Genomic DNA, 61,314 nt, shown 5'->3' on the forward strand with positions numbered 1-61,314 from the left:
TCCGAAGTCACCACGACACTCCTAAGGAAGTTCTTTCTAAATCTGCCGGAGCGGATCGTTGATGAAAGCAAGTTGGAAATCATCCTTGAGTTGAGGTAAGACTTTTTAAGCCAAATTTGGTCTTGCGATAATTATAGGAAATGATATACACGTGAAAATTCTGAAGTTTAATACTGAGAGTTTTCATTTTCTGAGTATTGGTCAGGAAATCCTATGGGTGTTAAACTAGAATATTTTAGGGGTTTTCTCAGTAGCCAGGTAAGGGGATTGTAACGCCCCAACTTGGGTCTGCTAGGGAGCACTGCATCTCTCCTCCTCCACCTGGACCAGACAACAGGGGGCGAGCCTTATCAGACTAATAACTGGCCCCACAAACCAACACGTGTCATTTTCAGTGTGTTTTGTCCTCACTCACACACTTCCTGAGAAAACTTCCCAGGTGGTCACCCATCCCAATATTGCTCCAAACCAAGCACGCTTAACTATGGAGTTCTTATGGGAAAGCTCCCCAAAAGAAAGGTGCACCTTATTGATATGAGTAGTAACATCTAGCCTTTTAAGTCTTTCATCCATGGGGTATCACATTCTCCCCCACTTATAGAACGCAACGTCCTCATTGCGAACCCACATTTCCAAACCCAGGCGATGTGAATCTCATCACACTTTCGACTGGGTGTTGGCTCTGATACCATTTGTAACGCCCCAACTTGGGTCTGTCAGGGAGCACTACGTCTCTCCTTCTCTACCTGGACCAAACAACAGGGGGCGAGCCTTATCAAACTAATGACTGGCCCCACAAACCAACACGTGTCCTTTTCAGTGTGTTTGTCCCCACTCACACACTTCCTGAGAAAACTTCCCAGGTGGTCACCCATCCCAATATTGCTCCAAACCAAGCACGCTTAACTATGAAGTTCTTATGGGAAAGCTCCCCAAAAGAAAGGTGCACCTTATTGATATAAGTAGTAATATCTAGCCTTTTAAGTCTTTCATCCATAGGGTATCACAGGGATAAACTAAGCTAGTTCTTTTAAGAAAATGTATGTATATATAGCATTTAACTTTAGGAAAGTAAATATGTATATATATATGGTTTATATTGAGAAAACACTGTTGAAATGATGGTATGTTAAATATATGAAAAATCGGTTCAGTGTGGCGTGAGTAGGAATTGTTTTGAAACACTGTTTTCTGGAAATGTGATTATTATACGGATTTTTATAATGAAAAATTGGCATATGGGCCGAGATTTTTGTATGTTTTGCTGGCGTACGGGCCGTGCTATGTGTATGATTTGCCAGCGTACGGGCTGAGCTATGGATATATTTTGCGTACGGGCCGTGTTATGGATGTGATTTGCCAGCGTACGAGCTGTGCTATGATATGATTTGCCGGCGTACGAGCCGAGCTATGGATGTGATTTGCCAGTGTACGGGTTATGCTATGATTTGCCGATGTACGGGCCGACTTATGGTAAAATTTGAAATACCGGCGTATAGGTCGATGATTTTTCATGATATACGTATATATGCAAAATGATATGATTGATATGATAATTAATGATATGAGATATCCATGTATCACAGTTTCAGTATATGTTATATGATATCAGAACCTAGTTGGCTTGGTCTAGGTTAGCACTTGCACGGTACCGTTGCTATGTGTCCATGGTCATCATGATCATGATATTTGTGTTAACGCCGCTGTACGGAGTGGTGTGAGATTGGATGGTCGATGTGGTTTATAAGAAGTGTGTGAGCGCCCCTGGTGTACGGACTAGGTCTGGTAGACCCATCAAACTTACAGACTGTACTTTTGACTTGACAGTGGTCGGCCAACCATTGTCAGGTCCCGCCTTCAGGCCACACAACCCAGTCATGTGGGGGTAATACATGACAATAGCCAACTAACCTACCAGGAATGTTTTTGTATTATTACTATATGAGACGAAATATGTTTATGAAAATGTAATATGTTCTACCATGTTATGATGATATATATGTTTTCCCAGATATGATATAACATTTGTTAATTATGTTTCTAGATGATATATGTATAACACGGAATACTCATATTGACATATACTTGTATTAGTTTATTTCCCTTTCTGAAAGGTGTCTCACCCCAAAATTTTATACACTTTCAGGAACCCCTGATAGGAGAGCGGGTAAAGCCCGCTGATCTAGTACGGTAGATTTGCCCTTCCTAGGCCTGGCAAAACGGGTTATAACCCGTCGGGTCACCCGGACCCGTCCATTTAAAACGGGTCTGGGTTTGAGAAAGTTAACCCAATTAATAATTGGGCGGGTCACGGATCAACCCGTTTATAAACGGGTTAAGTGGGTTTGGGCGGGTCACCCGGCGAGTGACCCGTTAATTCGCTGTTTCAATTACCCCTTCTCCAGTTCTCTGTTCAGCCCCCGGCCCCCCTTCACTTTACTTCACGCGGCCACACCTCACGGTTCACAGAATTACAATCACACAGTCACACTTCAAAAAAAAAAAAAACCCTGAGGCTAAGAGTTCCCGACTCCCTGACCCTAGGTCCCTAACCTGCACCGCGCCTCTCCAGTCTCCTCGTCTGGGTCGTCACTGACCTCTCGGCTCTCAGCTCTCACTCTGTCTATCTCTCAGATTGTCAATCCTCTCCAGCTCTCCTCTCCAGTCTCCAGTCTCCAGTCCGGCAATCCTAAGTCTCCTTTCCTCTCCTCTGGTGAACGGTGCACTGCTACGTACCGGACATGCCAGTCGTTGTCTCCTGCGAACGATCCACTCGGATCACTCCACACGTTGAGCAGATCGAGTCGTTGACTCCTCCAGGCGCCACGGACCACTGCCACAAGGCCCACAAGCGTCAATCCCCCCTCCGGCCTCCCCCAACTCCGTAGACCAGTTCTCCACACAAGCGCCCAATTGCTTCGGACCACTCACACTTGTGTTTTTTTTAATTTTATACTTTTTTAAAAATGTATTCATGGGATGTATTATTTTTTAGTTATTTTTATTTATAAATTAATAAATATAATGTAGTTTTTTTTTTTTTAAATATCATTTTATATGAAATTTTGAAAATTTTTAAAATAAAAAAATTATATTTTTTTAAACGGGTGACCCGTTACCCGCCCGTTTATTAAACGGGCGGGTTAGGGTTAGCATGTGTGTGATCCGTTTAATACCGACCCATTTATGACCCGGCCCATTAGTGACCCGCCCAAACCCGGCCCGCCCGCCCGTTTTGCCAGGCCTAGCCCTTCCAGAAGGGTAAGTATTTTGATAGGGTCTGATGTATTTTGTGGGAATGACCCCAAGACTTCTTTTTGGGATGAGTGTTGTGTATATATGTGTACAGTGATTGTGGTTACTTTGGTATTTGTGATGTATGGAATAATGTGATATATATATAATTGTATGTTTCTTGCTACTTAAGCTTCCGTTATGTGTTCTGATGTATCCTTGGTACCCACAGGTTCAGGTAGATTATGATATGCTAATCTGGGATTTGTAATATTGAATATATAAAAAAAAAATGTGAAAATTAAGCAGGTCGTCACAAATAAACTCAAAAGAATTTTATAAAACTAACTAACATAATCGAAAATTTACTTACAAATAAATTCGGGTATGGATTTTAAATAAAAATATAACATAATTAAATTTACTTACCTCTTACTTAATCTTGTGCTACAATTATAACGAATATCTTTAAAAAAAATGAGATTGGAGAGAGTGGGTGAGTGAAAATTTTAATTATATAAAAAATTCTCCTTCCACCGCTAATTATTTCACTCACTAATCTTTCTTTTTTTTTGAAATTTTTTTTTGTGAAAAATGAATGTTGAGAGCTTCCTATTTATAAGAAAATTTTGGGGAAGAAAATTAAATTTATGAAAGTGTGGGGAGAGGGGTGAAATTATAATTTTTTAAAATTAATGACTGGGCATGGATGATTAGGTATGTGATGAGGATGGAGGTCATGTGAGAGAAATGAGAGTGCTTGCCGACACTCCCATTTAAATAATTATTAATTATTAATTAATTTTTTTTTATTTTTTTAAAATTATTATTATTATTATTATTATCATTGTTATTTTTAAGTTATATTTTAGTATTTTTTTTAAATTAAGTTCGAATTTCGAAAACTCATGTGCCCCACACAACTTCGAGACCCAAGTGGGTCTTACGTAACTCCAATAGTTCTCACACGATTTTATGAGTCCTACCTAGTTTCGGAACTCATGTGGACCCCACACGACTTCGGGACTCATATGGACCCCACATAGTCTTGTGGGCCCCACATAAGATACCTATATCATCATTATTATTTTACCATGTATTTTTACAAATTATGTCTCTCAAAACACTATTTTATATATATATATATATATATATATATATGTAGTTATTTACGTGTACAAACAGTGTCTATCCTGTTTATCCGATGAAATTCCATTTTGACCAAGGCGACCTCCTGGGAGTGACTGAGTCGCAATGGTCTCTAAGCACTCGCTAAGATAAGCTCTTTCTTAGACATCAAACATGGAATCGATGATCTTATAGAAAAACACTTCTGTATTGATATTAATTTAATGACCATTTTTATTATTTTATTATTATTATGATGCTTTAATTGTATATATATTTTTGGGTCATCACATCATCTCTAAATTTACTTTTGCATATGCTAAGTAAAAATTCTATCAATCATTGACTCATTTGCATTATTTGATTACTATAGTTGTCTTTGAGTTTTAAGGAAGTCATGTAAACCATATCACATTCTATTTTTTCATAGAACTATATCTAATATATATTGTTTGTGGGATGCATGGACACATTACATTATTTAATGTTATAATCGGGAAAATGAGCTCGTAATCTAATCAATTGAGAAATAAGTCTAGCAAAAGCAACATTTTGAGTAGAAAGTAGAGAAACATGTGACCATCTAGTGGATGCATCAATTAAAATCATAAAGTATCTAAATGGTCCAGATGATGGATGTATTGGTCCACACATATCACCATGAATTCTTTATAAGAAACTGGGTGACTCAAAATTTACTTTCGAAACAGATGGTTTGACAATTAATTTCCCCTGAGAGCAGACATTATACATGAAATCTCTAGACAAAAGAATCTTCTAGTTCTTTAGTGGATGACCATATGAGTTTTCAATGATTCTTTGCATCATTACATCTCCAGGATGTCCAAGATGATCATGCCAAAGTGTAAATAATTTTGAGTCATTGCACTTTTGGTGCAAGACATTATATGATTCAACTGCTTTAATCATTATATAATATAATCGAGAAGATAAGGTTGGCAACTTTTCAAAAATTTGTTTTTTCCCAAAAATAATTGAAGTAATGTAAAGAAATTCTTTACTACCTTCATTTGTGGTTTCAATATGATACCCATTGTGTCTTAAATCTTTAAAACTTAACAAATTTATTCTGGAACTGCTAGAGTATAAAACTTCATCGATTTGTAATAAAGTACCATTGCGTAACTTTATATTAACTCTTCTGGAGCCTTCAATTAAATTTGTAGACCTAGATATTGTATTAACATTTGTTGATGATATTTTCAAATAATGGAAATATTTTCTCGGAGAATTGTGTGTGTTGTAGCACTGCCAGCTAAACAAATTTCTTCCATAGATATCTTAGGCTCGTTCAAAGCTATAAGATAATTTTTACTACAACAAATATTTTAAAAACTCATTTCTCTAATAATATCAATAATTTATCAAAATACAATATTACTTACTATATATATGTCCTAAAATATTACAATATTATTTTCATATGGATTTACAAGGAAATCAGCAACATCATGATACACAGAGTTTGACTATTTAGTATCAAGGTCCATTGGAACAATATTATCGGCAAAATTTGTTTCAATTTCTTTACTCTTTTCTTTTTCTTTTATGGATGCTTATAAATCTACCAAGTGTCTGAGTGTACGACAGGTACGTGACCAATGACATTTTCCTTCGCATCTATAACATTTAGTTTCATTGTGTTTGGGTCGCTGATTCTGATCATTTGCCTTTTTATGGGGGTCATCCCTTTTCTAGGGGTTTGTTACCTCACGTAGATGCCAGTAATTATTTTTACCACGGTCGCGACCATACCCACGACCATTCTTGCAGCCTCGCCCTCGACCACGAGACGTGTTTACATTTACTACAGGGAATGGGGACGAACCAGTTGGACGGTTTAGTGATTTCTCATTAAAAGCTCGTTATTTTGTTTAACAACAAGAAGATATGATATAAGTTCGGAAAATTTAGTAAATTTCCTTTTCCAATATTGTTACTGCAGGAGCATATTAGTGGGACGGAAAGTAGTAAAAGTTTTTTCTAATATGTCTTCATCAGTAATATTTTCTCCGCATAACTTTAGCTTCGAGCTAATTTTATGTAGAACAGAGTTATATTCGCTGACAGTTTTAAAATCTTACAACCTTATATGCAACCATTTATATTGAGCTTTTGGTAAAATCACTGTTTTTTTATGGTCAAAACCATCCTTTAAATTTCTCCATAGGACGAGTGAGTCTTTAACAGTGAGGTATTCTGTTTTTAATTATTCTTCTAAATGATGTCGGATGAAGATCATGGCTTTAGCGCGATCTTGCTGGGATGCGGTATTTCCATCTAATATTGTATTTCCTAAGTTCATTGCATTCAAATGGATTTCTACATCAAGAATCCATGAGAGATAGTTGTTGCCTTTGATGTTAAGGGGAACAAACTCAACTTTGCTTAGGCTTGACATTTGAGTAAATTAACAATAATAAAGTGATTTAGAAAAGCGAAACTTACTAACTGAAATAATACAGAAATAGTAATATAATATTTTTTTTAGGAGATTAAAAATATACCCTCTTTAAGAGGTAAACAATTACTATTTCTTAAGGAGATTAAATATATTGTCTCTTTAGGAGACTTATATCTTCGGGAGATTAAATATATAGCCTATTCAGGATGACTATTTTACCATCTCTTATGAAGATTGATAATATATATATATAGACAGTAAAGAAATAAAACCAGCCATTGAGGCGATATTAATAAACAAAAATAAAATCATTAATTAAGGCGGTATATATATAAATATATCAGCTGTGTAGAGTATCGTGCTGATAACGTGTTATAAAATAATACAAGAATAAATAAACGTGGATAATCAGAAAGTAATGAACACAAGCAAAATAAAATAAAAATAAATAATAAATAAAAGTGAGATTGGATTTACGTGATTCAGTTTATACCTATTTCACGGACGGATAAGATCTGAAATCCACTATTTTAAGAGGAATTACAAAATATACATGACTTTTGTACAAATATCTCACATTCTTATCTTACAAAATATCTCACTTTCTCTTTTCTCTCCTACTTCTTTCTTCTCTATTTTTTTGCACGCTCAATATACTACACTCTGTATTTTGCACTCTACACTTTTCATTTTTCATCTCCTCATCTCAATCAGGTGGTCCCCTTTATATAGCCATGAGAGAAGCAAGTGTATTTGTCTGATAATAATAATAGATTCAGAAAACATGAGAAAGATGGGGCAGGCAATATTCATTTCACAACATAAATCAAATTATAAATTTGAGTTGGATTTTGTTAGGAGAAAATTTGATTTGCTATTTCGTTATTCAAAAAAAAAAAACAAAAAGGAAAAGTAAAAAAGAGGGACCCGCGTCATGGGGCAGGCTCTCCTGCAATGAGCTGGATCACGACTCTGGTCCGTAGTAGGACACCTTCGCTTATACGACATCGTTTTAAGCAGCTGGTCGCGTCGTTATTTTAGGAAAATTTTCTTAACTACATGATATGCCGTCTGATGCTGACCTGACGACGACGCGGCGGGACAGTCTGCCGGTTAGTGGTGCCGCCCTGCCGCGCGGTGCGTCGCCTCCCACCATATTCATTTATTGTTACAGTTCACGCCCCGATCAAACCCCAACGATCCAATAGCCTCTTCGATCATCGATTCCGTCCAACGAGACAGGTTAGTTGTTTCTTTAATTGCCCTCTTTACTTTCACGTTTCATCCCGATTCGTGCATCTACGTGATATCATTACTGAAAATTGTGACTTGGCGTTTGCTGCATATCGAAGATTGCTTTTCGTGCCGTGTGTTGTTTTACGTTGGGGTGAATTTTAAGGGTCTTGGGCTAGGTCTCAAAAATGATATTGCGTGTCGATTTATGAATTTGGTTTGTTTTTCTTTATCTGTTTTTGAGCAGTGATGTTCAAGCAGAAAAGCTCTTCGAAAACGCGAATTGTAGATTGAGGTGGATTTTAAGGGTTTTGGGTTGGATTTGCTTGTGTCAATAGGTCTGCAACTTGATATAACGCGTTGATTCATGAAACTTTGTGTTTTCCTCCCTGCTTTCGACAGCATAAAATGCATTGATTTCAACTCTCGAGTCTTCAAAGCAGAAAAACACACGTCAAATGTGGATTAAGCCTAAGACCTAAGTTGTTGTGAGAATGCATAGTCAGATTGTCAAAAGTTTTTGTTTGGATTTTGGTTTTCTATAGTTAAGGGGAAATTGATAATGATCAAGTTGTGTATTTGTTCCATAGAAGAAAGGAAGTGAAAATTAGATGCTGTATTTGTTTCTGTTTAGACATGCCTTTTTGGGAGGTTAGAACTTATCTTAATATATTTATTTACAGTATGTAATTTGAAATATTTTGTGTTGGATGGCAATGGCACTAAATCTGTTGTTTTGCCATTTGTACATAACTGCATCCTCATAGTAGAACATCTTGTTTGTCTAGGGAACTGTCCTTTGTTCATTATTTTTCAGGGACTAGGGGTATTATGAAATATGTTGAATCGGTTAGTAGTAACATAGAAGTGCGCATGTATCAGATCATTAGAGCATGATGATAGATGAATACAGCTAGATTATAATTTAAATCATGCATAAGTAATAAAAAACAAAGTTAAATGCTGTTCTTTGGACATGTATAGTTTTGTATCACTGGCTGCAAAGTGCAAACGCCAATAGGAAGGAAGATAGCTTGCAGCTTTCTTTCCAAAGGAAAATAGATTGAAAGGCTTACACTTTTAGCATTGCATCTAATTGTTGAATATGAAATGCTAATGGGTTATTAATTTACCATCAAGATATGAAACAAATTAACAAAGAATGCTTCTAATGGTTTAAGGTGGAGAAATAATTGACTTCTAATGACTGAAAGGCCTACAATTATCACATGGCATTCAATTTTGAATACGAAATGCACTAATTTACTATCAAGATATGAAACAAATTAACAAAGAATGCTTCTAATGGTATAAGGTAGAGAAAAATACTGGCCTATAGGCTATAACAACAACAAAGTGATATTTTCCTAGAAGTTTGTTATTCCATAGAAATTGCTTTGATATAAAGAATTACAAATTTGTAAAGGTATTTTTGACATTAATTAGAAATATTATTATTTTAGCTCGTCCATGGAGTCTTACATGTCTCTTTTCTAACTGCATTGTTCCAACTTCCACATGTGAGAATACTTTCAATTAATAATAATGCAGGCAATGGAAAATCTACAACTTTTATTTGGTGGGAGGCAAACAATTGTATCTTAAGGTTACATTTGTATCTTAAAATGAAATGAGGTGGGAAGGAATAACTATGACAGTGATATAGTAGTTTACAAAAATAAAAGAAAATGATATTGCAAGAGTTGGTGTTATTCAAATCTTTCATTTCTAAACTATTATATCCTTATAAAATGACTATTCTATCCCCACCTTATTCCATCATGCAAATCACACATGTAATGAAGAGTTCTTTTGAGTAATTTTGAATAATTACATTTCTATCATAACAATATAATGGTATCATAATATCAATTTTTATAATTGAAATAAGAACATGTTCGTTGTAGTCATTATAAGATTATTGGATATTTAAAATAATCAAATATTCAAACAGATTAAAAATGCAAATAAAGCAAAGGATTCTTTTTCTTTGTAGTTAATATTGAAGTCAATAAAGTATATTAATAGTACAATAAAAAAGTGGTATTTTTGCCAAATCTTTTGAAAAAAGGGTCAAGGGCTTAAAACATGCAAATATACTAGTATAGATAAGCTTGTGTGTGATTGAAAAAATTCATGGCTTTTACACACACTTCCCATTGTGTAACATTTGCTACTTTCCCTCTCCCTGCTACACCTAGTTATGTTAGGTGTTACATAGCAGCAATGGCCGATTTGTAAAACCACGACTTGGAGAGTGCTTGCAATGACATTGCCATATTACCGAACTGTAGATAGCTGATTTAAAACCATGTTGGATAGTGACCAATTTTGCTTGGTAACCAATGAATGCTATAAAGTGAGTAAATGTAGGTGTGGTTTTGAGGCTAGATTTGGATAAACCCAATGATTGTTTTTGGTTGGAAGGTTCATGATATAGTGTTGGAGAGAGAGGATTTTAGCAAGTGAGGAAATGCATTAGTGGTTTTATTTCATTTGCCAATTTTTCTATCATATCCAATGGTGAGTCCATATCTTGGTTTTGAAAATTTAAGGACATTAGGCAAAGAAAATCATTTTCTCCTTTTTGTTTTACCTTGGTTGTGATTATGAGGGTTTGGATGATTGGTGGAGGGGTTGATGGAAGTCTTCTAAGGAGAATCAGGGCAAGTTCAGATGATGTGTGCATCTGTTTTTTACAGTTTGTTGACAGCACCATTTTTTTTTTTTTTTTTTTGAGGATGGATAGTTTCTTTAATTTATTGACTATCTTGGAAAGCTTTTTTATGTAAAAAAAATATGTTGAGGATTAATTTCTCCAACATTGTGTTTTTTTTAGGTATTAATGTGGACTCTTGTGTTGTTTCCCATTACACGTTAGTGACATGGTGGTGGGGTGTCGTATTATAGACTGGCCTTTTACTTATTTAACTGTTCCTTACCTTTATGTGGCAATCCTCCAATTCTTTGCTTTTGGGATGATTGTAGTTCAAAAGTTCCCTAGTAGATTGGATGGTTGGAGTGATGTGCATTTCACAATAGGACCTCAGATTACCTTAATTAAAGCTTATCTTTATTCCATCTCTTTTTATTGTCTTTGTTTAGGTTTCTGATCTCTTTCACCTAGAAGTTAGAAAAGTTAATAATGATTTTTTTTATTTTTTATTTTTTTTATGGTTGGGGATTGGAGATAGTATAAGGGACCATTCTATTACTTGGTAGGTTGTTTGTAAGCGGGAGGGGTGGGGGAGGTAAATTTGGTATCTAAAAACATTTCTTTAGTGGGGAAGTGGTTATGGTGGTTCCTTTAGAGCCTAATTCCTACGTAAAGTAGTTTGTAGCAAATATAGAGTGGCGGGGCTGCCATTCTAGACTGTTCTCTTACTTATTTAGATGTTCCTTTAGGTGGTAATCCTCCCATTGTTTCCTTATAGGATGTTGTAGTTGTTAAGGTCGTTTGGAGGTTGGAGGGGTGCATACTTTATGTTAAGTGATCATATATCTTTAATTCATGCTTGTTTTTATTCTATCTCATTGAGTTCTCTTTGTCTAGGACTCCCGTCTCTATTTATCGAAGTTAGAAAAGTTGATAATTGATTTTTATGATTGGGGGCTAAGTATAGTAAGAGAGACCACTATGCTAGTTGGTAGGTTGTTTGGAAGCTTAAAAGTGAATTTGGGGGTGTTGTCGGTGGGTAATTGGTATCTAAAAATATTTCCCTGGTGGGGAAGTCATTTTGGCCTCTAGAGCCTAATTCTCGTACGAGGTAATTTGCAGAAAATGTAGGCTTGAACATAGTGGATGGGATACTAGAGCTGGTGCTAACATTAGTGATCTAGGATAGGGAAGGGTGACCTAGTCCTACGGTTCAACCCTCATAAGCACATACATTCGAAACACTTTAAATTAAGAATTTAATTACTCAAACATAAACACAATAAACCATGTTATATTTCACATGTTCAAGAATTTTTAGAAAAGGTGTATGATGCTGTTCAAAAATAAATCCCAAGAGTTATTTCATAAAGGAATCAAGTTTAACACGGAAAAGATGCTGTTTCAATATTTCAAGAATGAAAGTTCTATGTTTAGCACAACAATATTCCCATAATTGATTTAAAGCTAGCAAGTATCAATATTGTAATCTTATGGATCAAATGTGCTCATTAAATAAGGAATTTCAGAAAAGGCTTACAATATAAAATAAGGGTTCAAATAGGTGCTGAGATTACTAAGAGAATTGTTTCGATGACTTGACGTTGTTCAACACAAGTCTTAGACCACGCCAGAAAATTCCTTGGAACAAGCTTTAAAACACTGAGACGAACGCAGCAATGTAATGGAGGGGAAGTGGCCGTGTGGGGGGTATTTTGGTGTGGCCGTGTGGATTGGAGGATAGTTAGAATTTGTCTGAAGTTCTTCGTGCACACTTTGAAATATGGATATGTATGCAGCAAATGAAATGATGGATTGGTGGCCTTGGGGTGTAACTTGGTGATGGCTGTGTGGGTGATGCAGGGAAGTCGTGAAGGTGGGATAGGGATGGAGTCGCTGGATAGAATAGTGATCTCTCACCACCTGGTCTCCGAGGAGAACGACGTAGCCTCTCACTACACAATAAGGATTGGACAAAGCTTAACAAGCTTCAACAAAGGAATTTCCTTTCAATATTTCAATATTCAAACTTAGCTTTTGTTCTTACAATGAAGGGATATATATAGCTAGCATGGGGGGACAAAGCATTAACAAGCTTAGCTAGCATGGAGGGACAAAGACATTAAACAACTAACAATTCCCATACAAGCATGAGAAACACAAATAATAAAGGCACCCACTTACTAGACACATTAATTTCTCTTACAAGATACTAACAAAATAAATGCTCCAACTTTCTAGACACGATAAATACTAAACACAACTTACTAACACTCCAACTCACTAGACATACTCACACATTTCCTAATATACACATGCAAGCAAGTTGTCTTGCATGTTTACAAATTAAATACAAACAAAAGTCAAAGCGAGGCCCAATTCGTGTGGGGCCCACAAGACCGTGTAGGGCCCACATGGATCTTGAACTCAGACTTGCTTTGGCATCTCTACTGGGGTCTTTCTCACACTGAGAAGTCTTCAAACATTATCAAAATAATCCTGAGCTAATGTGGACATCTGGAGGTCGTCCATGTGTTAGCATATCAGCAAAGGAAATGTGGACGTCGGGAGGCTGTTTACGTGTCACAACATCTGAAAAGGAGATAGGTAAGACGTGCTGATTCCCATCAATTAGCCATGGGAAGGCCCTTTTCATAGGAAGAACAATTTGTTTAGGCTCCATTTGTATCAAGAATTTTATTTGAGAAAGGGAAAGGAAAGAAAATGAGAAGAAAATCATTTTCTTTGCATTTCCTTTCCTTTCTCCTATGTTTTTTAGGTTCCAAACGGGGCCTTAGTATTCAAGGAGCATTTGGTGTCTCTTTTTTCTTTGGAGTGTATTTGTTCTCTTTCTTCTTTCAAGGGCTTCAGAATATCCAAGGAGAGGAAAGCAAGTAGAGAAACACTACTTTGCTGTGAATTGGTGTGGTTGGAGTACAATGCAAAAATCTTTTGAGGGTTTTGTTACTTTTGTTGACCAAATATGGTGTAGTGTTGTGATTTTGGAATCTCTTTAGTTTTTTTCTTGGGATTTCAGAGGTGTTTCATTGACCAATCTTCATTGGGGCTGAAGAGATTTTTTGTTAAATTTTTTCACTGTTTTTTCTCATGTTGTTTGTCCCCTTTAGTGTAGGACACTTTGTCCTCCTATTTATGTATTCATTCTCCCTCTCTTTTAGGATAATTCTTTGTTTATTTAAAAAAAATATTTGTGTTGGGACAAATGTCTTCTCGTATATGTACACATATGGATCCACAATATATATATATATATATATATAGAGAGAGAGAGAGAGAGAGAGAGAGAGAGAGAGGAGCCAAGTGTATTGAAGAATAAAAGATTTGTGTACATACACACACATGCATGTGTTTATGTACACAGTAGTGATCTGAACAAGACTAAAGTTACTTCGTGAACAATAATGTTCATTACATACTTTTGGGCTTGTTTTTTGATATCTATTAAACTAATGAGGTAATAGTTACAATAGCTAATGTTGTAAATTGCAATTCCTGAGAAGTATTGCTTTCACTATAACCATTTAAATGCAATTTATATGTAAAGCTTATATATTCTTCTAAATTTTGTATCTTTATTTAGTCTCGTGACTTGCAATTTTATTTTGAGTCACTCATTTTGAGACTAAAATGTATGGAAGTATTTTTCTTTACATTAGATATTAAATAACATCTCTTGCTTCTTTCAGATAAAATGGCTTCATCTGGGGATTCATGGATGAGGGAGTATAATGAAGCATTAAAACTTGCTGATGATATCAATGGCATGATTTCTGAAAGTTCATTGCCTGCTTCTGGACCAGAGACACAGCGTTATTCATCTGCCATACGGAGAAAGATTACAATATTGGGAACTAGATTGGACAGCTTACAATCCCTCTTGATGAGGCTTCCTGGCAAGCAGCCCCTGTAAGTTATGAAATTAGGTCAAGGACTTTGCGTTATCTACCCTAGTTTACTTATGGATGCTCTGCCACATGATTGAAATTGACTTTGCAAGTGTTTAGTGGAGGGTTCTTTGAAAGAGTGGGTAAGGTAGTGTTGTATGTGAGTGCTAGAGAGAAGTAGAGAGGACTGAGAGGAAGGTTGGGCGATCCACATTCCTTAGGGGCTTCAGTATTGCATGACAGGTAAAGGGGGATATAAAGCGGTTGGGGTGTGAATGACAAAGGAGCATGCAGAATTAATGGTAGGATGAAGCAAGATTGGGTGTAAAAGGTCGAGTTGGGGAGTAAGGTATGATATTGAAGTTGGCAACTCCTTTTAAGTGAGAGAATCTAGATACAGAAGATTTGGGGTGAGAAGTAGCCAAAAGCTCCTCAAATGAGGTATATACTTGTAATGGTGGTAAGGTGAGCCTTACTTGATTGGACGAGTACATACTGTTGTTAATCTTAGTTTAGTCATGGACTTTCTTTCTTAGTATTGAAATGTTTAACGACAAAGTAAGTTGTGGAAAGAAATTTTCCATTTTCAATATAATTAAAAAAAAGTGCCATCTGATTTCTCAATTTTGCATTTAAAACAGGCCTCTTTGACTAGATATGCCCTTAATGTTTTATGACATTTGTTGAATGTAATTTAGCTCTAAAATTTATCTACATTGCCATACATAAGGCTTTGTGGACATATTTGAAACGGGATGTGTTGTTGTTCTATTTGCACCCTTCTTTTGAGATGAGAAGAAATGTTGCCATGTTAGTCAAAGGCTAATCTCTTAAAATTTTTCTTCATAGTAGTTTAGTGCTTACTATTTCTTTTAAGGCAAAAGACACCTACCTCTCCTAAGGTTTGATGAAAAGATGTGCACCTCCTTGAGGTTTTAAGATTTGGGAAGGAGACGTGGACCTCCTCCGAGGTTTGTCAAAAAGACCCAAATGTCCCTTTATATTTTGCAAAAAGATAAGTCCATGGATGGGTATAAGTGTCCCAAAAATCAGATCTTACGGGAAGTTTTTGGGGATTTTTGAAACCTTAGAGGGCAGGGAGACCTATATCTTTCTACCAAGCCTCAGGAAGGGTCTAAGGGATTTTTGAAACCTTGGGAGAGGCCCGTGTCTTTTTGCCGTACTTGAGGAGATGCCAGTGTATTTTGCCCCTTTATTTTATCAGCTCCTGGAAAAATTTGGAGTGGATTGGTGGTGGTAGTGGAGGGGGGGGGGGGGTGGTGGAGTGCGTGCTCTGCTTGTTTGACGAAAAGACATGCATCTCCCTGAGGTTTTAAAAATTGGGACCTACCCTAAGATTTGGGAAGAACAGATGGACCTCCCCTGAGGTTTGTTAAAAAGAAGCAAACGTCTCTTTGTCTCTTTATATTTGGCAAAAAGACAACTCCATGGAGGGGTATAAATGTCCCAAAAATAAAATCTTAGGGAGGGTTTTTGGGGAATTTTGAAATCTCATAGGGAAGGAGACACCTGCGTCTTTTTACCAAGCCTCAGGAAAGGTTCGAGAGATTTTTGAAACCTTAAGAGACACTCGTGTCTTTTTGCCAACCCAGAAAAGATTCCAATGTATTTTGCCCCTTTATTTTATTTGCTCCAGGAAATTTGACATTCTCTCTTCGTTGACTATAGAGAAGTTTATCTATATAATGCTTCTTCTATTTCTTCTTTATGTTTGTTGGAGGGAGGATTTATTTTTGGACCTCATCTTGGGTCTTTTGTTAGAAATTGGGTTGGGATGGCTTTTGTTATTTCTTCTATAAATCTTTTTTGCCACGTTGAAAGATTCTTCTCCTTTGTTTCCTTTGGACAAGGTCATTTGGAAAGCAATTTATTTCATTGAAAACTGAGGCTTTCACTTGGGCTCTGATTTTTGACAAAGTGCAAATGATTTGTTTTTATAAGCGAGGAGTTGTTCTTTGTTTGGTGCTGACTGGTTACTTTATCTAATTCCATCAGCAGCCCTAATTTGACCATTTATATTTTTCAGATGCAACGGTGATTTTATTTAACAAAAAAAGTGTCTCCCCCCCCCCCCCCCCAAACAAGAAATGGGAAGTAAATTTTGCCTTTTTATTTTTATTTTTTGTTTGGAAATGTTCAGTCTTATGGTTTCTAATTATGCTCTTTTGTTATATTGCATAACTATTCGTGGTTTTTGTTGAGTTGACTTGTGCAAGTTCTCCCTAGAGCTTGCCAACAAAGATTATCTAATGTGTTCTTTTCTGTATGTGTTCTTATTTGTTGGGGAGAAGGTTTTTTTTTTTTTTTCCCCTTCAAAATGTTTCGTTTCGAAGAAAATATCTTGAGAAATTTATAAACTAGTAACATGTGGTTTGCTGTGTATATTTTCTGCTACTGCACCCTTATGCTCTACGTTTGAGTGCTAAAGTTCCTGATTAAATAAAAGGGGTAGATTGGTCCTGGCCAAGAAGGGCTTCAAGATCAGTAGCTGACATAAGAGACTATACATTTCCCTCCTGTCCCGGAAAAGGAGATAGTGTTTTATGGTCTGTCTCCCCTTCTGGCTTTTCCTTTATTGAGTCCGCTGGGAAAATCATAAAAGAAAGGCATCCAATTATTTCTTGCTCCGATGTTTGTTGGTTCAAGTAGTGCATTCCCAAGGCATTCATTCTTCTCTTTGCTTGCTGCCTGGAATAGGTTGAGTACACAGGACAGAACCTCAAGATGGATGAGTTCCAGCTCAACTGTCAGCAGAATATAGAAATCAGAGATCTTTCTTTGTTTGTCCATGCACAAAGGAATTATATCTGAGAGCAACTACTTTTTAGTGATTCCTACCAGATTGACCTCTTGGGTTGAGGAAATGTATTGGCTGTCCAATATGACAGTTATTAGCAAACTCACTTGGTTTGTGAGTGTATACCATACTTCTGAGAATTAGAAATTCTATAATTCATGATATTTCCGCTTTTTGTCCCAATATGGTTCTGAAAGGAATCTCATCTGATGTAAGATGCAGAATTGCTGGTAGTAGGAGATTGTCTAGGTGTAGTTTTCTTCTTGTTTGATTTCTGGTGGCCTCTATCATCTTTCTTGAATCCCTTTCTGAGCTAATGTATTCTCTCTTATCTTTTTCTTGGGGGAAAAACCTCGTGCTCCTTCATAATGGGAATTAATGATTGTTCTGAGTAATGTTCTATATAAAATATTTACACATGTTTTTGTTCTATTGTACACAGAACGGAGAAAGAGACAAATCGCCGAAAGGACATGCTTTCAAATTTGAGATCAAAAGTAAACCAGATGGCTTCCACATTGAACATGTCAAATTTTGCTAACAGAGACAGCTTGCTCGGACCAGAAATAAAGCCGGCTGATGCCATGAACAAAACGACTGGATTGGACAACTATGGACTTGTTGGTCTTCAGCGACAAATTATGAAAGGTTGGTTGCTGTAATTTCTTCAAAATGAGACTCATTTATTTGTTTTGTTTATGCAAGGAGATTATACATCCTTTTTCTGTTACTTTGTAAACAGAGCAAGATGAAGGCCTTGAGAAGTTGGAAGATACAGTTATAAGTACAAAGCACATTGCATTGGCAGTCAATGAGGAACTTGACCTACACACTAGACTTATTGTATGTTATTTGTTTATTGGTTTATTTTTTTTTTTATTTACTTCATTTTGTCCTTCATCTTCTGTACTATAAATTTACATTTCTTTGCACTCTTGTGCTGTAGGATAACTTGGACCAACATGTGGATATTACAGACACACGGCTACAGGTCACTCTCTTATCACTAATTTAATTTAGTTAGCATGCACCTCGTTGCTTGGTGAGGACATAATATTTATGTGACACAGTCCCTAGCTGAAGGCTGCTATCTGGATTTTCTTTTAAACCACATCCAAAGTTATATTTTATAAAAGTTAAATATCTCATTAAATTAAATAATTTTGCAAGCTAATCAGCCAAATATTTTATTCTTTGGGCTTGGATCATCATCACAAATGACCATTCATGAACTGTTCATGAATTTCTTGGCTCATAGCCACCCCCCATTTATAATGGTTGGTTGACATTAAGAAAAGCAAATGAAGAAAAGAAGGAAAGAGGGAAAAAGTAATATGAACAAATGAGGTTAAATCTGTTAGCTTCTTGAATTTGCATTAATTTTCTACGGGACAGATTTTAATTAAGTATCCACCATAATATGCAATGACCTTTGAGTTTAACAAGTGCAGTTGCTATTTGATCAGTAGTACTTGTTTTATCTCATTTTTATCTTTGTGTTTTTGTGAATTGAAAAAATTCTGCTGTTAAATTCATCTTCTTTTCTGTTTTTGTGAGAACACAGCGTGTGCAGAAGAGGCTGGCAATTTTGAACAAAAGAACCAAGGGTGGATGCTCATGCGTCTGCCTTCTTGTATCAATCATAGGGATTGTGATTCTACTGGTGGTGATATGGATGCTCATCAAATACTTGTGATTCTAGTGGTGGTGATATGGCTGCTCATCAAATACTTGTGATTCTGACCATAGCAAGCACAATTATCTTTTTTCTCAATCTGTGCGAGCCTAATTTGTGCGCGCCTTGTTGCATAATTGTGTTGTCCTTGCCATTGTTGAAAACACTTTTCATCTACCTTTTGGATGTTTTGGGCTTTGTTTCCGAAGTCGATATGCTTGGTGGTGTTAACTTAAACAAATCTGTAAAATATATATGTTTATCGATGGCACATTGAAATGTTCATCTTTTTGCCTTTCTGATCTTCATTGTTGATAGCAATACTAGTTGTGCGTCATCAGTTGTGTTGGATTTTGTGAAAATTTTATCCGGTTATAATTTTTTTTTTGGGTGAAGTTACTTGAGTTAATTGTAATTAGTGGTGTTCTTTGAACACTGGTACGGGATTTCTACTGCCTTTAGACTTTCATGGCTGAGTGCATGTGAGAGAATTTTATTTTTTTTGTCGTGCATTTTGGAGCATGTATTTTGAGATTTATATTTAGATTTATATGAATTTGGACATGACACAGTATAAAATTGTAATAATATTTGTTTTAATTTGCACAATTTAAATTTAAAGTATGGAATTCATACTTTCAAACATTAGTTTAATGCTTTTTACTTGGAAAATTCATGGCATGTACAGCGTTCACCTCATAAATTTGGACTTAAAAGGAGTCAGGGTTAGGGGAGGGGGGGGGGGGGATATGGAGCATTTTCATATGAATAAAATACAATGATCTCTTATGAGAATTTAAAATGTCACAAATTTTTTTTAAGATTGTGAAAAAAATACTAACTTCTCCAAAAAAAATTTATCTTTTTATAAAATATAAGGAAAGATTTGTGTTATTTTAGTATATTTCATGAAAGGTTATTGAAATTTTGATAAAAAAAGTGATTGTCTTTTTTATCAAATCTTAGGAGGAGGTTAATATCTTTTATCCTTTTGATATTATATCAAAAGAGTATGTCCTAGTTTGCCTAAACATGCGTTCACATTGTGACTGAGAATTAAAGATAAATTTTTTACGAGTGAATAAATTGTTTGTTGAAGGAGTTGACCAGAATTGTGTCTTTTGCAGAACTAATACTAAGACTATTGACCATATCCTTTTTAGATGTAAATTTTCTAAAATTGTGTGGGATCTTGTTCAACACAGGATGGGGTATTTTAAAGTTATGTCATCCCTAAAAGCTGCTTTGAAGTGGTTGCATAAGGAGGCAAAGGGCACAGGAATTAAATCTATTGGAAAGAAAATTTGCTTGATTGTTACTGTGTACTTCCTTTGACATTTTAGGAACAAAAGGAAGTTTGAAGACAAGTCAATTGAACTAGAGGGACTGCTTAAGGTGATTCAGAGTTACAAAGTCGTTTATGATAAATTTGGATTGTACTCCTTTGATTGAGTTTTGAATTTGCTTGTTTTTGCTTTCAGTTGTTCCGTGTCATTTGGCCTCTTGGCACTTGGGTATGCCTAGGTTGATCTGTTTCTAACCATTGTTTGGTTTTGATTTGATCTTTTGATTGGAAACTTGACTTCCTCTTGCCTGGATGCTTAGTGTCTATTATATACATTCATTTTGATCAATACTATTTACTATTAATTGATTAAAAAAAAAGTTATGTCCAGAAAATATTTAAAAAACGAGCATTGGCACACAAATAAGTCTTCACCAGAATTGCATAACCTAATGGGTTGATGATTGGAAAACTAAAATCAATTCCTCTAAATTAGATTTCTGATTAAATGAAAAAGAAGAATATATTGCATCTTAATCATTTTGATATAATTTTACAAAAAACCTTCGTAGACTTCAAAACTCTAACCTAATTGTAGGTCTTTATTGGAAAACTAAAATCAATTCCTCTAAATTAGATTTCTGATTAAATGAAAAAGAAGAATATATTGCATCTTAATCATTTTGATATAATTTTACAAAAAACCTTCGTAGACTTCAAAACTCTAACCTAATTGTAGGCCTTTAATAGTTGGGAACAGCTACCAGAAAACTAGAAATACCCACACGAACAGCTCGCCCCACTTTGCCCCTAGCTAAACATCTCTCCGGCTGTGCCACTTGCAGCTGATGCAACTTCTCATCTTAATACTGATTTGAAGATAATAGGACTCATTCATCATATGTTTCTCACAATTATTCTAAAATACCACTATAACTATTTATAACCATCTAAAAATAACCGTAAGTTACATTTGATTCGTAGAATACCTATTTCTAATAATAGATTAGTTTTAATAGGATCGTTATAATTAGTTATACAAAAAATTATGTTATTACTATAAAATAAATAACAATATGAATCTTTTTTTTATAAATTAAGTAATAGATAAGGAATGACTACTCCAAAATTTCATCATAGAAATGTTTATTCCTTTGATATTATATTTTGAATGAAATGATTAGGAACATATAAATAATAGTTATTCCCTTGATTATCATTTTTTTTAACTATATCTTATCTTATTATAAGAATAAATATTCTACTGTCCCTACGGGCATGGCGCGGTGGAAAGACATCAACATGTAAGCAGGAGCATCAAGAGTTTAATTCCAAATAAATACACTCACGGAACCATCGGTATTTGTGGATGATAAGAGTTTACTTTGTGAGTCAACAAAACTGTAGATGGTGAGAGTTCATTCTGTGAGCCAGCGGGGACCGTAGATGGTGAGAGTTCTCTGTGAGTTAGCAGAGATCATAGATGGTAATGAATATGTGTCCTAGGCGCTGGGTTGGCCAAATGTCTAACTGATGCATGGAAGTCATATTCGCATCCGGACTTTACCTTGATTAGTGAGACCTGGGAGTGGAGGACATTGATCCGTAGGTTTGGTACCGAACTAGGGGGTCCGAAGGACTCATTGGTGGTTGGAATTCTTATGTAATTAAAAAAATAAAAATAAAAAATATATATTCTACCGAATCAAACAAGCCGTTATAATTGTATCAAATATATCCTCTTAACTACTCAATTTCTCTACTATTATAATGGAGATTCCTCGTTTGTTGTCTTTTACCAAAAGTACCAAAATAATCCCTATAACTACTCATAATTATTCTAAAATACTCCTATAATTACTCATAACTATGAAAAAAATTCTCTTACACTATATATCATTACAATTGCTCATAATTAGCCTATAATGTCCTTATAACTACCATAATGGTAAACACAAGACTTCCCAATTAAAATATTATGATTCAAGTTTTGGGGCAACGACTATCTATTTGAGATAATAACTTGGTATTTAGGTGGAAAAGGGTAAAAGGGTAACTTACTATCTCGATGAATTAGTTAAGCATCCAAAGGATCTAAGACACTATCATTTAAAAAAAATAAAAAATAAAAAATCCTATAATTACTCAATTATTTCAGAACATTCTTGTAACTACCATAACCATTCTAAAAATATCTTATTTTATATATATATATATATATATATATATTAAAAATTCTTTAGTAATTTTTATAATTTTTAAACAAATTTTAAAAATAGAGAGCCATGAAACACGCACCTAGTGTGAGCCCATGACTAGTCTCTAATCTTTAATAGTTAAAAGGAGATTTCTTATTTGGGTTTTTTTAATGTCGAATTTATTTATAATTTCCGATACTATAAAGGGGATTCCTCTTTTAGTGTCTTCTTTAAAAAATATCGAATTTATTCCTATAAATATTAATAATTATCTCCAAATACCCCTTTAATTACCTACAACTATCCTAAAATATACTTATGATTATGTCAAATTCATCCCTATAATTACTTATAATTATTCCAAAATATCATGATAACTAATTCATAATTATTCTAAAATGCTCTTATACTCTTTACTTATTTATTTATTCATTCACAATGGATGCCCATGACTAATAAAATATAAAGAAAATTCCCCCTTTGATGTCAAATTTTAAAAAATATTAAATTTATTTATAAAACTACTTATAGTTGTTATCATTTAAATACCCACATCTATTTCAAAATATTTTTATAATTATATCAATTTTTTTTATAATTATTTATGATGATCTCAAAATATTTGTAGAACTTTTTAAAATGTTTATATACAATTTATTTATTTAATTTATTTTTTAAAAATAAATTTTTAAAAATTATAAAAAATAGAGAGCTGTAATGGTTAGTATAAATAAGATAGACAAACAAAAAATTCGGCGAGGGCGCGAGGTAGCAGAAGCCTAGTGTCGTCGACATCTCCGTTAATTCTCCAGTGAACTTTCAAGAACTACTTCCTAAGGTCTGCGTCGTTAGAAGAAAAAGGGGAATTCATGAAATTGATCTGGTGCAAAGCCAAAATATTGACGAACTTGTAGAAACGGAAGTAGAAGATGAGCATTGTGCCGAAGGAAACAATCGAGGTTATTGCGCAGAGTATCGGCATCACTGATCTCTCCCCCGATGTTGCCCTCGCTCTCGCCCCCGATGTCGAGTACCGGGTTCGCGAGATCATGCAGGTACGATTCGTGTTTCTTTCTACTCAGCATCAAAATTTTCTAGCTACTTATTCTTGCTTCTAAGAGTAACTTTTTTAGGGGTCGTTCACCGTGAAAAATTATGAAAAATAAGGCGAGAAACTTATTTTGACATTTTTGAGTAACTTATAATGAATTATTCGTGTTCTGTAATTTGCAGGAGGCAATCAAGTGTATGCGCCATTCAAAGCGGACTACTTTGACAGCAGATGATGTGGACAGTGCACTTAATTTAAGAAATGTAGAAGTGAGTTTTAATTTGTATTCCAAGAAAAAAAAATTATACTTTTTACATTACTAGTATGGGATTAGGGTTTCTATTTGGATAATTACTAAAAAAAAGTTTCTTTGTAAAGTACAATGAGAAGCTTAAATTTATAACTTATTAACATGAGATTTTTTTTCCAGAAAATACTCAGTTCTCTCTCTCTCTCTCTCTCTCTCTCTCTCTCTCTCTCTCTCTCTCTCTCTCTCTCTCTCTGTTTTTACCTTTTTTGGAAGCAAAATTTGTTTGTGGTTTTTTTGTTTTTTTTGGTGTGGGGTGGGAGGGTTGAGGAGGAAGAAAATTTTGATTTTTTTTTTTAACATGAGAAGATAACTGGTATGTTTTATATGAAATTTCCTCCATCTGCTCAAGTAGTTTCGGCTATTGTTCGTTTAGTATTTTAATAGTCCATTGTTGTTTCTAAAGTGAAGATTGGATTTATTCTACCTCATTTAGCAGTCAAAGCGCTTCCACATTGCATGTAATTGTTTCTTCTTTTTATTTAAACTACAAAGTTTTACATTTTTTCCCTGGGCAATGATGCATATTGGATGATCTTTGTCCATGCTACATTTAGTTTTCCTTTGATCATTGCTACCTTCTCAATGCTTTTATATATGTGCATGCAAAAGCTACTGCACCCATATGCTTTTTTTCCACCCACTTGTTAGTGGTAACTTTTGATTGTGATTGTTAGTCCATATACACACTCACGGATCTTACCTTGTTCCATGTGCATTCATGAATATCTTTATGTATGGCCATTTTTATGTTCGGAAGCAAAAACATTAAATGTTGTTCTAAGTTAATCTTCAGCATTATGCCATTTTCCTATCTTAGCTGGCCAATACATAGCTCATTATGCTAGAATTGCACTCAATTAACTCTTGTGCTCCTTATTTCACCTCGTTCTTTGTCTCTACATGGTTGTGTTTTTGTTTAGGAAAAATGGAATCATCTCATTAGTTCTAAAAGTTCATTTTATTCACCATAGGGTTTCAATTGGCTTACTTGTGATCACTCTTCCTGTCTCAGCCAATTTATGGCTTTGCATCTGGAGATCCATTGCGATTCAAAAGAGCTATTGGAAATAAGGATTTGTTCTACATTAATGACAAGGACGTAGAACTTAAAGACGTAAGGGGTTATAATTATGTTATAATTGTCCTATTATTAGATTTGTCAACCCAATGTTTGGCTAACATTTTGAAATCAATTTTCTTGCTATCAGGAACCAAATTTGATGCAATAAAAAATACTTTAAAATGTTAGCTAAATAATGCCTGAATCATATCCTGGGGTTTATGATTTGTCTTCAATATGCAGTTGATTGAAGCACCTTTGCCAAAAGTGCCTCTTGACACTGCTGTTGTTGCTCATTGGCTAGCTATTGAAGGAGTACAGCCTGCAATTCCAGAAAATGCTCCAGTTGAAGGTATCTTGCTAAACTCAGTTGCAATGTTAGTAACTTCTATGAGGGCTTTGGTCCCTAATATATTTGTATTTATTCAATTATAGAATCACTTCATCCAGTTGGGCTGTGTCCATACGGCATTAGTTTCTATGTGACCAGGGTTTGGGAAGTCAATTAGTAAAAATGTGTGGAGATATTCTGTTACCTCTTTGCTTCTTCATTTGGTTAAATTTATTTAGAATTAAATTTTATTTAATAAAACTATTTTTCCCACTTCTAAAATATCTTGACATTGTGTTTGGGAGCTTGGATTTCAAGCCTTGGATTTGGATTTGTGTTGATCTAGGCAAAATTCAATACAATTTTGTATTACACTTGGTTTGAATCCACACAAATCCAAATCCAAATCCAAGCCTCTCCCAAACACAAGGTGAAGATTTTTCTTTCCAAAAATGTTTCTCATTGACAGAACACATTGATTACTCTCTTTCTTGGTTTTTGTAATCCTTGTATTTTTAATGGGTCTAATCTTTGTATTTACTATATACTCTAAATGCCCATGGCTTTGTGTAGTTGATCTAGATTTGAACTTATTGAAGTGTATGATTTGATTTTCTGTTATTGATTAATGCATTGGTATCACATTTATGTTGTAGCACTTGCATTGTCTTCTGATAGCAAAAAATCTGAATACAAGGAGGATGGACTTCCTGTTGACATTAAATTGCCTGTTAAGCATATATTATCAAGGGAGCTTCAGGTAAATTTATATCATCTACTTTACATAAATCTTCCTTGTTTTTTATATGATATTTTATACCAAGGTTTTTCTCGTTGTCTGCAGCTCTACTTTGATAAAATTACAGAACTTACTGTGGGTAGGTCTGACACTGCCCTCTTTAAAGAAGCGCTAGTGAGCTTGTCTACAGATTCAGGACTCCATCCTTTAGTGCCGTATTTCACATATTTCATTGCCGATGAGGTAGTTCCGAATAACATATTTCATAGTGAAATAACCTTCCATTGCTCATTGAGATATGATTTTTCTTGTGAAAATGTTAGGTTACACGAAATTTGAATGATTTCTCTCGCCTGTTTGCTTTGATGCGCGTTGCTCGGAGCCTTCTTCAGAATCCACATATACACATAGAACCATATGTAAGTTTAGATTCAGTTTTTTGGATCCTAATAGTAGTATCTGAGCTAATGGTTGATTGATATATATATATATATATATATATATATGTATATATATATATATATGTTGAATAATTGTGTAAAATGGAAGACATAAAACAAATGATAGGTCTCTCCCTTTATTTATAATATGTGTCAAGTACGATTGGAATGATCATACCTTACTAACACACACTTATTACTAACCAAATTCTAACACATAATAATAATGCTAAATGACTCAAGAACGATTAACACTCCCTCTGAAGCTGGAGCATATTTATCATATGCTCCTAGCTTGTTATAGATGAATTTCACACGAGCATCTCCCAAGGATTTAGTGAACAAATCAACAAACTAAAACTTAGACTTCACATGAGTGGTTGTAATGAGCTTCTGTACAAGTTTCTCTCGAATAAAATGGCAATCAACTTCAATGTGATTTGTTTGCTCATGGAAGACAGGGTCGGAGGTAATATGAATAGCAGCTCGATTATCACACATCAACTCCATATGCTAAAAATGTGGAAAACCTAGTTCTTTCAACATGTTCTTCAGCCAAACAAGTGTATGCCATAGCTTGTACTTTGACTCAACACTTGACCTGGTCACCACAGTTTGTTTCTTACTTTTCCAAGACACCAAATATCATAGAGAAAGTTACAATACTTGGTTGTGGATCTTAGGTCGGAAGGTGACTCGACCCAATTTGCATTTGTATATCTCGGAATATGAGTGTGACCTCAATCCTGATATAAGAGATCTCTCCTTGGTGCTCCTTTGAGATATCTCAAAATGCGAATTACTGCATCCCAATGACTTGTTCTCGGGGAATCGAGAAACTGACTCACAACACTTGATGTGAAGGATATTTCTGGTCGAGTGACTATGAGATAATTCAACTTTCCTCTAAGTCTCTGGTACCAACCTGAGTTAGGCAACAAATCATCCATATCTGACACTAACTTAATATTGGGATCCATGGGTGTATTATTGAATTTGGATCCCAATAGCCCATCTCATCTAAAAGATCAAGAACATACTTCCTCTATGACAAGACAGTTCCCATATGAGATCTCGATACTTCTATACCTAAGAAGTACTTCAGTGGTCCCAAGTCCTTAGCTGAAACTTTGTAGAAAAAATTTAGGTCTTGGATGCCTCGATCATCATTACCAATGATCACAATGTCATCCACATACACAATAAGCAATATCCTGCTAGATCACTAGATGGAGTATGACTATAAATTACATAATGATCTATTGCACACTGATGGAGGCCAAACTCAAGTACTACAACACTAAATGGCCAGACCATGCTCTTGGAGATTGTTTTAATCCATACAATGATTTCTTAAGTCGACATACTGAGCCTGACTTCCCCTGAGCAATAAACCCAGGTGGTTGCTCCATGTATACCTCCTCATGAAGATCACCTAATTGATGTGTAGGCCAATGACAAGTGGTGACTAAAGAAATGAATAAACGTACTAAGGAAAGTTTAGGGATTGGAGAGAATGTGTCTGAATAATCCAAACCATACACTTGAGTATACCCCTTAGCAACAAGGCTGGCCTTCAAATGAGCCACCGAATCATCAGGATTGACTTTCACACTGTACACCCAACGACAACCAACCACAGACTTATCAGGAGGAAGAGGTGCCAAATCCCAAGTATCATTATCATGTAGCGCATGCATCTCTTCAACCATTGCTGTCCTCCACCCAAAATGGGATAAGCCTTCAGAAATGGATTTTGGAAGAGCAACAGAAGACAGAGTACTAACAAAACAGTAATAAGAGGGTGACAAGAAATCATAACAAACAAAATTAGAGATTGGATGTTGGGTACAAGTGCATTTACCTTTTCGAACAGCTATAGGAGGACCAACATTATGGGAAATAAGTCTGATGAGGGAACTAGAGGCATAGTTGTAGAAGTTGGAGTAAGCACTTCCCCCTTGAGTTGCCGTGTGTATACTTGCAAATTGGGATGATCCAAGCGACGAGAAGAACTCAAACCTGAATGTAGATGTAGGAGGAGTGGGCACAAATACTAGGTTTGGATCTGGAAGGCAAGGCAGAGGAAGGAACTCATAAAGGTCAACAAAACTCAAGGAATTAGAGTAATATGGTGTAGACTCAAAGAAGGTGACATCAATATAGTTAAAGAATCGATGTAAAGTAGGACTATGACATCGATAACCTTTTTAAGTATAGGAATAGCCCATAGAAATACATTTGATAGCATGAGGGTCCAACTTATCCATTCCTGGAGTCAACTAATGGACAAAGGACACACAACCAAATATATGAGGAGGAAGGGGGAACAACGGAGTCTACGGGATGGTAACTGAATATGAGATTTTACCACCAAGGACATAGGATGACATTTTATTGATGAGGGAGTAAGCTGTAAGCACAACATCACTGCACAAAACTTCAGGGTCATTCATTTGATACAATAAGGTATGAGTGAGTCCAAGAATATGTCTCTTTTTTAGCTCTGCAACTCCATTTTTTTGTGGGCTGTGGGCACAAGAGGACTGGTGGATCATGCCAGAGTTAGTCATATAAGTACTGAATTGGGCACTAAATTACTCCTTAGTATTATCACTATGAAGTATCTTTACTAGCATATCAAATTGAGTTTTATTTGGGAACAAAAGGCACAAAAGATATCAACCAACTCGGAATGATCTTTCATTAAATATAATCAAATCATCCTAGAGTAGTCATCAACAAATGTAACAAAGTGCCAAAACCCCAACTTTGATGTGACACGACTAGGACCCCAAATATCATAATGGACTAGCATGAAAGGGCTAACCACCCGTTTGTCGAGCCAGGAAGCAAAGGGAACACAATGATGCTTGCCCAATTGACAAGACTCACACTCAAGATTAGACACAAAACTCAGTGTAGGAACTAGTTGTTTCAACTTGTCCAAGGATGGATGACCAAGGTGACAATGAATTTGAAGTGGTGTAACTGCGACTGTACAGGCAATGGATGGAGAAGGCGAATTAAAAGTAGTAAAGTCCACGAGCCTCACATCTTGTGCCAATTGTCTTTCTTGTTTTCGGATCCTGAATAACCACAAAATTAGGAAAGAACGTGACAGAACAATTTAGTTATTTTGTAAGCTTGCTAATTGACATGAGATTGAAAGGAGATTTAGGAATGTATAAATCAAAAGAAATAGAGACAGAAGGAGTAGGATTTACTGTTCCTATCCCCTTGACAGCAATAGTGGACCCATCAGCAAGGGTAACTTGAGGTAGATTTTTAGTATACTGGAGATCATAAAAGAAGTTGATTGCACTTGTTATACGGTCATTGGCAGCAAAATCAATAACCCAAGGACTAGTAGGAAGGATACCAGATGACATATAGACTATAGAATTACCTTTTTGGGCAAAAGACACAATGTGATAAGATGCTTGTTGAGACGTTTGATATTGTAGAAACCTTGAATACTCCTCTGATATAGTCACAGTACACGGTTCACTCAAACAAATGACTAACGAAGGAACCATATATTTGGGATTTGCAAACTCCTTCCCAACATTCACAAACTTTTACCAATGATCATAAGATTAATTGCTGGAACAATCTGAACAACCACGAACAAGGTGACCCAGTATGAACAAGTCATAAATAAATCATTACGCGGTTGCCACAGCACCAAGAATCTCAGACGCAGTCGCAAGAAAGCAGCACACAGCACGAGAACAATTGGAGAGGTGAACCACCCAAACTACCATGGATAAATCACCAACAAACCTATATAACACTGCTACAGCCTCACAAAAAACAGCTTATGAGCACTCATCAATGACTGTTACTAATACCAGACAACAACTAATGAATTACCACGAGTGCACGGTCACAACAAAGATTGGACCCAATAGTTTGATATTTTGATATATGGAAGAAATTAGAACATTGAATTAAAAAACACAGCAAATCCCACTGATTCAGACCCAATAAACTCAATAACCATTGATAAACAACTTCAAGAAGCATCAAATATCCATTCCTTGGGTGCTGCGCATGAACAATTAAAAAAGGTGGGATCTTTGGGCAAAAACATCATGAAAAACTTCAATAACATGTTAATAGAGGGACTGGATCACTGCTGGATGATTTCCGGTCAAAACCATGCCTGAAAGAGTAGCTTCACGCACTGGCGTGTGGGGTTGGCCCTGACAGCCTTCGACCGGTGCGTGAGGGCATGTGGGACACTGCCTGGAGATGGGATTTCAGTGGGGAGCAGACCGACAGTGTCTGTGGGTGACTATGGTGTTGTTTTTGCACAATCTATAGTAGTTTTGATGTTCTTGAACTGGCAGTGTCGCCCAGAAAATTCCAGTGATGGTGGTCGTAACAATTAGGGTTGAGGTTTCAGAATCATGCTCTGATACCATGTTGAATAATTGGGTAAAATGGAAGACCCAAAACAAACGAGAGGTCTCTCCCTCTATTTATAATATATGTCAAGTACAGTTGGAATGACCATAATACCCTTACTAACTCACACTTATTACAAACCAAACTCTTAACACATAATAATAATGCTAGGACTAAATAACCATTAACAATATATATATGTGTTTGTGTGTATGGGTATTAGATAATATAATAATAAAGTGTATTAAGAAATAAATTTAGGAAAATATAACCTAGGAGAGGAGATGGAAAAAGGGGCAAAAAATGAGAAACACTAAAATAGACTATTTAGTTTGTGATTGAAATAGAAGTCCAATAATGACTAATCAGTCACCAATATAAGATTGTTTAGACTATTGGAAGGATTTTTTTATCTGATCATGTCATTCATGCAATGGTAACTTTGGGTACGATGTCCAAAGCTGGCTTGGTTGGATGATTTGTTCAACTCGTGTTGACTTTTATGGAATGTAAGCCTTCTGTAATTGAACAATTAGAACAAAGTAAAAGATTGGATGACTAGGACATCTGAATGGTTTAATGTTAACTGTAATGTTGCTGATACTTGTTTGATTCTGCATTTCTAACAGCTTGAGATCTTGCTTGGCAACGACAGTGCAACTTAACGCATTGGGTGTTTGAGTAGTACCTATTACAGCTATAATAATGTGCTTCTTGTGAATGGTTTACTAATTGAAGAAATGTCTTGTTTTCTTCAGCTGCACCAATTGATGCCAGCTGTATTAACTTGCCTTGTTGTCAAAAGGTTAGGAAACAGATTTTCTGACAATCACTGGGAGCTTAGAAACTTCACAGCAAAGCTAATTGCTGCAATATGCAAGAGGTGAGACTTGTCTTTATATTTTACCTTTTCATGTTGAGATATCCAAATAAGGTTATATGGTGTATGTTGTTTGACTTGGTGGAGTAGAATCTAAGTTGGAGATATTGAGAGAAGCTTTAGAATCTTGAGATTTTAAGATAAGTAGAAATAAGACAGAATACAACAAATGTAATTTTAGTTAATTTAGGAGGAATACAACAACAAACAACAAACCAAGCCTTAAAATCCCACTAGGTGTGGTCAGCTACATGAATCCTTTTCCGCCAATTTAATACACATAGCTAAAGCATGTTGCGTAAAATGGAAAAGTGCTTTGGACTGTCAAAAGTAAAAAGAAAGTTATATAGGACAACTATAAGACTAGATATGACATATGGATATGAATATTGAGCAACTAAGAAACAACATATCTAAAAGTAAAAGTTTTGAAATGTGGATGAGTGGGATGAATCTGAAAGATAAATTAAGGAATGAACGTATCATTGGTAGTTAGGCTTAGTGCCTTCTGAAGATAAGATAAAAGACTTGTAGGCCTAATAATGAGCATTGTGTGGACATTATGGGAAGGGGCAATCTAGAATAACTTGGACTGGGGTAGCAAGTATTTGACAGGATATGCAAGATTGTCTCAAGGATATTGCTCTATAATATAGATCATGCCGAAAGGTGGAAGAAGATTCATGTTGCTGATCTCACCTAGTGGGACTTAAGGCTTGGTGGTTGTTGTTACATCAACGTACATATACCTTTTTGTATACACATGTACACAGAGAGATGTGAGGGACTCTATAGTGATAAGATGATAAATTATTATTGCTTCAAATGAACTTTCCAATGTGGGACCTGTATGTGAGATTTACTTATAGTTAAGTGATCAAATTATGGGTGACAATAATCTGAAGTCATATGTTACTTTTTGTGCTTTTTGAATGTTCTAAGACTTACTTGCAAAATGTTCTTTACTTCTATTGCTCTTGTGCATTCTCTCATGGACATCTGAGTTTGGACTAGATTGACATTTTTGTCCAATTCATTTTACCGATCATGTCTAATTTTGAAAAAAGTGGTTGGGGAATTTGAACAGCAATTTCTTTCTAAAATTCAGTTTTGGACAGTGCATCTTTTTTTCTTTGCTATATATATATATATACACCTAAAAGGTACAAAATTTTGTTTAAATAAAACCCATTGATAATTCCAGCATTACACCCTATTTTAAATGGAGGGGCTGATTTAAAGTTTTACTTGTTTAAAGCATAATAATAATTTTAATTATTTTTATACTTAAATGTGGAAATGGGTGAGGTCTTTGTTAAAATATTTTTAGGTGTTGTAGGCGTGGATGTGTTGGTTCTGAAAATATATAGATGTTTATTAATTAAATATATGTTATATCTCTTTGTAGTTTAGAATGATGACAACTTCTTCTAAAGAATTATAATAACTAAGAGAAAAATAATGGCAGGGACAAAAACAAGTTACATAAGTTGATTGCATATCTAACAATAGTATTATAAAAATAAAAATGATAAATAAGGAAAGAGTTGGTCCAAAAGGGGAAAAAATGGACAAGAAGTTTGTTTTGGCTCAAATAGATTATTATTATTCTACTTTGTTGTCTGAACTGGAACTGAACCTGACTTGGATTTTTCCACCCCCTAGTGTTGATGTAATAACATGGATTGTATGATACATGTAATATTGCCATTGCAGCTTTTTTACATGCTCAAACTTGAATAGTAATGGTTGCAATGCCGCTCTCTAAACCCCAAAAAACTTCACTAGTGCTTCACATTTGGGACATTGAGACTCATTTCAGATAATGAAAATACTGAAGCTTTTTTTATTTTTCATTTCATCTATAGAATATTTTAACATCTTATCAGTGAAATTATTGCAGATTTGGGCATGTTTATCACAACCTCCAGCCGCGTGTGACGAGGACTCTGCTCCATGCATTCTTGGACCCAACAAAGGCTTTGCCTCAACATTATGGTGCAGTTCAAGGGCTTGCAGCCCTTGGACCTGGTGTGGTATTATCCTTTCTCATGCTTCTAAATGGGAAATTTTGAAAGATATTACCTACAGGATAAATTTTGAAAACCCTTACTATTCTGTACTAGGGTCACTTTAACCGTCAATCTGACTAAAGTAGTAAAGAAATTGGAGTCCATATGTGATGTAGGACAAGAACCAAGACCTTGGGAAGATCCTTGTTGGAGAATAATTAAGAAGAATTGGGTCAAGGGATTGTTGGGTTTAGTTAGCAGTTAATTGCGTGTTTAGTTTAATTAGTATAGGATTATGTGTGTTTGGGTGCTTGTTTGTTGTATTTGTGTATTTTAGGGGTATGTTTGTAAATTATTGCTGCTTTAGGAATATGTGTGTAATTTCATGTTTTAGAAGCTTTCTTATAAATAGCGTGTGAAAGCCATGTTGTAGGCGGTTGTTGACGAATTTGAATTTGAAGTGATCGTGAGATTTTCCCCTTTTATCTCCTCTCTTCTCCTTCCTCTTCAATTTCTTCCCATTGCTGCAGATCCTTGAAGCTGCCCCTGCATCATTTGGTATCTGAACCCAAAATTGATATCCATTCTTCCATTTCAGTTCCCCTATCTTCCCCTTTAATTCTTCTTCTCCCTCTCTTCTTCTCTTCTTTTAATTCTCTCCCTTAATTCTATCAATTCTCTCTCTATTTCTGATTCTTCTCTTCTTCTTTCTTTCCTTCTCTGTTCTGTTCTGTTCATTATTTGTGTACTGTTCCACCCTGCCACTGCTTCTTCTTTCTTCTTCTTCCTTTTTCTTCTCTGTTTTTCTCTCCCTCAGTTTTGTCCCTCTCTTTTTGTTACTCTAAATTCCAACCCCAGATTTCATCCCCTTCAACTATCCTCTACGCCCTGCAAATTTAAGTCTAAAAAAAAAAGTTCTGAACATTTTCTAAAATTTCAGTTGTCCCCATTTTCTGAGACCACGTTCCAGACACCATCCTGCAATACCACTCGTCCCATTGAAGACAGAACCTCCTGAAACCGTTCCCCCTCAAATTTTCATCACCTTCCATGAAGCCCCATGTGCTTGCTGAAAAATTTCCAGCTGCCGACCCCTTTAAAATCCATCCATGTTTGAGTTGTTTTGACACACCACTACTGCCATTCAAATCACCACCCTTCAACATACCACCTTCCAGAAAATAATCGCCAGAAGACCCTTGTGGGCTGCGCACACGCTCCACGTACCAGCAATCCATGATTGGGAATCTTCCGGAGTCTTCTCCTGGTTCCAGATTAGTGAGAAATTGCTCCAGCCATGATATTTTGGGTTTTCTTTATGATATTTTAATCTGCAGTGTGCTATTTTGCTTGTGGACTTGATATTTTGCAATAAAGTGTGATAATTTGCTACAAAAAGTGAGATATTGTCACTGCCAGCATAAAAAATCAGGTTTTATTGCTACATTTTGTGAATTTTCAAAGTGAATTTGTGGTCTGCAAGAATAGATTGAGCAATATGTTTAAGGGTCTATGGTGATATATAACTGCAACATGGTGTCTTATTGTTGGAAAAAAGGAATATCATTTGTCATACTTTGGGCACAATTTCAAGCTCTTCCACACCTTTCTTAGGTGTGGAGGAAATGTTTGCAAAGTCATCATTGATGGAAGATGCACTGTGAATTTGGTTTCCATAAATGGGGTCACTCCAATGCAACTTCATCTGGAACCTCACTCAGAGAGCTTTATGAGATGTCTTGGGTTGATAGTTCTACTATATATGTGAATGATGTTCAGTTTGTATCTAGATGGGTGACTATTTTGATAATGTTTGGTGTGATATCATACTTATGAATATTGGCCATGTACTCCTTGGTTCTCCTTGGTTTGATGATTTGGGTGTGATTCGAGGACATGAGAAGACATGTCTTCCACTATAATGGTAAGAAGATAATCTTGATGCCCGCACTACCAACCAACCAACACAAAGAATATGTTAAGAGTTACTCAACTTGAAGACACTAAAAGGAAGGAAATGAATGTGTTTGAGGACATCCAAAGCCTTTAAGACATTCCAATTGTTGAGTTTGTCATTCCGCTAATTCTCAACTCTAGTCTATAGTGCTGCCAATGGAGCGTGGTTTCTTGTATCACTCAAACGCTGGCTTTCGAAGAGTCGAAGTTTGCTTCTTTTAATTCTCCAACATTTCAATTTGAGGCTGAATTTTTTCTAGCTAAGGGAGTATTGATGTACGTTAAGAACCAAGACCTTGGGAAGATCTTTGTTGAAGAATATTTAAGAAGGATTGGGTGAGGGGATTGTTGGGCTTAGTTAGTAGTTAATTGTGTGTTTAGTTTGATTAGTATAGGATTATGTGTATTTGGGGGTTTGTTTGTAATATTTGTGTATTTTAAGTGGTATGTTTGTAATTTATTGTAGTGTTAGGGGTATATGTGTAGTTTCATTTGTTGTAGGTGGTTGTTGATGAACTTGAATTTGAAGTGAATGTGTTCCTCCTTGTATCTCTTTTGTCCTCTCTTCCCCTTCCTCTTCTTCAATTTCTTCTAATTTCTCCCCGTGGCTGCAGATCCTTGATGCTGCCCCTGCATCATATGCCATGGGAATTTTCATTTTTTGCACTATTTTCTTTTTCTAGGTTCATTTAAAGTTTGGGGTAATTTCATTTCTTTATGGCTCTTTGCCACTTGTTGAGCATGATAACATGTATTTTTATCTATTGTTGTGTCTTGAATTAATTGTTTTTTCCTTCAAATCTGTCTCTCTCTCCCCCCCCCCCCCCTCTGTGTGTGTTTTTTCTGCTCATGCATGTATATGTTGGTTTTGAGCAATTCAAATTATTCTTTATTTAGGTACGTTTGCTTATACTACCAAATCTAGAGTCATATCTGCAACTTCTTGAGCCTGAAATGCTACTGGAGAAGCAAAAGAATGAAGCAAAGAGGCATGAAGCTTGGCGTGTTTATGGAGCCCTAGTGGTGAGTGTCATTTTTAGTTTGGTAGATTTTTCATCTTTCCCTATTAAAGTTCTGCTGAGATGGCTATGCTATGGAACTGACAATCAATAAACCTTCAGAATGCAGCTGGTTTATGCATATACGATCAGCTCAAGATGCTCCCCAGTTTGTTGTCTCCACCATCCAATGCCATCTGGAAGAGTAATGGAAAAGTTGCGACAACAATGCCAAGTATGGGCTCTTTTCATTGCTATGAGACTTCCACACATGCATACATGCATCTTACACTGATCAACATGAATAGCTCTTGCATGCATGTGCATGCAGGCAGCTGCTTATATGAGCATTTTGTTGGGATAGCTTTAGGTGAACTCTTAGCTTGTATTAGGAAGAAACTTATAAGGAATGATTTCTATTGGATGGATGAGTATTTACTGGAGAGTGGTTTCTTGTGATGTTTGCATGCAAGTTAAAAACATTTCACTTGGCTGCGCAGTGTTAGACCAACTCTTGGGGTGTCTACAAGTTTTACTAGAAATCACCATGACCCTAGTGATAGGCAACCTAGAAATTTACTTTTTGATCTAAATTTCGAGCAATTCTTAAAAACAATCAACTGAATTTTAAGAGAAGAAAGGTTACATTTTTTTTTTTTCCTAAAAATTTCACATAGGGCTGCAGAATGGAATAAGTGAACTTAAAGAACTGAACAAACTTTTTAAATATCTGTGTAGAATGGTTCCAGATATTCAGAAACTGTATGCTGTGGTTTGATTCTTTGTTCTGTCAAAAAAGGAACCAGAGACCGTTAGTGTGAAAGATTCCTTGATTTCATCATTGAGAATGCACTCATTGATCTTCCGCTCTATGGCAGCTCCCTCACGTGGCCTAACTCCAAGGAGACACCCTCATTTTTGAGTGTTGATATGTTCTTAATCTTGACAAATCGGGAACAACATTTCTCTAGGGTTACTCAGAGTCTTCTTTCAAGGCCTATTGGAAACCATTTCCCCATCCTCTTAGTTACGGAAGGTATTAACCGGGGTCGACTCCTTTCCTGTTTGAGAAATTGTGGTTCAAGCATGATGGCTTTGGTGATCTGGTTTAGCAATAGGGGTCTACTCTTCATTTAAAGGGGATAGCAAGTAGTTGCCTCAAAATTTAAAGGGTTGAAAGAAAATTGAAATGGTGGAACAAGATACTTTTGGGAATATTTATTTAAAGAAGACTGTTTTATTTAATGGCATAAAGGAGCTGGATGATGAGGAACTAATGAAGGCCTCAGCACAGAGATTAAGGCAAGGAAACTGCCTTAAAGGTTATAGGAAATAAAAAACACAAAAATAGGGCACTCTTAAGTCAATTTACATAAGTAATGCAGTCTGCACCTTGAAGATGCTGACAAGATGTTGACCCAACTCCCAAAGTCCCACTTGCTCATTTCTCTCTCTCTCACAGTCACAGAAAAAAAAAAAAACTACTGAAGAGGTTGGAGTTGCAAACACAGGTATTTCAAATGCTTAAAACACAAAAATCTGATTCATAAAATAAAAAACCGTAGAAATAAAAGAATGCTATAGTCGGAAACTGTGAAGAGAGTTGTGGCCATGGTGATGCTGGATGGAGTGAACTTGCTGAGGTGGCCGACCATCATCAGTGACACCACCTCCAGCTTGTACTGCAACTCTGTCACTCTTGTGTCAAAGGACAATTACTCTGCAAGAGTTGCATTATTTCCACGAAGTCTCTTCTCAAGTCCATAATCTGATTAGGCTCAACAACCTTGTACATGGACTTTAATAGAAGGGCATGTAAACTCAGACACGTAGCTCCTTTGCTGATAATTAAGGAATCAATGAACTCGACTTTATGAGTGTTCTTGAGAGAGGATAAATTCAGGGCTTTATGGCTTATTGAGGGGATCATAACACTAGATTCTTCCATCGAGTAGGAAATGCTCACTGCGGGTTCAACTCTTTGATGAAAATTGAAATTGGGAGGAGTCATTAGTTAATGAGTAGGATACTAAAAATTTTAGTGGATTCTACAAGGAACTTTACATTGAACAAGAGCCTTGGAGACCAGTAGTAGATGGCATCACCTTGTGCACTTAGAACCCTTCCACAATGTATGGGTGTGAAAGGCCCTTCAACAAAGAGCAAATTTATTGAGCTGCCACAGAAAGTAATGGAGATAAAGCATCAAGAGCTGTTGATTTTTCTTTAGCCTTGTTTCACTCTAACTGGGGACATCTTAAGCGGGACATGATCATCATCATTATTGACTTGCAGTGCAGGAAAATCTGTGAGCAGTCTGAACTCCACATTTGTAACTGTGGTCCCCACGAAAATTAGTGCTTGCAACCATGGTCTTAAATTTCCATGAAATTTTGGAAATTTGCATTGAAATTTTAGCTTTCCATCACCCTCGAAATTGAAATGGCAATTGATTTTGGTCTTACAAAATTTCTTTTTGTCGATATTTCAACAAATCATCTGAAATTTATCAAAATCTCAAAATTTTAACAAAACTTGTCGAAATTTTAACTATAGAATGAAATATCCTTAGAATTCAATTGTGAGATTTCGAGGCAAAGTGAAATTTCTATCTTAATTTATCTTTTTTTTTCTTGAAACAAAATATTATTACTAGGGCTTCTGAAATTATATGAAAAATTAAACTTAGATATTAGCAACAACATTTTATTTACCATTGATGTCCAAATTATCTTTAATTGTATAATAAATAATATTTAATTGATTTATGGATTTCATTTATAATAATTGAATATGTTTAATATATATGTAATATTATGGATATGTTTAATACATATATTATATGACAACTATTACACCTCATACACAACATAACAACCACAAACGACAACAAACTAAGCCTTAAGTCTCACTAAGTGGGGTTAGCTACATGAATCCTTTTTCGCCAATTTATACGGTCATGGACAATTTGCTTCGACAAATTCAGGGCTATTAAATCCTTACTATCTCATTCTAAGTTATTTTAGGTCTACTCCTACCCCTTTTACTGCCCCCTCACAGCAACTAAATCACTTTTCCTCACTAGTACACAATGTGGCCTACGTTGCAAGTGCCCAAGCTATCTGAGTCGTCCCTCCCTTATCTTATCTTTTACAGGAGTTACAACTAACTTATCGTGAATATGTTCATTTTTTAATTTATCTTTTAGTGTTATACCACTCATCCATCTAAGCATTCCCATTTCGACAAATTTTACTTTTTGGATATGTTGTTTCTTAGTCGCCTATCATTCTGATCTATATAGCATAGATGGTCTTACAACCTCCGTTTTATAAAACTTCCCTTCTAATTTTGAGGGTATTCTATGGTCAAAAAGCACACGCTATCTAAGTGGCCCTTCCCTTATCTTCTACAGGAGCTACACCTAACTTATCGTGAATATGTTCATTTCTTAATTTATTTTTTAGCGTTATACCACTCATCTATCTAAGCATTCTCATCTCGTCAACTTTTACTTTTTGGATATGTTGTTTCTTAGTCACCTAACATTCTGATCCATATAACATAATTGGTCCTACAGTCGTTTTATGAAACCTCCCTTCTAGTTTTAAGGGTATTCTACAATCACAAAACACACTCAAAACACTTCTCCATTTTAACCAACCTACTTACTCTATGTATTATATCTTCTTCAATTTCTCTCCTCCAACTTGTATAATAGATCCAAGCTATTGAAATCTATTACTGCTATTGATTTTTCATCATTAAATTTTACTTTGTCTTTAATATTCCTTATACTATTACTGAAATTACATTCCATATATTTTATCTTATTTTTACTTATCCTAAATCCTCTAGATTCTAAAGCTTCTCACCATAATTCTAGCTTAGATTATGCTCCACCCCCAGTTTTATCAATCAAGACAATATCATCCGCAAACAACATATACCATGGTACCTCATTTTGGATACTCCTAGTCAATTAATCCATCACTAAAGTAAAAAGATAAGGGCTCAAAGTGGGTCCTTGATCTACACATATTGTGATTGGAATTCTCTAGTCTCTCCACTTATAATCCTAACATTAGCTGTTATTCTATCATACATGTCCTTAATGACATCAATATACCTATTACATACACCCTTTTTTTTTTTTTATAAACCCATCATAGAACCTAGGTACCCTATCATACGCTTTCTCTAAGTCAATAAATACCATATGCAAGTCTCCTTTTTTTTTTTTCCAAAATTTTTCCATTAATTTTCTTAAAAGATATATAGCTTTTGTAGTAGATCTCTTAGGCACAAAATCAAATTGATTTTTTGAGACATTCGTTTCTAGCCTTAATTCAACTACCCTTTCTCACATTTTCATTGTATAACTCAAAAGTTTAATTCCATGATAGTTATTACAATTTTGAATATCTTCTTAATTTTTGTATAAAGGTATTAAAGTGCTTTTCCTCCATTTGTCTGGCATTTTCTTAGTTTTTATAATTGTGTTAAATAAATTAGTTAACCATATAATTCCATTATCATCTAAGCATTTCCATACTTCAATAGGATGTTATCTGGTCCTATAGCTTTACTACAAATTTCCATTGTTTTTTCAAATCGAAATCGAAATTGACATTGAAATTGAAATTTTCATACTTTTGGAGCTTCGAAATTTTAATCAAAATCAAAACCAAAACCTTGCTTGCAACATTAAATTTTTTTGCGCTATGAGTCTTGTGTGTGGTATTTATAAGATCCTATCCAAGGTCCTTGCTACAAGGCTTAGAAAAAGCAATTCTAGAGGTCATTGCCCTATCAATTCTTATAGCTAATGAACTTGTGGATGCCTATAGCAAGGATTGGAAGAGTGATGGTTTGCAAACTTGACATGGAGAAGGCTTTTGATTATGTGGATTGAGATTTCTTCCTCCACATCATCAAAAGAATGCCCTTGGAGGAGTTGCAGGGCAGGTGGATCCAACAATGCCTTACAGGCCTGTTCTTTTCAGCCGTTGTCAAGGGCTGCTTATCATATATATACATTGCTCTACTAGAGGTCTGAGGCAAGCTGATGCCTTCTCCCCCTTTATTGCTTATCTTGGTAATGGAAGTTCTAAGTCTTTTGTTTAAAAAAGCTTCCGAAGGAGGTGTCCTTAGTTTTGGCATTGGAATGAATAGGAGGGAAATGGAAGTCTCCCATCACCTTTTTCCATATGATATTGTTATCTTTTGTGAAGATGACCCTCATTAGATCCTCAATCTTAGGTGCATTTTTCTTGGGTTTCAAGCAATCTCCTGGTTGAAGGTGAACTTTGGAAAAAGCAAACTCATTCCACTTGGGAACAGCGCCGAGGAGCCTCTCCTTGCAGGCCTTTTGGGATGCAAGTTGTAGGCTTTTCCAGTTATCTACCTTGGCCTTGTGGTCCTAAATGCAAAGACAAGGGTATTTGAGATCCCATCTTTGAAGATTGAGAGAATGCTGGCTACTTGGAAAAGGGATTATCTGTCTATTAATGGCAGACTTACCCTCATAAAGAGCACATTATTAAATCTCCCAGTTTATTATATGTCGTCCTTCCTGTCCCTTGCTCAAGTGCCAAAAGGTTAGAGGGAATTCGATGGAGATTCCTTTGGGGCATTCAGGGGAGGTATTAAAGTATCATCTTGTCAAATGGGACGTTGTAAGACAACCTTCAAGATATGGAGGTTTAGGGCTCAAATCCATATCTACATTCAGCAAAATCCCTCCTTGGAAAATGGCTTTGAAGATTCATGAAGGAGATGGATTTTCTTTGAAGAAGAGTCATTGGTTCAAAATATGGTCTTTTGCAGAATGGTTGGACCACTAAAGCTAGGAGAGAAGCGTATTGTGTTGAGTTTGGAAATTTATCAGGAAAAGTTGGGATAATTTTTTCCCCATTATCAGCTTACAAGGGCAGAATGGTTTTCTTCTGGAAGGATATTTGGTGTGGTCAGTCTACCCTTAGCACAAAATTCCCTTCTTTTTTGCAATTTGGCTCATGACAAAGGATCCCATTATTAGTAATTGTCTCTGAACGTTTGACCAAGGGATCTTTTGGAACATTCTCTTGATTAGAAATGCTTTGGATCAGGAAATGGAAATCTTACTGATTTTATGATCGCTTATACAGAATCCATTACTGGAACATTACTAAAGATCCCAATGGGGATCCTAGACTAAGAGAGCAGGTTTACAATCAGATCTTTTTATAAGAAATTCACTCCTCTGGCAGGAACTAGCAACTTTCCTAGGAAGCTCATTTGGAAAATGCAGACCCCACAAATTGAGGAACAGAACCGAACTTGGAGAACAAATTGCACTGAGGTGAATCAGGCCCAATCTATCCAAACCAAACCAATCCAAAGGGAATCATATCAAAATTTTATCATTCAAAACATTTTTTGATAAGTAACCGCATAACCCAAATACGTTCTTGTATATACTCTTGGACGGTGTATAATCTATTTTACACAAGTTAATTAATACTAGTGGAAGGCAAACTCATAAATCATATAATATTACCAAGCTGCCTTAATTCCAAGACATAAAAACTGTGGTGTTTATGTGATGCAAGCATTGAATTTGAGTTTGTTTTTTTTTTTCTTGATTCTTCTTTTTTTTCCAGTTTAGTTTTTTTTTGAATCTTTTCATTTGATAGCTTGAAAATGGAATGTTTTTTATTTGCAACTTTCCATTTCCAAACTCGGAATTTTTTATATTTTATTTAGTTTTGTTGGATTAGCTGGTGAATGAATTAAGCACATTAAATTTGGTCAAATTAAATAAAAAAAAATCCTTTTTCATTGTTTTTAGTTCAAATTGGAATGAATTGAGTTCACAATCTACGGATTTTATAATAGAGTAATTATTTGTAAGACTAAAAGGTTCATGTAATGTTTCCTACTTCCATGTGAACTTTTATCCTTGGGCCATTTGTTGGGCCTAATTATGCAGAACGCAAGCATACTTGGAAACTGAACATTTGTTCAATTTGGTTCAGTTTTTTATTCCTAGGATGGTTTGGGTAGGTTCCGGTTCCAATATTTTAGACATGAAGTGGTTTGATCTCATTTTAATTTATCTTTAAAATTAACCAAATCATTCATTTTCGATGCCAGTTGGAAGAACCTACGGTGGAAGTGTGTGTGTGTGTATATATATAACCCCCACCCTAATCTCCTTTAAACTCTGTAGAAGCTGAGGAATATACATCGTTGTTCTCTAGTGAGTGATATCGTATTCCAGTGAGTATTGCATTTATAATAATTTAATTTTTCAAGAAGTCATTATTTCTTGAAACTAATACGACATTACAAAATCATTCTTTTTATGCGACCTTGGTATTATAGACTGCTTTATGGTAAAAATCAGGTAGGCACATCTAATTACCACTTGTGGGCAAGTTTGCTTTCTTGATATGCTCAGATCTTCATAGGCATTCATCATATCATCGAAGTTCATTGCATGTCCATAGATTTTGCTTTATGATGTAATTCGGTTTCATTCAATATATACCACTTGTGGGAAAGTTTGCTTTTCTGATATGCTCAGATCTTCATAGGCATTCATATCATCGAAGTTCATTGCATGTTTATAGATTTTGCTTTATGATGTAAATCAGTTTCATTCAATATCCAGTCGCATGTGAGTTTGCAAAATTCATTGCGGGTTTATGATCCTGAACTTACCTCATCCTTATTTTGCCCCTTTTCATTTCAATCAAGACAAACGCAAGACAAGCATGGACAACTTAGTGCAGCAAACATCACTGAAGAAAGTCGCAATGGATTCCACAGCAGGTGCAATCCCAATGAACTCCTTGCCAGTAGACATGCAAGGAGCAGGCGGTGGGTTTTTGGCAACTGTGGGGGGTTCAGATGTTAGTGGGAGAAGAGAGAGGGTTGGTGGTCGGGTTCTAAAAATGTCTGCAGTTCTTGCTCAGGCTTGGAAGGAGAATATGGATGCTGGACATTTATTGGCATCCCTGTTCGAATATTTCGGTGAAAGCATGTTTTGTTTTACACCCACACATGAATTGTCATTATTCCTGTAAATAGTTTGGAGATAAGGGGGTTTTGTTCTGCAACCTCTCTTGAACTCTTGTACTCCTATTTTTCACTTCAGGCTAATTCTCAGTTGTATTATTCACATTTTGAGTTCCAAACTTTTGAATCTGTCAATCTATTTTGTTTTGCTTTTTTAAATATAAATAACCTTTTCTTATAAAAGAAAAAGAAAATGCGAGTGAGGATGTTAGAGCCATGACAGGAAGGGTTGGTTACGCTCCTAATACAAGGAAAGCCACAATTGGCATGTCATCCCCTTGGAGACTAACTGGATTATAAAGAACTCAATGATTAATAATTTTTGTTCTCTTGAACTCGGCATTTGAATAGGGGGAAAAAGATCATAAAGTGATGAAAGAGCAGAAGACCCAGAAAGGACAAAATAGTTACTACCACAGAAAGATCATTACAAAACCAATTCACACCAAATAGAAAAAATAAAAAAAGAGTAATGGACTAGGAAGGGTTAAAAGAAAAGCTTTCGAGAAGGTGGTCGTGATGGAGCAACAGGCGGTGAGCTTGACGACCTCAGGGGAAGGGGTAGTCCCACGTTTTCTTGACCTGCTCTCTCCACCAGCTTAGCTGCCTTAGGGTCTGTTAGAAGTGTCTTCTGAAACGACTGCGAAAAGCCTGTTGCAATGATGGTCACATGAATCTCCCCATTGTAGCGGTCGTCCACAACAGCCCCAAATATTATGTTGGCAGATGGATCAGCCAAACTTGTAACCACCTGAGAAAAAAAATATGTATGCGTATCAACAGTCTTGCATAATTTATATGGGTTGATAATTGGAAAAGAAATTCTTGAAAACTAAATCAAACATATCATCCAAAAATCCTCCCAAAATCTTCGGTACAGAAGACATCATTCTGCAGCTGTAAGGACCAATTTTAAGGAGACATGAATCTCAATAATTTCTCTACACCAATATGTTTGTGAACATCATATGTCCATTCACCTGGTAAATTTCAATGCAAAAGCACAGTTCAATTAAATGTTCATTGAACTTGAAATCCCCATTTTCTCAAGTCCTGACACATATAGTTCATAATTCATCATGGGGTAAATCAATAATAGTCTCATTGTTCAATGATACATGCTATGCAGAACATGCTCAAATGACTTCGCAACAGGCTTATTTTAGCTTTAACAGTTAATATTTTCTTTGGGGTTTTGCCAACTGAATATGTCATGTCACATTCGCCAACACATGGGCGACATGGCGCCACATGAATACTTATATGGACATTACATGGACAATTAAGTGGATTGGTCTCTAGTTTCTTCTTGAGGAAACATCTAGAATGTGCAATTTCACATGTAATTATTGTAGTCTCTAGAGTCTTCTTAGAGAAACATCTACAAGGTGTAATTAGTAGAGTAAAGGTGGTCTTAAATATTTTCATGGAGCATTCTAGATGCTCATTGTAGACGTAGAATCAAATTGATCTCCACCATTGGTTAGGAAGGCGGGGTAGTATAAATAGGGTAAAAATCTCTTTTGCAATCATCCAAGCAAAGTGAGTTACATATTCTTATTCACACTTTTCTCCTATCTTGCTTTCATTCTTTGCTTTGAGTGGGTTAAGGCTCACTTAACACTCCAAGTCTTCTAAGAGTATCAAAGTGCTGCACTGGAATTGGTGGAAATTTCCAAGCCCATGAAAAGTGGTATTAGAGCACGTTACATGGGGATGTGACTAGACAAGATGTCCAACTTTAGTGTTTCCAATGCAAGAGAGTAACGTGGACGGGATGAGGATACCGACAAGGGAAGGAAGGAGAAGTCTCAACTCAAGGGACATTGAGGCTTCCATGGTTGAGGTGTGTATAGCATTCCCCTTGGGGAAGATTTCGCTGAGTTTTTTCCCGAATTAAAAAAAAATATATTAAATAATACCCTTTTTTGGGAAAATAATTCCGAAAATGACTCTGACTTAATCTTGCTACTTGGTCCAGTGAGATTTGTTTAAATCTTGCCGCTGGACCAAGTAGCGAGATTTGGTTAGAAAAATTGAACGCGTGACAAATCTCGCTGATTCATCCAGCGAGATTTGCTTCGGAATAGCTCTTCCACCCGCTGTTGACTGACACACGCATACATATGAACCTGACGGCCGTTGGCTACCCTTTCTATGTGATGCTCCCTATGCCATTGCAAAGGCTACTCGGCTAGCTAGCAGCTGGCTGCAGCTAGCTGGCTCACCCTTCAATTCAATTTTTCTTCTTCTACCTCCCTATCCCTGTACGGCCGTAACCCTATCTTTGTAGGGCTGATCCCCCTCATTAATGTAGGCATGCAGTAGCTGAGGCTACTCATCCATCCATCCATCCATCCATGTTAAAAAATTGTAAAACGCAAGAAGTGCAAAGAAAGCTATTAGAGCGTAAGGGAAGAAGAGGGTGATGGATGGATGCATGTTAAATGGTGCTTTATTTATAAAATAATATTAAATATGTATAATTTAATATATATTAAATTTTATAAAATATAAAAATAATAAAATAATGAAAATTTAATTAATTTTACAAACTACTAATTAAAAATTATAAAACTCAAATTTAACTTGTAAAACTATTAACGTTAAAAGGCTTGTAGGAAACATCCCAGTTGCTAAAATTCAACTGACAAAAATATTTTTTAGAATTTTTTACAATTAAAAATATTTTAAAATATTTTTGAAAAAGATAGAGATGTTCACAAGGATACATCTTTTTTAACCTATCTTTTAAAATAAAGTTTTTAATTCCTCGTTTGTTATGGTGTAATTTAGATTATATCAAGGCTTATGAATTAATTTACTTGTCTATAATGCTAAATATGTTATAATGAAATCTAAAGTAAATGTTTTACAAGAATCAAATTATGTTTTTTAAGAAAAATTAAATAATTGAATAAAGAAAATTAAAATGATATTGAAATGCTTGAAAAATAGTAATATGGCTTTGAAGACAGAAGAAAAAAATTGAAAACAAAAATGAAGATTTGAGAAAATGGAAATAAAATTTTGAGAGAAAAGGTTTTGATAAATTAATCAAACCATTTTTTAAATTTCCGAGCACAAAGGATAAATGCGATGCTTTAGTTTTTTTTTTTTTTATTAAAAAAACGAAGTATTTTCTAGAAAAGTGTTTTACACCTAAAGGTGTGTTTGGATTAAGGATTTGAGTAATGGAAAGGAAAGGAAAGGAAAAGGAGGAGGAAACTCATTTTCCGTTATATTTTCCTTCTATATATTAAATACTTTTGAAAATGAAAATTTATTTTAATAAGATTAAAATATGAAAAATTCAAATATTAATGATGTCTAGAATCAAAATTTGAGAATAATAGGAAGAAATATAAGATGTGAATAGTATTAAAAAATAAATTGAAGTGAAACAAATAACTGGTTACATGAGATGAGACTACGTGTATATATATATATATACACAGAAGTGAGTATTGTGGGGTGGGGTGTCAATTAATTAAAATGCGTATGGGTGATTGAGAGTCATGCACCAACTGAACAACCTAACAGGGGTTGGGAGGGTTTGACTTGGGTTGTAGGAACTTAAAATCCAAGCATGCATCCATCCATCACCATCTTCTTCCCTTATGCTCTAATAGCTTTCTTTGCACTTTGTTTTACAATTTTTTAACATGGACGGATTGATGGATGAGTAGCCTCAGCTACTGCATGCCTACAAAGAGAGGGTTACAGCCTTAAAGGGATAGGGAGGTAGAAGAAGAAGAATTAAATTGAAGGGTGGAGCCAGCTAGCTGCAGCCATCTGCTAGCTAGCCGAGTAGCCTTTGCAATGGCATGGGGAGCATCACGTAGAAAAGGTAGTCAGGCATCAGGTTCATATATGCATGCGTGTGTCAGCTGTCAATGGCAAGTGGATGAGCTATTCTGAAGCAAATCTTGTTGGATGAACTAGCGAGATTTGCCATGCGTTTAATTTTCCCAACCAAATCTCGCTCCTTGGTCTAGTGAAATTTAAACAAATCTTACTGGGCCAAGTAGCAAGATTACGTCAGAGTCATTTCGGAAATTATTTTCCCAAAAAAGGTATTATTTAATATATTTTCTTAAAAAAAAAGATAAATCGGGAAAAAACTCCGATTTCGCCCCTCCAATCTTGTGCAAAAGGCTCGTTGGCATCTACCTTCAAGATACAACAATCCTTCCAATTTGCATGCACTCACCAATCGGGGGACAGGAACAACACAACTTGGTTAATCCAGACACATTATGGTAACGTTGACCATAAAAAAAGAAGTTATCATCAGATTGACAACAAAAAAAATTTTGTAAGGAAGAAAATCGTAGCAAATCACGTTCACAATACATACCTACCCCCAAGTTATATACATACAAATAGCTATTAAAAAATGGTCAATAACAACGGTCACAAAATGGTCAACAACAATGGTCACAAAATGGTCAATAGCAATGGTCACAAAAACGGTTAACAACAACGGTCAAAACTACTTCATAACAATTAATAAAACAAACTAAAATATTTAAACAATTGTTAGAGGTGAGTAGTAAAGGATTTTGAAATATTTTTACAGAAGGAGATCAAGAAGCAATTTTAGCCCAAGAACGTGGAACATGAAGGTCGAGACAAGCTTCGATGGCTTACACATAAAGGGAATGTTCAAGATTATGTAAAATAATTCTTCGAGCTCCTGCTTGAAATCCCAAACATGCTTGAGAAGGATCCCTCTTTGCATTCATGGATCACCTACAACCCTGGGCTAGATTGGAACTACAAAGGCAGGGTGTGCAAGTCCTTGCTTCAGCAGTAGCAATGGCAAAATCTCTTTTGGAATTCAAGAAGTCCAATCCAACCAAGGGCAAAGGTGGAGGATACAATGGAAGCCAAGCAAAGGAAGGGAGTCACAAGTGAGCAATAAAGGCAAAACAAACAATGGAAACAAAAGCAGTGGTGACATACCAAAAGTTTGCTTACTTCCTTTGTGAAGGCCCTTATCGAGCGATGGAGTGCCCCAAGAGGAACAAACTCTCTGCCTTGCTTCAAGAAGAGGAGGATGATCAACAAGAAGAGGAGACACAAATGGGGTCATTACAATTCTTGAAAGCCATCTAGGCCAAGGTTGAGGTACTCAAAACCAAGAAGAAGGGTTGCTTGCATGTGAATACTAGGATGAACGGACTACAGATTCGTGCTCTGGTGGATACGAGTGCTTCTGACAATTTCATCAAGGTAAAGTAAGCTGAACGATTTGGGATCAAATATAGAAAGGAGCGCCCATCTATGGTGTGGCATGTGAGATAAAGCTATGCCTTAGGGGATAGTGTGGCGAGGTAGATCTATCAATGGGTATCCATGGGTGGCTACCCTATAGTCCTTTAGTCATTGGGATGGAGTTCCTAGATGGTGTTTGGGCCTTTCACTACCCTTCGCCAACACTATGTGCATCTTGAAGGAGGGAAGTGCATGGGTGGTACTAGTCACTATGAAGCATCTTTTAAAGCCAAATCTCTTTTTGCCATGCAACTCTCTAAAGGGGTAAAGAGGAAGGAACCAACATATCTAGAAATCTTAAAAATGGAAGAAGATTATACTCCATGCTTAAAGGAGACTTTACTAGTGAAGATCCAACACGTCCTTGAATATAAGGATGTAATGCCAATGGAGCTGCAGAAGAAGCTACCACCCAAGAGGGAGGTAAATCATAAGATTAGAGTTGGAACATGGTGCAAGACCTCCAACCATGCCACCATATCAAATGGCTCCTCCTAAGCTAGAGGAACTTCAAAAGCAACTCTAAAGGTCTATTGGATGCAAGTTACATACAACTATCAAAAGGCCCTTATGGTGCACTCTCTTTCAAAGGAAACAAGATGGCTCTCTTTGCCGATCACAGTGAAAAACAAATATCCCATTCCATTAATTGCGGATTTTCTTGATCAACTTGGAGATGCACGGTGGTTTAGCAAGTTGGACTTGAGTTCAAGATACTACTAAGTAAGGATTGCTGAAGGGGATGAACCTAAGACCACATGCGTGACATAATATAGTTCTTATAAATTCTTGGATATGCCTTCTGGTCTTAAAAATGCTCATGCTATTTTTTGTATTCTTATGAATATGATATTCCAACCCTTCTTGGATAGATTTGTTGTGGTGTATTTAGGTGATATTGCAGTGTATAGCAAGATCCCTGAAGAACATGTAGAACATCTATGACAAGTCCTCCAAGTGCTAAAAGAGAATGAACTTTATGTGAAGGAAAAGTGTGCCTTTGCCTGTGATGAGGTGACATTCTTAGGCCACGTAGTAGAAGATAGGAAGCTTCGCATGGGTGAGGCAAGGCAAAGGTATGAGCTGTCCAAGAATGGGAACCACCAAAAGAATTGACCGAATTAAGGTCTTCTTTGACTTGGTGAATTATTATCGACAGTTCATCAAAGGATATTTAACCTTAGCAACACCCCTGATAGACCTACTCAGGAAGGACCAAACATGGGAGTGGAACAATTTATGTATTAAGGCTTTTGAAGCACTCTAGTAGGTCATCATCAAGAAGCCATTGTTAGCCCTTCTTGACCACACCAAACCATATGAGGTGCATGTTGACACATCAAATTTTGCTATTAGAGGGGTGCTAATGTAGGAAAGGCAACCTATCGCCTACAAGAGCTGACAACTTAATGGTGCTGAGAGAAGGAAATTACCATGGTGGAACATTGCCTTCGCACATGGAGACACTACTTATTAGGAACAAGATTTGTGGTGAAGACCGACAATGTTGCTACTAGCTCCTTCCTTACTTTAAAAAAAAAAAAAAAAGCTTCCCCAAAACAAGTGAGGTGGCAAGACTTTTTAGTTGAATTTGACTATGTGCTTGAGTACAAATCAGGTAAGGCTAACTTGGTAGTAGATGCACTAAACCAGAAGGGTAAGTTGGTAGCTAGTAGTAGACCACAAAGCACCTTGATGGAGCAAATCAAGGCGGGGTTGAATGATGATCCTCTAGCCAAGACCATGATCGACTATGTTAAAGATGGGAAGATGTGGCTGTTCTAGATGAAGGATGCTATACCCTTCACTAAAGGGAGTCACATCTATGTGCCCAAGTGAGGAAACTTATAGAAAGAGATTCTTAAGGCGTGTCATGACTCCAAATGGACTGGACATCTAGGGACCCTTCATACACTATGCTCATGGAGGATTCTTATTATTGGCCAAAGATGAGGGACAACATAGAACTCTATGTACAAACTTGTCTAGTGTGCCAACAAGACAAGATGGAGCAACACCAACCTGTAGGGGTGAGCATTCGGTGAATTCGGTTAATTAATCAAATTAATCAAAAAATTTTGGTTAAAAAATCTCATTAACCGAACCGACCAAAATTCCATATTTAACCGAACTCAAACCGAATGAACCAAATTCGATTAAATTAGTTAACTGACTTAATATTTTAATATATATATATATATATATATATATATAAAATATACAAAATATCTTAACGTATAATATATATAATTATTTATTATTAATTTATACTATTCAGTTAATTCGGTTAACCGAATTAATCAAACCCAAAAATCGAAAACAAAAATTCAACGAAAATGAAAACCGAACCGAACCGAACAAACCGAATTTGCTTGGTTAATTCGGTTTTAACCAAATTATGCTCACCCATACCAACCTATAGGAACCACCAGAGCAATTTAACCAGAAGAGTCATGTTCCTAGACACCAAATTTCCAAGACCCAAACCACCCTCCCTCTTAGTCCTACAAACCACCTCCCAACTCACCAAATTATCCTAGAATCTGCTACCCCTAACCAAAGAAAGCCTCTCATAATTCTTTCAGTAGATTTACGCCAGCGTTTGGTTTAGATCGAAGGAAAGCTGTTAGCCTGAGGTTAGACAAAATGAGGGAGAAACTATATTTGTTTTTGATTGAGCAAAACTAGAATTGCAACAAGTGGGTGAGGCTTCCTTCGGATGCTGCAAAATGTTTTTGTGATGGGTTGTCTATTCTCTGTTGTTTAGGAAGAGGATTTCACATGGTGTATTTGGGTAGCGTATGATTTTGGTTATCGATCATTCTAACAAAGGTAGGGAAGTTTTTGGAGTTAGGGTTGGGATGGAAAGGAAAGAGGTATTCGAATTTCGTTCCTGGTGGGTTTAAAGATGTGGGGTGGCAAAATTTTGAAAATGAATTCTGTGAGGCAGCTAAGGGTCTCCACTAGGAGGATGGTGGTAGAGTCGAAGGTTAACAGCGAGAAGGTGGATGACATAAAAGCACAGGTTTGCCTTTGAGTCAGGTCCTCAATGCAGGGAAAGGACAGATCTGCCCTCGATGGAGGTGAGCTGCAAATCTGCAATCCAAAGAATTTGCTCTAGAAGCCATTAGTTCTCGTTCGGAGATGGTAACTCCTATCATGAAGGTGGCTAGGGTTTCAGTTGGGGTTGCAAAGGTGGAAGATGCTGCTAGGGTTTCTCTTGGGGATGATGAGACTATGCAGATTGGGCCAGGGAGCTTATTGGTTGTCTTAGATTTGGTCCAATTATTTGATAAAGGAGGAGCCCATTTATTATCGAAGATGGGCCGAGCCTTTGAGCAAACCCAATGCATCAAAGAGACAGGCATCAATAGTCTTTTGGGAAAAAAAAGAGGCCTCTTCCTTTTCTAAGATGGGCCACTGTAATGATCAGGTCCGTATTCATACTCTAATTGATGTTTTCAAAGCCTAGGAGCCTGCTCAACATCATGGTAAAAGTCACTGCTTTCTTTCTACGGAAGCTTAAGCAGTAGCAAGACTTGAGAAGTTTCAAGGGATAAACATGAGGATGGTGGGGTGTTTGGCTTGAGACAGAATATCTCAGATGGAGCAGGCAGTTCAATCAGCATGAGAACAGATTGATTAGTCTTATTAATGATTTGAGTCAAGAGGTAAGTATTTCTAGGAATTTACAGAATGAAAAATGCATATAAGACGGATGTGGTTATGAAGGTTTACAAGCATCAATCAATAAGGAAGGTGGGGAAAGATAAGAAAAAATTGCCTGTTAACAATTCTATGAATTCAAACCCATGTGGCGGGGGGTGGAAGAATTTATAAAAAATAGATGATGATGGGAATTTTTATGTTGAGGAATCTCAAAATTGCACTAAGGTTGATAAGGGGAAAAGTGTGAATCAAATTTAGAGGGAGAAAAAATGGGAGGATGTCTCATATAAGAATAGTGAATTTGATAGTGACTTTGCTTGTGATAGTGGTTTATTGTTGGATGAGATACATAAAAATTTGGAGTATGGTTGACTCTTCGGATATATTGGGGGATATTTCTTATGTGCCCCCTTCTCCGCTTGAAAGTTTAGACAATGTTTTAATCTTTGAAGGGGTGCTGGGTGAGGATTTGATTGAGTAATCAGCATAAGGATGTGATACTACCTATTCATGTGGAGAAGATTAGAGAGCACTATGTTGCTGTGAGTAACCAGTGTAAAGACAGGATATTACCTACTCCTGTAGAGAAGATTAGTGATCTGAATGTAGCGGCTCAAAATCTTTTGGATAAAATGGGTTTGTGGATATCTGGTTATGGAGGGATTGAAGTTTGATCGGATGGAGCTAAAAGTTAATCAACAAAAGTTCAGCGGGAATTAGCTAGGTTTCGAAGTTCTATCAATTATGAGGGGAGGGTTTAAAGAGAGGTTTTCTTAATTAGGGTTTATTTTGGTTTTTATTTGTTTTTATTTTATTTATTTTTTATAGGTTTTTATTTCTTCTTTTCTTGTAGGACTTGAGGATCTCTTGTACTCCCCTAGCTTGTAAATTTCTCTACTCTCTTTCTTAATATATTTCTTTTTCTATCAAAAAAAAAAGGAAAAAAAAAGAGAGACTGCAAAGCTTGAACAACAAATTAGAGAAGTAGTACACCCAACACGCATGTAGATATCTGCATGCATAAAACTCAATATACAGCATTTTATTTTGAAACCAATGTTTATGTTGCACAATAAGAAACATTATATAGAATATTAATAAGAGACACTTGCATAAAACTTCAGGTGATGGCAAGCTTTCAGTGATAAGGGCGTTACATCCAAACCCAAAGGTTAAAGGTCCAAATCACCAAAACGCTGACAACGTAGGGATGTAAGACCATGCACATCATGCAACCCCAGACCCCCGATGGTGCTCAAGCATTGTGTACTGAATGTTTCATTTACATTTACATGCACATGCAGACAATTTAGGCAGCCAGATCAAAAAATTAATTTTGTAATTAAGTCATTGACTTTGAACTGATTTTTAAGAAAAATGATGCCTTAAACATATTTAATGAGAAAGATCCACCCATACCTGAGACACTCTATTCACTTCTTGCAAGGTTATGTCCTTTCCTCCAGTAATATTGTACACAACCCCTGTAGCAGACTGGATTGATGATCCAATCAAGGGAGCCAAAGTAGCTTGTTCAGCTGCTTCTTCTGCACGGTTTTTGCTGGAGGAAACCCCCACTCCAAGCATTGCAGTTCCAGAGTCCTTCATGACTGCCTTTACGTCTGCAAAATCCACATTAACCAGTCCAGGTATCTACAAAATTAAAGAAGGATACTAAAGTTATTTAAACATCATGGATTATTTTGCAGGTTGAACTTTGGAAATACATTAACAGAACAAAACCAGGTCACATCTCAAAACCCTATTGCCACCTTCAGTTGAATGAAGGTCCAAAGGGCATTACCACATGGGGACTCACCTGATTTGACCTGGCACTGACCTTGCAACAATTATTTTTTTTTTGAAAATTTGACCTTGCGTTCCAACAATTGAGCGAGGGGCTGTGTAAAGGGGGTGGGGAAGGGGCTGTCTGAAGGATGAACTCATCAAGAGAAAATTCTGTTCTTTATTTGGTGTAACTACTTGAGCCGGATGAGAGAAAACTTTCACGTCTGATTTTGAAGGGGGGAGATAAAGGTTGGGACTTGGGCATCCAAAATCATTTAGGGAATGGAGAATAGGCCCAAAAATAGATTTTGGCACGCCTAAGAAGCAATGCATGTACAGAGCAAAAAATAAAAATAATTTTAAAAAATCAATTTATCCACAAGTGAAATTGAAGGAAATATGGACATTTCAATCTACCTTTTAAAAAAAAAAAAAAAAAATGCATAATTTGGGCTCAATTTTGGTGATACATATAGTGATACAACAAGGTATAGGTATAGCCCAATACTTGAAACATCTCATTAAACCCAACTGTTTATTACCCAAATGACCACACAAATACATGTTGAGAACATATTCAATTCTTGCATATTTATCAGTAAACAATTAAAAACATGCGGTGAAAACAAGTAGATGCAGAAATATAAGTCACTCACAGTGATTATATCAGAAATTCCTTGGACTCCTTGACGGAGAACATCATCAGCAAGTAGGAAAGCATCCTGAAGGGGTGTCTGTTCATCAGTAATATCCAACAAACGATCATTGGGAATCACAATAAGGGTATCAACATTCCTTTGTAACTTTTCAATGGCGTCCAATGCCTGAAAATGAAGAAAATAGCCGTTCAAAACTTCAGAACATGATGCACAATAATTGACATATGGCTGCAACATCATAAACCTAATACAATATCTTTACAGTACATATTACTGAAGCATTGCATTTTTTTTTTTTTTATCAGCAAAGAAAAGGAAATTCATTAGAGAAAACAGGGCATCAAGGGGATGCCGAAAAGTACAGAAAGAACAGCAAAAGAACAAAATAAAAACCCCAATCAAGGGTGTACATCAAGGAAACCAAGAATAACAGACAAATCTCTCCCAGACAATCCACTCTGCCAACCAGAGATCATAGCCAACCAGCCATCTGAGATGGTCTGCAATGAAGAAATCTCCTCTTCGAAAGCCCTCCTATTCCTTTCTTTCCAAACAGCCCAAAAAAATAGCAAGGGGGATCAGGGAGATAGCCTTCCTTTTGGACTTGTTGGAGCGGTTCCCTTTCCAAGCCCAAATCTCATCCTCAACTGAAGCTGCCATGACCCATTTCTGCTTGACCATGGAAATGGCTAGGATCCAGAGATTCCTAGTACAAGAGCAGTGGAGAAGGATGTGGTTCACCGATTCCACTTCTTTGAAGCACAGATAACACCTATTCACTGTAGTCAAACTTTTCTTTTGGAGAAGCAGTGCATGTGGATCCTTAAAAGAGAACTTATGGGCCATCCAACTGTTGAGCACACAAACACAGCAATATCAGCTGCAACCATGCTGCTCCACTGTTTTTTGTCACCACTGCTTCCACCAATCACACTCACATCACTGAAATGTGTATTTTTTTTGTCGCAATTCTGATAGAAAATTATTTTTTCAGAGTAACTAGACACAATGCAATGGCTTTGCAGCAAATAGAAAGACCAAGGAAAGATAAGGAAGTAAGAGCCAATAAATTGTATTTTATAGTGTATTTTTGGTTGTCAACAATGCTTTCAGAAAGCCTGAATAAACAGTGCCCTTGAAATTTAATTTTTCCAAAACTTTCTCAAAAAACACCTTACTCAATGAAAACAGAAGCAGAAAATCATAATATAATTTTTTAAGCATATGATAACAATCTAAGAACGGACACAAATACAATTCAATAATTGTATTCAAATTATGCAAGAAAAAAAAATATATAACAGATGCCTGGACTCACTGCCATTTTTTTTTTTATATATGTTTTGATAAATGAATGTCATATGTTAGGCAGGGCTATGAATTGGAAGTTGGTCAAGAATATACACAATAGAGAACTGACATTCAATCACTTTCTTATAGTTTCAAATGCAGACCAAGAAGACACCTGCCTGCAGGGATCTCTTACGTCCTTCAAAGCTGAAAGGGTAGGTAACCACGCCAACAGTCAGATAACCTGACTCTTTTGATATTTGGGCAACAACCGGAGCTGCCCCTGAACCTGTGCCACCCCCCATTCCGGCTGTTATAAAAACAAGGTCTGAGCCCTTAAGAGCATTTGCAATGGTTTCTCTTGATTCCTCTGCAGCCTGTTCTCCTAGAAGTGGATTCCCACCAGTGCCTGCATCTCTATTAAGCAACTCAAATCAAAGGACACAATATAACTACAAAATATATAGTAAAGTAGAAGCATAATTACAACACACACACACACACGCACGCATTGATGGTGATGATACCCTGACCACATGCCTAATCATGGGTGGTGTCAGCACTGTCACCCCCTTATGCCAGATTGTAAGATCCAAAGTTTTCAACACAAACTTAAACTAAAGATTTGACTGAAGAATTCTTAGATATTGTTGAGAGTGCCAGACCTAGTCCACGAGTCAAAAGTTCTCCAATTTGAAGTGGGTTATCAGCTGCGGACTGTAATAGAGCTTGAGAGTCTGTGTTTATGGCATAGAAATCAACACCCTAATATGCATAGGGATGGGATATTGATGTTAGTACCTATTCGTATACAAATAAAAAAAGAACAAATGTGTAGAAATCAAGAAATAATGACTAAAATCTTTAGGGCATTAGCATATTTTAATGACATAAATTTATTATTTATACATATTATTTATTGTTGTTATCACTATTGTAAGGTTACAAGTTATAACTATTGTGCATATGGCAATGCTGATTTTTGAAACCCATACTGGTTATTACCCTGTAAATAAAACAAAATTGGCAAAAGGCATGGAAAGAGCAAGATGGCAAAATAGGATTCTTGTTGCCTGCCCCAAATAGTTGGAGCAAGGAGTTCTATATAGGTCAAGTCAGAATTAAGCAATAATAATTTTCAGACACTAGAAAGAAAACCTAAAACATTGCCTCTTGATATTCTTCCCTCTTTTTACTCACATTTTGAGAATTACCACTGATCCTTTCTATGAATGGTTCTGATAACTTTAAGACACACGTAAACTCTAAATTAATTAATTCAATGTTAAATTGACCATCTCTAGCAACATTCAATTCAACAGTTGATTCCATCCATTTTCTTACAAGAAGAAAAGTAATTAGGGGCAAACAGTTACAATAAAATATATAGAGAACAAAAGCACGAGCATTATATTGTTCTACAAACATCCGCAAATGGGTTCCAAAAAAATACCAGATTACAAGACTAATTGAATCATATGGCAAAACCCAAGCCGAGAATTAGTAACTATATTAGAACAATACACTAGAGAATATAGTAAATAGAGACTACTAAGATTTAAAGAAAACCCACATGTAATCCGCTGCCAATCATGCGATTAACAGCATTGTTGCCGCCCCCTCCAACACCCACCACCTTAATCTTAGCCGCCTCCACAGGGACGAACGAGCACGAAGAAGCACAGCAAAACCCTGAACGGGGTCGTCTTGAGCTGTCTCTTCGTAGAGCGTTTGGAGAAAACCAAGTATTGAGGACATTTCGAGACAATGTGCTGTGACGGAGCCCAGTGGAAAGCGAAGAGTATGAGATAATCAACTCACTGGCGCTTGTGAGCGCCATTGGAGCAACAGTGATTCAGGGCCTCACTCGACTCCACAAGATGTGAAGTGAAAATCTATTGTGAATTAAAATAAATGGAAATGGAGATTCGTTTCCACCTCTCAGTTCTTTAGAGAGAGTGAGGGAGAGAGACGTTTTAGGGTTTTAGAAGGATTTTTGTCATTTCTGGCGGGTTTGTGGGAAATTGGAACGTCGAAGGTCGAGCGGCCCCTGCTGCAGATGGTCAACTCCTGGGTCAACATAGAAAACGATGTCGTTTTTGTGGTCCGTGTTCTCTTATTACCTTGGTACAATTTCTTTCGCATTTGAGTATGCTGAGCATGGCTAAATCTATTTTAGTTTGGTTTGGTTAAAAATTTATTTTATTTATTTTTTCATCTTTGGTTTGATTTTAGGCTTTAAAGTGCTCGTTTAACTGAATTAATCTAAAAATTATATATTATATATTATATATTTAATATATATTATATTGTATATATATATATATGAATTAAAACATTAAATCAGTTAAAAATTGATTAATCGATTTAACAAAAACTTGGTTCGATCAGTTTTGGATTCGATTAATATGAAATTTCGATTTGATTCAATTAATAAGATTCTTTAACCAAAACTTTTAGACTAATTCGGTACCTTCTAATCAAATGCTCACTCTTTGTTTAAGTCACAAACTCATGTGACCATACAAGAGAAGAGAAAGCGACTTAAGGCGGTACGATTATCATATCCTATATTAGTACATGAGTCAATGATGGCCGTAATCCAAGAAATTTTTTTTGGGGTGGTAAAAATATTTTTTATTTTTATTTTAATCATTTTAAGAATTATAAAAAAGTTATCAAAATTTTCAATTGTACCACATTTGAATAAAACAAATAAATAACAATAAAAAATTATGACATATTTACTCATATAAATAGTTTTAGTTTTTTTTTTAAATAATTACAAAAATATCACATTAATTTTAAAATTTATATAAAACTTAGAAAATATTTCTTTATTATTTTCCAGATTTCTAACTTCTTACTTTATCTATGTTAGTATTGAATTTGGATCTTGAGTTTTGATTGTTGTGAGTTACGGCAATATAAAAATTTTATTGAATTTCTTCTAAATTCAAGCTCCAAAATTTAGGACCCAAATACTATCACATTTTTAAAACAAGTTGCTTTTCTTATAATTATTTTGAAATTTAAAAATAAAAATAAAAATCCATATCTACAAAATCAAACCAACTTTTTATTATTTTTGACTTTTTAATACAAAATTTGAAAAACAAAAAAATAAGTTAAAATTCATGTAAGTCTTTGAAAATTTTAAAAATGAAATTATTTTCTACAACTAAACCTACTGAGTACGGCCTGTCCATTAAAACAATATTACATACTTTTTTGAGGGGTCAAACTATTTACTCGACACAATTTTAGCCCAAGGATAAGGTATCTTCTGGTAACTCAAAAAATTACTCATTTATTTCTTCCACCTTTCTTTTTTGGTTGCAATTGAAATATTGAACCATCCGCATAGGGTAAAAGATAAAAATTGAGGGCCTGCTTTTTATTTTTCATTCTTAGTTTTGAAAATAATTATAAAATTTCCACAATTTTTTTAACATTTGAATCGACGACTTAAAAAATATTTTTGCATTAATTATCAAGTTAAGTTTCATATACCAATGTTAAAATTCTTTTTAAAGCAAGATGATATTTTTACATATATATATATATATATATATATATATTTTAAAGAATTAGGATTAGAAAAAAAAACTATTTCAACAAATTGAAAGACTTGAAACATTCTCCAATTACATGATACTAGAGTTATGTCTGACGATGACTTTTGAGTAAACGTCCACCTCTTGCCAGACAATGTCTACCTCTTAATTGCTTCAAAATAAATAAGCACTGATGGTATTTTGTAAAACTCATGAAACGAAATATTATATAGCTAAGAAGTAAACACATGGAAATCTAT

At 35.8% G+C, this 61,314-nt stretch overlaps 3 protein-coding genes across 3 annotated transcripts; 2 read left to right on the forward strand and 1 right to left on the reverse strand.

Moving 5' to 3' along the window:
• The first annotated feature begins 7,733 nt into the window (after positions 1–7,733).
• Positions 7,734–19,359, forward strand: LOC131164733 (syntaxin-51-like). Its single transcript, XM_058122166.1, has 6 exons — positions 7,734–8,029; positions 14,384–14,603; positions 17,842–18,047; positions 18,142–18,242; positions 18,346–18,390; positions 18,964–19,359. Exons 2-6 carry the CDS (start codon positions 14,389–14,391, stop codon positions 19,093–19,095), a joined length of 699 nt encoding a protein of 232 aa, XP_057978149.1. The 5' UTR covers positions 7,734–8,029; positions 14,384–14,388; the 3' UTR covers positions 19,096–19,359.
• Positions 19,360–23,283: 3,924 nt separating this feature from the next.
• On the forward strand, positions 23,284–44,946 carry LOC131164662 (transcription initiation factor TFIID subunit 6-like). The gene is made up of 12 exons (XM_058122021.1): positions 23,284–23,612; positions 23,791–23,877; positions 24,931–25,032; positions 25,222–25,330; positions 25,966–26,069; positions 26,154–26,291; positions 26,372–26,467; positions 31,660–31,784; positions 33,685–33,817; positions 36,647–36,772; positions 36,871–36,982; positions 44,491–44,946. The coding sequence occupies exons 1-12, from the start codon at positions 23,487–23,489 to the stop codon at positions 44,817–44,819; spliced, it is 1,587 nt and encodes a 528-aa protein (XP_057978004.1). The 5' UTR covers positions 23,284–23,486; the 3' UTR covers positions 44,820–44,946.
• Positions 44,947–45,105: 159 nt separating this feature from the next.
• Positions 45,106–59,531, reverse strand: LOC131164691 (cell division protein FtsZ homolog 1, chloroplastic). Its single transcript, XM_058122085.1, has 6 exons — positions 59,071–59,531; positions 58,163–58,262; positions 57,677–57,906; positions 56,205–56,372; positions 55,180–55,413; positions 45,106–45,562 (listed from the first exon to the last, which is right to left on the reverse strand). The coding sequence occupies exons 1-6, from the start codon at positions 59,335–59,337 to the stop codon at positions 45,299–45,301; spliced, it is 1,263 nt and encodes a 420-aa protein (XP_057978068.1). The 5' UTR covers positions 59,338–59,531; the 3' UTR covers positions 45,106–45,298.
• Between the last annotated feature and the right edge of the window lie 1,783 nt (positions 59,532–61,314).

This window comes from Malania oleifera, chromosome 1 (assembly GCF_029873635.1).
Source record: "Malania oleifera isolate guangnan ecotype guangnan chromosome 1, ASM2987363v1, whole genome shotgun sequence".
In the NCBI taxonomy this organism is placed as follows: Eukaryota; Viridiplantae; Streptophyta; class Magnoliopsida; order Santalales; family Ximeniaceae; genus Malania; species Malania oleifera.

Excerpts from the sequence above, each read along its gene's own strand:
- LOC131164733 (XM_058122166.1), top strand. The coding sequence starts at position 14,389 with ATGGCTTCATCTGGGGATTCATGGATGAGGGAGTATAATGAAGCATTA. Across the intron at positions 14,604-17,841 it reads CTTCCTGGCAAGCAGCCCCT|AACGGAGAAAGAGACAAATC; the intron begins GTAAGTTATGAA and ends TATTGTACACAG. Across the intron at positions 18,243-18,345 it reads ACCTACACACTAGACTTATT|GATAACTTGGACCAACATGT; the intron begins GTATGTTATTTG and ends CTTGTGCTGTAG.
- LOC131164691 (XM_058122085.1), bottom strand. The coding sequence starts at position 59,337 with ATGGCGCTCACAAGCGCCAGTGAGTTGATTATCTCATACTCTTCGCTT. Across the intron at positions 58,263-59,070 it reads TGATTGGCAGCGGATTACAT|GGTGTTGATTTCTATGCCAT; the intron begins GTGGGTTTTCTT and ends TATGCATATTAG. Across the intron at positions 55,414-56,204 it reads GAATTTCTGATATAATCACT|ATACCTGGACTGGTTAATGT; the intron begins GTGAGTGACTTA and ends TTAATTTTGTAG.
- LOC131164662 (XM_058122021.1), top strand. The coding sequence starts at position 23,487 with ATGAGCATTGTGCCGAAGGAAACAATCGAGGTTATTGCGCAGAGTATC. Across the intron at positions 23,613-23,790 it reads GGGTTCGCGAGATCATGCAG|GAGGCAATCAAGTGTATGCG; the intron begins GTACGATTCGTG and ends TGTAATTTGCAG. Across the intron at positions 26,292-26,371 it reads CATATTTCATTGCCGATGAG|GTTACACGAAATTTGAATGA; the intron begins GTAGTTCCGAAT and ends TGAAAATGTTAG.